We start from the raw sequence: 60,948 nt of genomic DNA, 5'->3' as shown, positions 1-60,948 counted from the left end.
GGGCCTGCCCACCCTCACATGGAAAAATATATTTTTTAAATATTTTCTCTCTTCTTGGGCTTCTCTTGCTTCTTTCTTTAGGAGTGTGTTGTCAGATGCCAGTCAGCTCTGGTAAAGGGGTCAGTGAGCTGGGACCAGGGGGTGATGAGATTTCTGCTGCAGAATCTGGGAGTGGAACCTGCTGGGGACAGTTATGAAGAGCAGGGTGTAGAGAACTGATCTAAAATACCTCTTAACCCAAGCATGGTTTGCCCTCAGTATCTGCACCACTATATTCCAGCGGAAGACATCTGCTGTCACTGAATAAAATCTCCCCTGGAAATATGTCCATGAGCAACAATATCTTTGCAGTCAGGGATTTGAGAAAATAAACAAACACCTGCCAGGAACAGAATTGAATCAAGCACTGATTTAAATATGACAAGAAGAAGAAGAAAAAAGGCATTTTATTGATGGACTAAAAGAAAAGATAAAACACAAACCCTTCTTGTGCTTCATCTGGGGGCAGAAGGGGATGAGGAAGGGGATAAGAGGTGGGGAAAGAGAAAAGACTGGCTCATACACTGAGCTCTGTTGTTGTACAGGCAACACCCTGTCAGCACTTTGCAAGAAGGAGCTCCATCTTTCTTTCTTACGTGGCCTGACAGCTTTTCACAAGAGATTTATATAGGGACAGATCGGAATATCTGTCATAGCAAACCACCGTGGTCAAGAGAAATGAGGCACTGTGAGCTGGGACCTCACACTTCCAAGGATCAGGAGATGCTGTCCAGGGCAGGGACAGCGGTGGGTGCTGCTCCACACCCCGGGGTGGAGGGTCCCTGGGCTACACCAGCACCAGGAATGTGCCCTGGGATTTATCTGGCTCTGTACAGGTATGTGGAGCTCCCAGGTCTGTGTCCCTGCAGGCTGGGGAGCCTCCCCTTGTGATCAAAGCACAGGACCTGTCACTGCCAGGGTTCAATTCATCTCTTTCTAAGGCAGACGTCTAAAACAAGTCAGATGAATTGTGCTGTGGAATTGGTTGTTTCTCTTCCCCAGCTCCAGTGGGAGTTTAGGCAGCTGGCTGGGCTGAGGAGAGCTTGAGCTGCTGGAAGCAAGAAGAAACTAATCACAGAACCACAGAATCACACAATGGCTTGGGTTGGAAGGGACCTTAAAGATCATCTCGTTCCAACCCTCCTACCGTGGGCAGGGACACTTTCCACTGGACCAGGTTGCTCAAATCCCATTCTGAGTGTGCAGGCAGTGTCTGCCCTCATCCCCATGAGCCCATTCCTGCCTCCATCCCCAGACAATCCCTCAGCCATGGCAGGTAGGGCAGGAGTGCCCCGGGAGCAGCAGGGCACACATCTCCTGGGAAGGAGGTGCTGGAGAGGTCTGCAAGGAGCAGGGATGCAGCCAAGTATGAAGAGTTTTAGACAGGCTCAGAGCAGCCAAACTTGGATTTGTTTTGCCAGAAGGTTAGAAAGGAAAAGCCAGGGAAGAGATCACAGTTTGCACTGGGCAGTGACTGTGCTTGGCTCGGCCCGAGGCACTCTGCAGTGACAAAGCCACGGGAGCGTTTCACAAGGACAAAGGTTACTGGCTGCAGAACAGCAGAGTATTAACATGGCACTGACAGCAACCCTGCCAGAGCACGGGCCCATGTAAATCCTTCCAAGGCCATTAGCACGGTGTGGCAGCCAGCCTCAGATGTGGGACACGGATTTGTAAACCCCGGGTGAGTGGTTGGCAGGTCACAAAGCTGCTGGTCCCGCTGGAGCACATCCACTGGAACTGGGAGAAAAAAAAAGAGGGAAGGAAAAGCAGATTGTAGTTCAGAGCCCTGCTCTGTCAGTGCAGCTCCTCCAGACCCCAGCTGCGGTGTAAATTGAGATTCCACATGGATGCTGCTGCCTGCTTTCACTGCTCATTGGGTGCAATTTACTTGTCTCATCCGATTTACGCCATGCACTCAGGTCTGGAGCATAAATATCCCAGCTCATATAACTATGAGAACATCTTCTGTCTCGCCTCTCTCACACTGGCTCAGATGCATCAGATTCAGAGGAAGTGATTTTAATTTCAGTGATCTTCGCTTTCTCACCCAAAGCCCCACTGATTTCTCTGCTGAGGTCTCCAAATCACACAAGTGGAGTTTTCCATTGGATTTCATATTATCTTCTGATCTGAAGGGTTTAAGTGTGAATTAAGTGATACCTTGGCTTTGAGCACAGCCTCCCTTCCTTAGGGGTGAGTTTCAGCCTAAATGAGCGGTGCATTGGGAATGCACTCCCCAAGCATGAATAAATGTTCTCAGGGAGATCTTTAACAACATACAATCTTCCAAGCAACAGGTTGCTTTACTAGGATTAACAACCTGGAGGAGAAGGATTAATATAATTGCTACTCCTAACCAGAGCTGTGGAAAATAAGCACAATGGAGTTAAATAAAACGTTTGAAAACTGTTAGGGATTTGGGGTGGGTTTTTTTTTTTTTGTTTTATTTTTAATCTCTTAAATGTATTTATTTTGTGAATCTCACAGGAAGTTCCCTGATGTCAAACAGGATGTGCAACCATTCATCTTTTCCTCCTTCCTTTTCAAAAAGGTTTTTAAGCTCAAATCAAACAGGATAATTTTAGGGAGCAACACCCCAACTGGCCTTCCTCCAGCTCTCTTTCATGTTTCATTTCATAGGAATAAAGGAAGTTAGATCAGATGAAAGGAAAAGTCCACCTAATCCAGAATTAGAAGTTCAATAGTGGCCAAAAATTGCCACTAGGAAAGGCTGTGCAAAGGGTGAGCACATGGCACTATTTCTGTCCCAGTCTTTCCCAGCCTCCAGTGCTCAGCAGCTCAGGGACTGCCAGAGTCAGAGGTGTTATCTTCCAGTTTAATGCCCTTGATGGATTTTTTTTTCTTCCATGAAGTATCTAACAGCTTCACAAAATGCATGGTTAAGCTGTAAAACTCTACTTTTTTTGTGAATGCCAGAAGTTTATATGGGTTCAAAAAGCAAAGTGTGAAACCACATTACATTTCTACCTTCTGGATGTGCTATCAAGCAAACACACCTTGACAGGGAAATCTCTCCCCAGGAGACATCGTGACTTTGATACGTTCTTCTTTTTTTATTTTTTTTTTCCTTCCCTCTTTAAAATCCATTTCTGGAATAAATGTGTTCCACAGCAAGTCTTGCAAGGAAAAGTGTTTTCCTGCAGTCAGCAGCCCTGCCTGCAGCACTCCTGCAGCCCATCTGTGAGGGGGCTCTACCTGATCAGATCAGATGCACTACAAGGTGTTTGTTCTGCTGCCCAGGAGTGGAGCATCAGGAGCCACTGGGCTGTGACCAGTTGAATAATTCTGAACAAATACACGGAAATAAACATCATCATCCTTATCGCATTAATCACAGTCTCGCAGGGAAACTTCACCTGGATTTTAGTGAATTCCGAGCCCATTTTCTTCATTATCTCTGATTCCCTGGTGATCCTGGGCAGCTGGAGCAGAATTCACCCTTGTGTAAGAGCCAGTGCAAAGTCAAAGCATCCCCTGAATGCCACTGGCATGAATCTGCAGCCTGTGCTCTTTGTATTCATCCTCTGCAAAGTGAGGTGGTGGTGAGGTCCTGTAGGATCTGAGCAGCCAGACACCTCCTAGGCCAACCAAAATCCCCAAATTCTTGTTTCTTGAGCCTTTTTCCACCCTACAGGTGTTTTTCTTCCCTGTCAGGCTGCCAAGATCCTGTGCATGCTCCATAGGAACTGAAGAATAACTCCTCCAGTTATGCAGGGAGGTTTTTAGCTCCCACCAAACCTTCCCACTCGGGGGAACTTATTTTAACTTTGCTTTTCCCAGTACAGAAACAGTCCTGGGAAGTCAGACTCATTGCCCTCAAAGAGAAGAGTGCCCACTTATGCAGGGAGCAACATGGGCTCTTTTCAAAGCCTTCCCAGTGCCAGGCTGAGTCTCTCTTTCCTTCCTCACTTTTGTGCTTGTTTTCCAGGAATCTGAGCTGCTTTTGAAGCTGAATCTGTTCCAAGTCTCTCCAGATCAGATCCCCATCTGCCTCCATGGCTGTTTGGAGCTGGCAGTGGGCACTGTCCCTCCAACCATGCTGCTGCCCTTCCCTTCCAGCCCCACCACATATTTCAGATATCTTCAGACCCCATAAACATCCCTTCTGCAGAAGGAGCTGGAACCATTTCAGCCTGGGCTGTGCTGAGAGGAGACAGAGATGCCCCCTCAGGCAGAGTGAAAAGGGCCCAATGAACGCTGTGATGACAGCACAGTAAAATTCCCTGGGCTCTAAATATTTTATCATCATAAAATAAACATAGATCTTCTCATCATGAAATATACATTAAAAAATGTTTAAACATGTTAATTATTAAACCAATATTGATTCATATTGGATGAAGCATTAACGGGTGGAGTTTGGAGGAGGAAAATTGGCAAATGTATTTAATGTCGAAAGAGCGCTTGCCACATATCAATATTCATCAGGTCTAACCACTAATAATCATAACAGTGACAGGCCAGATTTATGGCTCCTCTGCATGAAGGCAAGTCTGTGCAGAGGGACAAACTGAAATATTAAGATGGGAGGCACAAAAATTCTTTTTTTTTTTTTTTTACCTCAGCTCATCATTGTGATTTTATGGATAAACTGAGGATTTACGTAAAAGAGTCTGAGCAAACAGAGGGAAGACTCTTGTGAGTTTATTTGAGAGCAGGTTATCAGAAGGATTTAATCATCTTCTCTGATAAGGCCTGGGCTAAAGGCATCCTCCTGTGCAGGTGCCACCAGGGTGCACAAGGAGTTATTGGTTGCTCCTGTGCCCTCTCTCTGGACATTTATTCAAAGAATCTTAAATGGATTTTCTGAAAGTCAGAGAGTGGGAAATGCATCATGTGCCACCTTTAGCATTTGCAGGGTTGAAGGTGAAGCTTGAGTTGGGGAGTTTTATGGTTCAAGTCAGTTATTTTGATTTGGGGTTGTAAATATTCTACCCAGAGGAGAATGCCTTGCTCACTGTGTCTGCAGGAATTCTTTTGCAGATTGTTTTCCACTGGAAGCTCTAGCTTTGATAATACACTGAGATCACACACAGATGGAAAAGGAAGGGACTGGGAACTGAAATTCCATTAGTATGGGAGACCTGCCAAAGGTCCTTAATTTGGTTTAGTTTCAAATGTCCATCCTAACCACTCCAGGAGCAGGAATCCAGATGTGGATGCAGTCTGTCCAAGGACATTCTTGGCATTTTGTCTTGATCTGTTTTTCATTTCCTTCCCCACCTACAATTTTTTCCCCTGATTTATTTCAATGTGAACAGGTGCACCAAGACCTGTATCTTCAACACTATGTGACTCTGGGAATTTAACAGCATTTCTGCAATATGCTGGAACCTGAGAGAACTTCAGAATTGAAGGGCATTCATCATATTTAAAAACATTTTCTTGTGAAGAAAGTCCCTTTTCCTGGTCTTTAAACATTAAAAAAAAAAAAAAAAAAGCAAAGAAAAAAAAAAGCACACAATGAGGTTCAGTGACTGTGATCAAGGATTCCAGTTAAATTCATTCAGTCTACAATTCAAAAAATAAATTTGTTTTCTTAACAACCTCCTCTGCAAACGCAGTGTGGTACCAGAGAGTTAACAGGTGCTCTGTCTTGCATGCCAAATTAATTTAATACTTTTTATTTCTGTGTCTCTTTGCAGGACTGGTACAAATCACAAGAGCAAACACATAGAAACCTTCTCTCCTGAGGTGAGGGAGGGGTCATACAACTACTGATAGACAGAGTCATGCCAAGAAAAGCCAAATAAATTGCTTTTGCCCTTGCTGGAATTTGGTTTCAATGTCAGGGCTGGTACCTGAGTGAGCTGCTGGCATATCCTGCAGATACAAAGTGTGTAAGATGATGCACAGAAGACAAGGATGGGAGAAAAAGATCAGATGAACCATTCTGCCGACCAAAATCAGGCCTGGAAACAGGGGTCTTTAGGTCTGTCAGGTCCTCTCCTTTGCCCACCAGCCTTTCTTGCCTTCAGAATAGATCTGGAATTCTTTTTTCCTCACTCCTGAATACATGCCAGTACAATGGCAAATGTCAGCCTTTTTCTTTGGGACAAGGCATTTGAACACCAAAACCTTTAACATCTGGCAGCTGTAGTTTTCTGTTGAACAACAGCTTTGCTGTCACTGTTTATGTGCAGGAGAAATGCTTCTGAGCCTATGCATGGAAATCATACACTAAATTGTCCATTTAATTTCCACTTACTGGGAGACTCGGCATACATTAAAGAATATTTGACTATTAAAAGCATGTTTATGGACTCTAATATTGCTATCAGTGGTATGTGACTAATACAGAGTAAAGTGCATTTTGTCACAATGGCTTGATTTCGGAGTAATCTCTCACTGGCAAGTGTTAATCTGGGGGCTCTCTTCCTAATGCAGCTCCAAAAAATGTGTCCAGAGGGATTCCTGCTCTGGTTGTGTCTTGCACAACATCCTGGCACAACGTCCTTGCATGAAACTCATGCTGAGTGAAGTGAAAGCTGAATTAACCTTTAAAAGTTGCACTGTTGGCCAGATTGCCTAACAAAATCATGTTCTTTGAATGTACAAAGTAAGGAGAATTCCTTTATCCATCTACTCCACCACACATATCCATAAACTTTTGTACTGATCGACCACTTGTAATCAAATGTGATACAGAGATTAGCGGCCCCAAAAATATTAACTTCTCACAAGTTTCATGAAGAAGCTGATTCTGTTGGAGCTCCTAAGTAATTGCACACTCAGGGATTCAAACAGGATCCCTATGCATGGAAAGCAAGCTTCATTTCCATGGAGCACAGAATAGTTGGAATCTTGATGGGATGTTCTCCCACTGCAAAACAGCCATTTCTTAAAATTAAAATGTGCCACAGTAACAAACACTGATTTAAGTAACATTTCAATTGAAGGCAGACATTTAGCTTGTGATAATAGGATATTTGATTTCTTACATTCTTACAGAATTTTCTTCTCCTTAATGTATACAATAATTCTCATCCACAAAAAGCCCAAACACCAAAAAACAAACAAGTGTATGTGTTGTGGGAAGACTGAGGTTCATAAAACACCATTTTCTTCAGAATTTTCACATCAAAAGTCATGGAAAAATATCGGAGTTTTGGGAAAAAAAGTTCAAAACCTGGAATATGTACTGAAAGACAAATTCCAACTTTTAACCAGAGCATTAACAATTCCTCCAGAGCGAAAGGCCCAGCTAATCAGCAGTTGTATCCAGAGAAACCTCCTGTCAAAAAGCTCTCCTGTGCTCAACTCTACTGAGCAGAACAACAAGCAACTAAATCTCCATCAATTCCTGGCCCCCTGTACCCACAGGATGCTCTCCAAGGGCAGCAGTCAGGACTCCTGGCCCCCAGGCAGAAAGCTGAGCCACGTGCTGTGGCTCTCCCTGCCTTTGTGTTTGGTTGCCCATGCTCATGCCCCCCCCAGGCTCTGTGCCCTGGCTGCCAGCAGCAGCAATGTCCCTTTGGGTGATGTGACAAGACCTCTCCTGCTTTGCAGTGCTCCTCCTCCAACCCCTCCTGGCTGTCATTGCAGTTTCCTGAGCGTTTCCCCTCTCTCAGATCAGTGCTGTATCTCATCCAGGAAAACCAAACCCTCTGTCCCCATGACCTGCACATCAGCAGAGATGCTCTGCAGTCACAGGAATTGTTCAGAGAGGGAGTTCAGTGCTGGGGAAGTCCAAGCCAACCACTTTGGATTATTGTTTAGGGAATCTCATGAAACCAGATGATTTACAATGAATTAAGAGCTGGACTTGTTCATATTGGGATTTTCCAGAGGACTGGGATCCCTAGGACTCAGCTTCCAGTGGTTGTCTAGTTTGGTGGTGACAAATCCTCTTCTGTGGTCTCAAAGCACAGCACAGAAGTGGTACAGTGTGTGCCAGAGCCCGGGCAGCACTGAGTGTGCTTGTGCCTGATCCGGGCTGCAATCACTGCAAAAATGAGCCCTAAGGGGCACCGTTCACACGCCAGGCTCGCTCCTGAGCTGGGAAATAATGACTTGGGACTCACTTTGCAAATGCAGCTGCCTCCTGGGCCTAACAGCCACACATTGTGTGGGGTGCAATTAGGAGGTCATAGAAATGCTGTCACTGATGGCTTTCTGGCTGCCTCCGGAAAATGTTCTCAACACATGGCTAATAAGTAGGTTTCTTTGATACCACTTTGATAGCTAGGGACTGCAGGAGGAAAACAAGCAGAAGACCAAGCTTGATGCTATTATCCTTTTTAACTTTGCTTAGCAAATGATTCTGAAGTGCTCAACACAATCACTCCCCCTTTTAAGCATAGGTTTTTCCACTCCTCTTCCTTTACTAGGGTCTAATTTTAAGGGAGCACTTTGGGATTTTAATAACAGAATTATACACTTTGCCCACAGGTCTTTAATCTCTCGATGTTTATCCCATCAGCTGCGTCTCTGGCGAGCCTTTATCCTGGGATGTTTGTCTATTAAATTAACAGTATTTCAGAAGAAGATAAGCCATTTGCAAGCAGTAAATCACAAGGCAGCAGCATCCACTTAGTTCTCTGGCTGTTGCATCACTCAGTACATTATACACTGTTCTATATACTCAGTATATCACCGAGTTCTTCATCTTCCCTGCCACCCCCGCCCTCCGCCCCCACGCTGTCTGCAAAATGCACAAACCTCTCCGAGGCAGGCGAATCCAAAGAGAAGGAGACAGATGAGATCCGTGTGAGCAGCAAACTGGGAAGCTTTGGAGGGTTTGGATGGCGCTGCTGGCTTTTGGCTGGGTTGCCTGTGGAGGAGAGGGTAGAGCAGAGCCCTCCACATCTGAGCATCTCAGGGAGTGCCAAAAGCAGTGAGTAACCCTGCCCTGCAAAGAGCAGAGCCCCAGGGAGCACAGCAGGCAGGGGCTGCCCACCCACTGCTGCAGTGAAAGCACCCCAGGATGGAGGCAGCCCACGCTGAGCAGTGCATGGAGAAGTTCTGCAGGACCAGAAGGAGATGGATATGTCACACAGTGAAGGAGGAGAGGTAGCTGGAAGGTGGCCAAGAAAATGGAAGTCATAATTCTGTTTATGCACGAAGTAGAAATGAGAGTGTTTGTCCTGAATTGCTTTGTCTGTCTTAATTCTCGGCCTTAATTGAAAGGGTCCTTCCTCAAGAAAGTGACCTGCAGCGGATGTTAGGAGATACTTTCAGAGCTCGGTGCACTGTAACAGAATCATCAGCACTGAGAAATGTTCATTTTTGCTCCTTGGATTGTGCCCATCCAGCAAATGGAGCGGGTTCAGTTTCATTTAAACGCTGAGAAGTGCCAGGTCCCTGCAGAAAGCAGGCATGGTGCATCTGCAAGCAGATGGGAAACATCTCCATGTAAGCATTTATGAGATGCCTAACATAGTTTTTTTCTCTCACAAAAAGAAGCAAACAGATGAAAATCTAAATGTTAAGGGCAGTGCGAACCAATAATTCGGGGGAAAAACTCGGTACAAGTTGTACAAAGCAATCTGTTGCAACAACTTCTCTTTTATCTCCCCGTTGACTTCTTCCTTCCTACCCTTCTTGCTATCACCTTTTACAGTGTAACCATGCAGACATCCTATTTTTGATACCAAAACTCTCTTTGAACCAAATCAGATTAGAAACAGCAAATTCCAGCCATACTCCACAACATAACACCCAGGGAATTTTGTCTTCCTGCCCTCCTTGAATTAGCAAATTAAAAAAAAAAATCAAATTAAAAATTCCTGAGGATTTTTTTTCCACGTGCATGCTCTCTTTTCTGCATCTAGCTGCAACATCTTGGCTAGCCACTCTCTCAATTTGACAGATTTTAAATCCCAAAGGCTTCAGCAAAGACACTTGGTCCACCTTTCCCCTGGAGAGGGGAGGATATTTGGGTTCCTCTGGCTATCTGCACATTAAGGGAGGTGCCTGAGGTCATGGTAATCCCTTCCAGCTCTCTGCTAGCTGGGCTCTGACACCCTAAACACAGCGGATAACACAGACTGAGGTGCTGCCCTACCTGGAAAACAGGGCATGAGAAGTGCTAAGAGTAGAATCACAGAATTATTTAGGTTGGAAAAGACCTTTGAGATCATCGAATCTAATTAACAGACAGAGCAGACAGATCCTTTTTCCTGGCTGGGGAGGAAGTATGAAATGCAGAGTACATTTACATTTTTGATCCAATCTGGAGCAAAGCTGATACCTTTCAGCATTGCCCAGAGTTATTTTGGATGAGGGACCCACATTTTCAGATTCCTTCTCTGGGCTCTGGAGATTCAGCCTTGTTCTCCTCACCCCAGGTCTATTCCCCAACCACACACTTTCTAAATCAGCCTCTGTCACTTTGTTTGTTTATTTGTTTCCTTGTCTCTCTTCCTCTCCTGATTTTTGAAATTTGTCTTTGGATCAGGATCACATAAATCTTCCTTATGGAAATATTTGTGCACTTGGCACATTTCCAAGGAATGTTTAGACTTTAATAAAGCAATTTTTGTGGGTTTTTTTTTTCTATTTTTCTTTCCAGGGGGAGAAGTTTGTAATGATTTTTTTTTTTTTTTTTTTTTTACTGGCTTTCCTCCATGAATCTTGGCAGCTTAGGAGTCCCCTCCAGTAGGATGTAATTGGAAGTAGCTGCTCCCTCTGATAGCCTGGCTTTCAGAGAGTGGCCTCCAGTTCAGTAGCTGCAAATAACTGTGGGCAATTTTGCCTGTGCTTAATTGCAACAAGGTTGTTTCCTCCAATTTTAAAGTCTTTCATTTTCAGGCAAAACCAGAGCTGAATGCTCATGTGTCCTCCTCTAAAACCCCTTTATAATAAGTGTTAAGAAAATATTTTCTGCCACTGCTGACAATTTTTCCCTCAGAAGACTGGAGGAGTTCCAGCTGCTGCTGGAAACATCTGGGGATGTGGTCAGCAGAAGAAAGACTCTTGGTTTGGCTGATGGATAAAGCACTGCCTCTGCCCAGGAGTAAATGCAGAGCTCATTGCTTATTCCCTCTTTCTCTTGGTAAATTTAGAAATCTTTGGAGCTGGGTGAATTTTAGTTTTAGGAATAGTAATGTCACAAAGCAACACAACCAGTGTTTCGGGTCAATCCCACTTGTCTCAGCCCTGACAGTGCAGCACCCAAGGGTGTTCTCCAGTCTGGCCTTTAAACTCTCATGGTTCCACGACCTTCCTGGGCTGTTTTTTCCAGCACTTGACTCTCAGTAGTGGCAGAAGGGCAATCTAAATATCCTCTAGAACACAAGTTTATCTTTGAGCCGTCCCAAAATTAAACTGTCTCAAGTTCAGAAGAGCACAGAGGAACCTCAGATCCTCGATCTTCTGGCAGCACCAGCTGTCAGCCCACAGAAACCTTTGCAGGGATAGGAATAGCCTCGGTGCTATTCCGAAATTCTCAGAAAAAGCTTTTCCCAGGAAACAGAGCGAGTGCTTTTCCATGCTCCACCATCTGTGCCTGCTGGAGACCCACTTGGCCCCTGGCATCCCACGAGTCATCAACAGGAGACAAAACCACCAAGAAACCAGCAGAGATCACTTCAAAATGCAAACAAAGCAGAATAGTGAGACACTTCAGGCCAAGTTCCCAACTGCTGTAAATCAGTGAAACTCATGGATTTCAACCCAACTCTGCCAGTCTGCTCCAACTGAGGATTCAGTTCCTCATCATTAACTCCTCCAGCATTGCACAGCCAGCTTTTGGAGGCTTTGAATGACTTCCTGCTTGGAGTTTACAGCTGTTCCAGCAAGGCCTTTGGTTTATCCCTTTAATTTGTCATTAGCCTGTGCAAACAAAAGGAACAAAATAAAAAGAATAAAATGAAAAGGACTGGGAAAAAAGAAACCCAAACAGATGTACTCACTTTTCCTCCACTTCAGGAAGACTTTAGGTAAGAAGCATTGCTAAAGTGAGGATCTACTGGGACAGGTTTCCTGGTTAGGATAAAGATGTTGGTTGAGATTTAAGGCTGGAAGAATATTGGTTCAGATTAATGAAAAAAATAAAGTAAGACTCTAACTTCTACTCAGGAGTTTTCTTTTTCATTAAAATAACATTTCATTCTTCATTTCAATGTTTTCCAATCATTCTGAATCCTCCTGGAATCAGATGCAGTTTCTTGAAATACCAGCAACAAAGCTAATTCTAACAGCATTTCTGAAGGATATGGGAAGAAAAAAATTATGAACATTAGGAGGAAAACCTGTTCTGCTGATATTGTGCATTCATTTTGGCAAATTATTAGGGACTAGAAGTTCAAAAAAGCCTCGAATACCCCATAGGAGCAGCTGAGTTCCTCACACATCCAAAGCCTTTGTACCTGCATGATCCCAGCTTGCAAACTTCACACTGCAGTTGAGCCTGGACCACACTGTGCCCTTTTTGACCTTCAGACTATTTTCCACATTAGGGAGATGGAATAAGATTCAAAGAGATTGTCAGATGGTTGGAAGAATTTTAAAAAATACATGTGGAAGTTAAATAAACAGGGAAATAAGTGGTCCAAATGTTTTTTTTCAATTTTGCAAGCCCTGATGTGAACCACCACATTATTTTCCTTACCACATGAAATCTTTTCTTTTGTATAGCTGACTTGACCATGCCAAGGGTCACACAGCAGTTAAGAATTAAACCCCAAGACACTCAGATCAGGAAAAGAAAAAAAGAAATACATCCTAAAATGCTTTTTACTGATTTTGTTTCTGGTAATAGCACAGATACAATAAAAGGTTTTCACTGGGTGGAAGCCAACCAGGATCAATCTTCTGACCAGTAGCAGCAGCCTGAGAACTTTACCCCCCAAAGCTAATGAAAAGGCAGCTTCCCTGTGTTTTTGGAAAGAATACCTTGTGCTCTGCCACAGCCTCAGCTGGTGGCCTGTAAACCCTGCACAGGACTTGGTTCTGCCATTTCTGGTACTTATCCTGCTGTCTTCAATATAGAGCTTGTCAGAGCAATAAAATGCAGATATATTTTCTGTCCTGTGGAACAGCTTTATACACTTTTTTCCATAGGTAACCTTGGAATGTAGACTTTTGAGGAGCAGGCAGACGACTGTGTACATTTATATATCAGCCACATACCCCAGGTCTAGCACACATTGCTTTGTAAAGGTGTGTTTTCCCAAATAGAGCATCAGGGAATCTGTCCTGCCTGCTCCTAGCTGGATTTTCTGTGTCCTGATCACTCTGACTGAGGCCATGTGGAGACAGCAGCAGTTCTGGCTGTGCTGCACAGGGAGAGCAGCTGGACAGCAAAGGAAATAAAGTGGCTCCTCCTCAGGCTGCTGCTCAGGGCTTCCAGTTACAGAATGAGAGTGGAGACCTGGCAACTGCTCCCACAACGGGCAAGAAGAAACTTGATGAGAACAAAATCCCCCCAGGGCCAACATAAACTGTTCTGCTGGTCTGATGGAGGGGATGAGCCATGTTCCAGGTGTCCAAAGGGGGATTTGGACCACAAAACTACAGAACACTTGGTAACATCAAAATGAGATCTCTTTTACTCCAGACCTGCTGCTCACAGTGTCCATGAGTCACTTAAATACTCCAGGATGAAATCTCTATTTTACTTTCGATCTTTTAAAACTCAGTTTGACATTTTAACTCATGCCTAGGTTGTGTTGCCCGTGTGTAGGGTTGAACACTGTTCTTTTTATCTTTGAAACATGTACCCAAAGAAAACACTCAGTTATCTTTTAGTACCTGTTCCTGAATTGAAAAATTCCAGGCCACAAAGCAGCACCGCTCCTTAAGTCCCAGATGGTGTCTGCACTTATTGTGTGGGATTAACACAATGATAAAAGCATCTCCCACTTCTGGATTTGTGCAGTGATCCCACATCGATGATACAGCAGAGAGAGACAACTCGGTATCTGAGACAAGACCAAAACTCAAGATGTTCTTGTTGGAGGAACAGCCTAAATCTGAGCTGGATTTTCAGCATTGCATCCAGATCAGGGAAAAATTACCCTGGAAATTTCACTATGTCCAGACAAGCTTCCTTTATGGGTTTTCCCTATTTCTGACTGTCAAACACATTTAAAACATGACATCAGACTGTCTCATCTCATAATAGTCTGCTGCTTCTTTTTTTCAGCAGCAAAAGAATCAAACTAGTAAAGAATAAGCAAGAAACTCTAAAACAAAAACTACTACTAGAGTAATAATATTCTTGTTAATTATTGTAATATAACTCCATTTAAGAATCCTGCCATGACCTTGTTTTAGGCCATGCTCAAGGTGAGAAAGCAGGTGGCAAAATAATTTTCCATCTTAACAAATTTGCCCATTCCCTGTTTGCAGCACACATCAACCTGGCCCTTTGATCTGGTGCATGATACTCTGCTTCCCTGGAGAATTTGGGGCCAGATGCTTTAACACAAAGTACCTCCATTAAATCTCTATTGCCTTCCACAGGGTATCACAAATTTAAATTGGCTGAAGACTTTGCTCTTGAGAGCTGTTGGAGTGGACCAGGAGAAAATTGTACATTTTGTCAGGTTCTCCAGCAAAATGCAAAAACAGAAGTAGAAATGTTTTTTTTCCTCAGGAATGATGACAGCTCTTCAGGCAGCAGGAAAAAAAAAAACAAACTACTGAAGTGTTAAAGCCCACAAAAGTTCATACGCTCGGGAAGAGTAGGAGGAACCAATGGGTTAATTCTGATGCCCACTCTTGCCCAAAAGTTTGTTTTAATCTGAAAGTTGAGGAGCAAGGTGTTCTACCCCATGCTTGAGACTGCTGGAGTCATTCTCTGTGCAATATACCCATGAGCATCACTGACCTTCTCAGGAAATGAAGTCATGTGGAGACAGAGACTCCTTGGGAGCAAGGACAGAGTGATTTCCCCTCTCAAGGTGTGGGGGACACACTTCACCACATCCCCCAGCTCCAGAGCCACCAGGAGAGACACTCATGTCCACTTGTTGAGATCCTGGGGGCACAGGGTTCCTCAGACCATTGGAAGGTTTCTTTACCATGATCCCTCATCCTCTCCTCTCCAGCTGTGTTCTCTCTCTCCTGCTTTGCTCGTTGGTTCTTCAGACCCAAAGTCTCAGGCTGGGACTCATGAAGGTGCTTCTGACTGGCTCTACCTGTTCCTGTTCCAAGGGTTGTTCCCATCTGGAGCTCAGTTGTGTGAAGGGGGGGAGGATGTGCACTCCTGCAGAAAACAACTTGTTCATCCATGCAGCACATCCACCAAGGACCCAGCAGTGCTGCCTGGGTTTCTGTGGATATTTCCATGTCAGCATTCCTGGTTTTATCCAGGTAATTAGGTAGTTTATATCCATGGGTTTGTGCAGCTCTCTTAAATCTGCATCTCACAGATGCGTTTGTCTTGCTTGTGTGTTCATGGAGACACATCTTTTCTTACATTTGCATTAACACGTAGAAGCTTTGTTTTAAAAGCCATTCTGCTCAGGAGAACATCTGTGAGCCTTTCTGGCTGAACAAACAGCCAGCCCAGTGTTGATTTGGGCATATCTCCATCATTCCATGCAGCCTGGGTTGGATTGTTCTGATCCCCACACTGTCACTGCCTGCACTTTGCTGCACTGCCTGGGATGTGTGGGTTCCAGCCCATCTGCACGGATCACAGCTGTGCACTGAGTCATTTTCCAAGTGCAGACAGCACTGAAATGGCTCAGGGCCTGATCCTCAGTGCACCCCCACCAGCTCAAGCACAACTGTATGGGTGTCCTTGGAGTCAGCCAGCAGCTCAACCCTTTCTTTCCCTGCAGAGCTCCAGTTTGGCCCAGGTTTTCATCCACGGGGAAGCATCGAACTGTTTAGGTTGCAAAAGACCTTTCAGATCTTTGAGTCTAACCATCAACCCAGCTCTGCCAGGTCAGTGACTAAACCACAGAATCACAGGATCATTAATGCTGGAAAAGACCTCCAAGGTCCTCAAGTCCAATCTTCAATTGAATACTGCCATGCCCACTAAACCTGACCATGAAGTGCCACATCTACTCCTTTTCTGAACACTTCCAGGGATGGTGATTCCACCCCTTCCCTGGACAGCACCTTTCAATGCTTAACCACTCTTACAGTGAAGAAATGTTTGTCAATATTCAACCTGAACCCCTTGTAGTGTAACTTTATGCCACTTCCCTTGTACAACCACGAGTTGCTTGGAAGAACCATGTCCCCAGCACATCCACAGATCTTTTAAATCCCTCAGGGATGGTGACTCCACCGCTGGCCTGGGCAGCTGTGCCAGGGCTGGAAAAACATCTGCCCACAGTGGGGCTGGTGTGGTAGTGACAGGAGGGGATTGGGGTGTGCATACAGGCACTCAGGAATTCCTGTTCCCCTTCAACTGCCGGGCAGCGATATTGGGATGGGCAGCAGCTCCAGCAGCATTCCGGGCAGGTCCAGCACCGGGGTGCAGGCTTGGGCGCACAGAGCCATGGCATGTGCTCTCCTGGCCGCTCACCCCTGAGCGTGGGAATGCACTTCCCTCTAGTGGGGAAAAGCTCTGCGAGCCCGGGATGCTCCGGCAGCCGCGCAGCATCCCCGGGATGCTCCGGCAGCCCCACGACATCCCCGGGATGCTCCGGCAGCCCCACGACATCCCCGGGATGCTCCGGCAGCCTCACGGCATCCCCGGGATGCTCCGGCAGCCTCACGGCATCCCCGGGATGCTCCGGCAGCCACACAACATCCCCGTGCGCGGCGGGGCACAGGTGAGTCCGTCCCGGGGAGCGCACCTGAGCCCTGCCGTGCCCTGGCTCGGGGTCAGCGGGGGCTGTGCCTCTGCTCCCTGCAGCCTCCGCAGAGAAATCATCTCCTTCCCTCGAACCAGCCCGAGCAGAGAATCCCCGAAATGCTGTTTTGAAAGAGGATTCCGGGATATTTTTGATCTAGAAAGATCAAAACAAGCTTATTGAAAAGTTCCATTTCATAATGTCAAAAATGTTTCGTTTTGAGAATGTCAGAACACTGCAATCTAAATGTTTAATCAAGTGACATGTACGTCTAGAATATTGCTATTATTTTAATTCAATTTTCGTGTTTTTTTCCCCTAATATTTTCCTTAATGTGAAATTAAATCAAATAAGAGGGCAAAAATGTCAAATCAAAAGATTTTCTTTTGATTGCAAATTGTTTCAACACTGTAAGTGCCTCTAGGTTTGAAAATATTTTTAAACGCTTTTTAATCAAACTGTTTTTTGCAAAGAAAACTTTAAGGCACCATAGGCTTGACACAATTCTGCTGCTGTGTTCTTCTCAGCTGGTTCCACGGGTCGTGCCTTTTTATCTGCGTTGAATTAAAATCTTGTGTTTCCTGGCTCCCAAATTACTGAGCTTGATAGGCCATCATGTTTGGAAGATTTAATCAGGAGACGAAGAGTTCTCCTTCCCCCGGTTCCTCTGCTGCTTTCAGATAGAGGGAGGTGGGAGTAATGAATGCTGATTGAACCTCGGCTGGGAATGAGTCAAGGGAAGGGGAAAAAAAAAAAAAAAAAAAAAAAAGCAAGCCCCATCACTCTTGTGTGATTCAATTACCTCCGAGAACTTTTATTCTCGTGGGGATTTATTCATGTGATGGTGATGAATTCAATTCGTGAGGAAATGGAAGGGACAGGGATGGCACCCGCGTGGTGCTGCCGTGGCGTGGGGACACTGGGAGGGAGTGGGTGAAAATCCTTCTCCTTGAGGTGACCAGAGGGGCTCAGGAAAAGGGAAGGGAGCAAGGGCACTCAGAGAAGCTGGTCAGAAAGCAGTGACAAGCACACGGGTCTCAGGGATGCAGGAGACAGAAGGGAGCAGCCAGAGAAGCAGAGGGGAGGAGACGAGGCCAGGGATGTCAGTGCCATTTTCAGCGGCTCATTTTAATCTCCTGAATACAACGCCTGGTCAAAATAATGTCAGATTTGTGTCAAATTTTATTACAAATCAAAACTTAATCCTGGCCTGCAGAAGAAGAGATGAGCAGAGAGACAGGTTCTAATACCTTAATTTAAGAAACAAGACAGAGTTGTTTTCTTAAATCAGTTCTTTTAGGAATGCTGAGTGATGGGTGTGGGGGGCTCTTCCCCTGCTATTCATTCCAATTTAAACAGAGAAAGAACTGATTGGAAGAAAAATCTGGTTTCCCTCCCCCTTAAATCTCTTCTTTTCGCTAAATAAAATTTTATTGGACTTCTAAAGTGGTTTTATTTGTATTAATCTCTACTTCTTCATCATCATAAATTTAAACTGCCAACCCTCTTTAATTATAGGAAAAAATACTCCTCTTTTGCCTAATCAGTTGAAGAAGGGTTTCTCCTCACAGTCACTGTCCAAACATCATCACTGGGAAATACTCCATCCCTTGGAGTAGAGCAGGCAGAGCTGATTTCCTGAAATTGTAACAGTTGTTTTTGTTATATATCAAAATTCAAATGCAAAATTACCCCCAGATCAAAATTGTCAAAATATTATCAGGGAGCATCATGATGTTTGATTTTTATGAACATCTTCAACTCCAGCACTGTGGAGCCATTATAATGAAAAGCGAACATAGCACAAAGCATCAAATAATATTTGTTCATTGTTTCAACATAAGCCATGTGTTTAAAGAGTGTGACTTCAACAATATCATCAAAATGAACATTTCTACCACAGCCAAAGGAAAAAAAATCCCACTTTAACAAAATGAAAAGCAAAACTCCATGTTTGTATTTTCTTCTGCTGGAAATGGGATGGAAATTGAAGCATTACTCAGGCACGCTTTTGTTTTGAAATAATTATCTTTTTGTTTTAATGGAACAATGGGGGAATACAGGGTTTGTTCCAAACCTGTTCTCTTAAACCTCCAACAATCCTGCTGGAGGTTATGCACAGTGGATGGAGGTTTGGCTCTGGCTCTGCTGGAATGGAGCAGCCCTCTCCTGCCCCTATGCCTGTTCCAGCCACAGAGTTTGTTTACTGCTCTCTAGCTTGCTGAATTCAATCAAAGACTGACTCACAAAAATGCACAATAAAATACCTGTAGGTTCCTTCCCTGGAAAAGAATGTTGGCCCAGGGAAGAGGGACCAAGGTGATGAGGTGAGTAAACAGGGAGTGAACAGTGCGAGGACCAACGAGCCTGGTTCAATTTACACAGGAAAAATGGAACAGAACAAACCTGACCCTAAAACAACTCCTTTAAAAACGTGGTGTTTCGGTAGTGGAAAAGTAAAGCTTTCTGGATACAACCAAGAAAATGGTGTTGAGCTGAGGGAATACCATTTGGGGGAGCAGAGACTTTGTCCTCTCAGGGTGGCAAGAAAATGTTTCAGGTCACTGGTGGTGCATTGGAACAAGTCAGCTTTGCCAAGAACATCTACATTTTAAAGTTCAACACAATGCCAAATTGCATGACAATAGCAAGAGTTTGAAAATTCTCTGTGGAGCTAAGGCATTAAAAAGCCCAAAGAAAACCCCCCACAAATGTAAATAACACATCTGAAGTCGGATGGATGGGCTATTTTCACAAAAAACTTTGTTTCTATTCTTCAATCAACAAAAGTGTAGAAGGAGACAAAGAAAGAGAAGGAAGAAGAAGAGGAAGAAGAACAAGAAGTATGTACAGTATATACTATTTATAATATAATAATGTAATTCAAATTGGCAAGTTTTTCAAAAACTCAAACATAAATGTGACAGTGAAAACACTGAAAGAGCTGGTAGGACATGGTTAAATTCTACCAATTTTTCCATAGTGAGGTTTAGGAAACCCTCCAGGTGCCTCTGGGGCACCCACACTGTCGGGTTATATACTTCTTTAAAAAGCCAAGCAGCTAATAGTTGCTATAAAGTTATTTATTGCAGAAGCACATCAGTCTCAAAGACAAAAACAAAACAAAGCAATGGCATAAAAGCAAGTGACACAAAGCAATGGCTAAAGCAGTGGCAAAATGCAATGGCATAAAGCCATGGCACAGAGCCCCAGCTCTCCCCAATGCATGTTCTTTTATAGAAATTTCCAACAAGCTAAGACACAAACTCAGACCACTACTCCTTAACCTATTAGAATTCTGGTTTCTTAGCACACCAGGCTATGTATAAACTACACTCATAGCCTACCTTGTTCTAACTGAAAAATGTCAGCAATATTCTTAACTCTATAATGTCTGAAGCCAGGTTCTTGGAGCCTCCAAGGAAACACTAACATGTTTTTCAACCTTCACTAGAACATGTACTGCTTCTCAGGCATCTAAGACCTTTTACTTACTAAAAGCACTTAAAACTTATTCCATTTACTTACTTACTCCATCTACTCACTTACTCATTCCATCTAAAGGCTTTAATTCAATCCCTACATTCTCATCTCTCTCTGAAGGATTCTGAGAGACCCCTGGCTCACTGACTCCAACAGGTTCTGTTTCTAAAACAACACTAGCAAAAAAACTTCACTTCAGAGAAGGTTTCAACTTAAACCAAGATTCAGCAGAGCCTGGGTTTGTCCTGGATGAGAAATAAGGAGGCTCCATCTGAGTGAGGTCACCTGAAGCTTCAGGATTGTATCCCAGGGAGCTCAGGAGCATCGGGCTCAGCCCTGCACAGGCTGCTTGGGGGAAGAAGTGCTCAGTGGGGAAGCACATTTCTGTTCCAAGTGACCAGCTCAAGGCCAAAATCAAAGAGTTGTAACCAGCAGGTGGAAGCTGGATGAGGTGACAACAGAACCAGCATGAAAGGTAAGAAGAGAATCCAAATAGTGAAAGGGAAAGATAATTTTAAAAACCCCTCCTAAAATTTGAAAGCCAGATTGAAATTAGTGTGAAAGAAAGAAAAAAAAAAAGCAAACCACAGCCTGCCCTGGCTGGCCCATGGATGTTGTCAGTGCTGGGAGATTGATCCCTGCATCCCTGACTCTGAAAAGGAAAATCCTGCCCCTCACTAAAGTCCCACATGCCCAAATGAGAATTTGATGCCAGGAAAATCTTCACAAGATCTTTTTTTTTAATATTATTTCAAATGAAGAAAACATCTATAAAAGCAAAACTTGATTTTTTTACTGCTCTTACTATTATATTTTTTTGGTTAGGGTTGTTGTTCTCCTGAGGGTTTTTATTAGCATTGTCATTATGCACAAACAGAACTGCCAAGGGAGAGCGTGAGCAATTCTCTCAGAACTGCAGATGAAAGTAATGGGCTTCTTAAATTCTTTATTTACATTATTGAACACAGGCAGAACAGACAGTGCCAGGCAGACATGCTCCCATTTTAAAAGGACAGCCTGCCTATCCCTTCGATATTAACCAGAGGGCTCAGGTCACTCATGGCTGAGATGGCTGCTGGCACCTTCAGGGATGGAGAGCAGGTCATTCCCACCTGCATCCCAGGGCAGAAGCAGCTCTTCATCTCTTTTGCCTGGGCAGGCCTTGTCACTGAAATTTTTTGGGTCTCAATTTCAGTATCAGCAGCTTTCAGGACACAGAAAGTGGTTGTATATGACTCACTTCTTTTTTTCTCCAGTTTTCCACTTCTTCCTCCATCCTTTCCAAGCTTTTCATCGAGCCGAAATTTTAAATTCCAAAAGTGCTGTTGAATTTTTGATCTCAGAATGATTGTCAAAGAAATTGCTTTTTTATATCTCCTAAGACTCCAGCAGCCCCCACAAACACAGAAAAATTCATAAACTTGTCATCAGAACTTTTCTGAGTGTGAATTATCCTAATCTGGAATTATGGCATTTTAATTTCATTTTAAGTGGTTTCAGCTAGCTCTGTGAACTGTTTTGAATACCTGTGTAGTGCCTGAAACAGGAGATTTAAAAGCACTTCAGGAAAGTTAATGAATTGTACTTGCTGAGAACTGTGTCAGGAAGAACAATGTTTTAATTTATATTCTTCAGATAAGGAAACCAAGTCCTGGTTTGTTTAAAATTCTTCTTCAAGGCTATGCTTTGAACCTCTAGCAGAAGAAGGGATAGATTTTGATGTCCAAAAAGCAACCTATTCTAGTGGAAAGCATTCCTGCTCGTGGCAGGGGAGTTGGACTGGATGATTTTTAAGGTCTCATCCAACCAAACCTTCCATGAGTTCTGTGTCCTGCCCAAGGTCAACCTGTTCTTGCTAACCTTGAAGGAGAAGTGCTACTAGATGCAGCAGATATTTTCTGTTTTAACCTTGCCTGCACTTAAATTCTTCTGAATTATCCTCTAGCTTTTCCCTTGCCACAAGCTGCTCTTCTTGCTGGTGTTATCAGGGACACAACACTTGGAGTCATCATAAGAGAGAAAAAAACCCAAAAAAACAAACAAAAAAGAAAACAAACAAACAAAAAAAAATCAGAAGGCTGCTTGTTGCATATAGGTAAAACCTTACAGAATAAAGGCCTTGTAAAATCCTGGTTCAGGCCTATTACTTTGGCTAAGTACAGCTAAGGGCTAACAAGTGTCTGTGAGAACCAACCTGTCAGCCTGCTGATTCTGTGAGAAAGGAGTTTGTATCCCTGTAAATAATTCTGTACAAATTAAAGAAAAATGTCAACATTTTTAAAGAAAAAAAATTCTTTGGCAACGCACTGGTAGCTCCTAACCAACGAACAGAGCAGCACCAAGTTACTCAGCAGTTAGAATAAACACGATGCTATTGGGATGAAGGTGATGTGTGTGCAATGGAGACCTGGCTGCTCCCACAAGAAGAGAAGGAGGCTTTGCTCTGTCCCTGCTGCAGCAGCTGCTCCTCTGTGCTGTGCTCACAGCAAGTCCTGCCTTTTCAGGACGTGCCTCAGCGCCCTGCACGTTCACAGGCTGCCAGAAGAATTTGGGAAGAGCCCGGGAGTCCCCACCGAGCACGGCTCAGCCCCCTGCCAGCCTGCTGGTGGCACTGGGGACAGGGGACAGATGGCCCCTTCTGCCAGGGCGCTGTGCTCAGCTCGGCGCTGCCAGACGGAGCCCAGAGCTGGAAATACAATTACAGCACACACAGGGGGAATGGCTGCGTTCACTGCACGGGGCTGATTCATCCCAGGGCTTCCAGGCTGGCCTTGTGCCCACTGTAGATTAATAAATATCAATAGAAATGAATATTATACATTAATACACTCCTATAAATTAATACCTTAATATAGAAATATTATACAAATAAATTAAGTATATTATATTAAATTATATTAAATAACTATTAATATAAAATGTATTAAATTAAATAAATATTATATGTTAATATATAGGTATAAATCCATGTAATATACAATAATGTGGTATGTATAGACAATATATTATTATCTATAATATGTAATATATCGTGTATAATATGTAATATACAATATATAATATATCATGCATAATGTATACTATTATATATAAAATAAATTATAAATTATAATTTATTATTTATAATTTGTCATTGTAAGTTATATTGCATAATATGTATAATATATAATATATAATATATAATTAATATATAACATATAATATGTATTACATCATATATAAAATATAATATATAATATTTTATATTTTATATTTTACATAGTATATATTATATACTATATAGTATGTATTCTATATTCTATATTAATTATATATTATATACTTCATACTACATACTGTACACTATATATAACATATAATATCTATAAATATTTATATAAATATAGATATATAGGTATAGATATATAGGTATAAATATATTTTTAGAAATAGATATCTATAGATATTTATATAAATATAAATAAATATTATATGTTAATAAGTATTAATACGTATTTTAGATTCAGGATGTATTTGCTGAATTTAGGTAGTGACAAAATATTGCAAGCAGTCATATGACCTGACCTACCAATATGGTGAAAAAAAAACAATAAAAAACCCCAATAAATCATGTTTTCTCTGCTTGTGATTTATTCTAAGAGCCCCATTCAGCAGACATCAAGCAACTCATTTTATTTCACAGAAATGTACCTGTCTTCCCTACCATAGAAAAGTTCTTTCCTTCTGTGTTTATTTTCAGATGTTTCTAATAACACTTTTTGGTTGAAAAATAGCGAACTGTCAAAAATGAAAATATTTGCAGTAAAGAGACAGTTTTCATGACTTTTTTTACACGAAGCAAAAACATTATTCCTTTTGAGATTGCCAAAATTTCCATTTTCTCACTTTGAAACAAAACCTTTCAGATTTCCCCTTTAAAATTACTTGTCTGTTACAAACTGAAGTAGTTTTGTGGTTTTTTTAAAAATGCCCAAATCAAAGCATGATATTTCAAAATTATTTAAATTCTATTTTCCAGAGCTCAGTTTTCTGAACATTTTCACAATTCTGGCTTCTCATTCTGCCTGCGGATGAGACAAGAGAAGCTAAAAAAAAAAAGGTTTGCAAGACAAAGAAACATTTTCTCCCTATCCCACTGAAATACTCTACATTCTATAATACCAAGTCCTGATGAATCCTTCACACTCAGCACAGGAACAGCCTGTTTGGAAAATCAAATCCAATTTTTTGGGAGGTTGGGATGTGCAGAGAGCTGGGCTGCTGCTGCCACCCTCTCCCACGTGGGAACACTGAGGGAGAAGCTGTGGCTCTAATTGTGTCCTTTTGGTTAATTCTGTCCCATTAGGCTTAAAAAGCACAATCCCACCAAAACTTGGCTGCTCCCTTGGTGGAATAAGGATGCTGGAAATGAGAGGAGAGGAGAGGAGAGGAGAGGAGAGGAGAGGAGAGGAGAGGAGAGGAGAGGAGAGGAGAGGAGAGGAGAGGAGAGGAGAGGAGAGGAGAGGAGAGGAGAGGAGAGGAGAGGAGAGGAGAGGAGAGGAGAGGAGAGGAGAGGAGAGGAGAGGAGAGGAGAGGAGAGGAGAGGAGAGGAGAGGAGAGGAGAGGAGAGGAGAGGAGAGGAGAGGAGAGGAGAGGAGAGGAGAGGAGAGGAGAGGAGAGGAGAGGAGAGGAGAGGAGAGGAGAGGAGAGGAGAGGAGAGGAGAGGAGAGGAGAGGAGAGGAGAGGAGAGGAGAGGAGAGGAGAGGAGAGGAGAGGAGAGGAGATGATGCTCGGGTTACAGGTCTCTGTGAAAGAGGATGTCAAGGCTCTCCTGCTCACCAGGACCCAACCCTGGTAAAGTGTGGGGAGAGCCCTGTAATTCATCCTTTGTCATTTCCCTAAGCTGGATACAGGGCTGATCTCTGTGTGCTGCCTGCTCAAGCCTTCCAAACGAACCATTTATTCCCCCAGTTTAACAGAAAACAATTTTGGGAGCCTGCAGCCTGCTGAAATGTTCCGGACAGGGAATGTGTTAGTCACATCTAGGGCTTGGTTAATTTATAATTTGGGATCCTGGGAAGGATGGGCTTTGAGCAGAGCAGCTCCCTCCTAGGAGTGTCCTCAAGAGATGTTTTAAGTGCTTTCAACACCAATAGTCCATGTTCCCCTCTCACTTGTCTCAGCTACTCCATTGGCATCAAAGGAATTGCTCTTGGTTTACACCCAGAGAAGTAAAATCAGGCTCTTCCAACACCACATCCTGAGGAAAGCACTGCAAACCTCCCAAGGAAGATTCCCTCTGACCAGTGCTCCAGCTGGAACGAGCCTCCCCTCTCCTTGCTCCTGCTCAGCAAATCCAGGACAGGAAATGCCCAATATTTCCCCACCAGTACAAACAAGACCTCTCAATTCCCTCTCTAGCCATGACATTACAATTAAAAACATTGTGCAATTATCTCTACACAAACCTCTTCTGCTCCAGCAGCAGTGACTGCCCTTTCCATGCATGGCACAGGGCTGGGCAGGGATGAACACACACCTCCCTCTGAGTTCATGCCCGGGGCTCACACAGCAGAGCCAGGATTTGGACACAGCTCCTGTGACCCTGATCTAGCAAATCCTGCTGCCTTCACGTCTGCTGGGAAATGTCAGATGTTCTGCAGACCCTCCTTCCTCTTACAGCTTGCTCTACACCAAGGAAGAAAGCAAACCTTTCAAAAGAGTTCCAAAAGCCCTTTCCCTGCTCCCACCTCCAGCCTCACCAGAGAAAGAAGCACTGCCATGCAGGAGCCACAGCCTCACATTCTGAGATTGTTAATGAACACGTTTTCTGCAGATAATTATAGGGACTGGCATATCAAAAGCACTTAAAACATCTCATTCTTTTAATTCATTAATTATATTGCAATTACACAATTCTCAGGCACTTGCTGGCACTTTGGAAATCAGCCATTCTTAGGAGATAAAGCTGGGTTAGAAACTGCTGGGAGAGGAGAAATTTGGGGGAAGGGGTGATTGGAAGAGTCAGGGACTCTGGCAAGGTAAACGAGTGTGCACAACAGGTAGCTGGAAACCAGTCCAGCTAAAAGCCCAGCCCATGAGCTCCAGGGATGTCTGGTACCTTGCACCTACACACTCCTACGGCTGCCAGTATTGTTATTCCACACATGCTGCTGCAGAGATCTGCTTAGGATGGATTTATCTCCTGTCCTCACACAAAAGTCCCAGCTCTGCACACCTGAGGAGCCTTTTCTGATGCTATTCAATAACAGTATTGACTTGGCCTTGGAGGGGACTCAATGGACTGGATAGCCTGGCACTGAATGTGAGCCTTGAGGGTCACCATCCTGTGACTCCCTGGCTCCTCAGAGGTGGCCATGAGAAGTTCACCTCAGCTGCAGAGCAGCCTCACCACAGCTGCATTCCAAATTTTGCATGGATGTGCTTCACGGTGAAATCGCAGCTGGAAACTCAAGATGTGTCCCAGCTCTGGGTCAGGATAAAGGCTCGCTCCAAAGCCCATGATTTTCATTAATGCTCTGCAGCAGGTGCTTGGTGTGGCAGCCAGGAGAGCAGGGAGCACCAGGGAGCAGCCCTGCCTCCCTGCCCAGACACAGCCTGGCAGTCTGCAGGGCCACAACCCAGCAGTGACCTTGATTCCTCATCCCAGATGGAATTCAGGCCAAAACATCCCCCTTAACATGACAAGCCAGACCTACACACACCTTAAATGAGCAGAATTAGCAAGAGGGGCATTTGCATGCATGGCTTGTGCCCAGAGGGGTTTGGTGAGCCTTGGTAGTTCATATGGCAAAGGTAAAAAATGCCCTTTTTGCTGCAGGTGTTCCAGCAGGAAAGCCAGAGAGCTGGGAGGGGAATGCTCTGTATGGTGACAGTGCCTGGGCAGAGAAGGGGAATGCTGCAGGCACCAGAGTCACTGGTGGCCAATCCCTGAAAATCCTGGGAATTTGAATTCCCCATAATTCCCATTTGTTTCATGTGGTTTTCAGAGAAAGGGAAAAATACATGGTGGATTTGAGAGGCTATTTGGCAAGTGCTGATCATTTCTCTCTCTCTCTCTCTCACTCCTGCTCTCCTGGGATGTTTGGCCTCTGTCTGAATTGGCTAATTTTGTATTCACCAACCACTCTGTTGGCTGTAGGGAAAAGGAAAAAAAAAAAAAAAAAGGAGAAGATAAAAAAAAAATAGAAAAGAAAACCCTGATAGCAAAACCTGAATGCAGCAAGCAAAGAAAGGGGGAGAAAAAGCTCTGCTTCTGTATCATCTTCAAGACAAAAAAAACCCAACAAAACCAGGAGAGAAAAAAGGGATTTACCAGCAATGAGGACTTGGATCTGCTGGAATTCAAAACCAATATTTTTCCCCTGGACATCTCAATTTGACCATGCCTAAGTGAGACTTAGCAAGGTGCAGCTCTAGGTGTGATGTGTGCCACACATGTTTAGATATATTGACCTCTGCATTTGAAGCCAGAGATGAATAACCCTAAGGATAAAAATACATACGTGTCCATTCCTCAGGGTTTGTAGCATTAAGACTCCTGCTAATTGCTATTTTGGTCTCATTAGCGAAAGAAACATTCACTAAGCATATTCACACTGCAAATGGGATTCATAACAATTTGCTTGAGTCTGAAACCACTTGTACCTCCTCCTGGAGCAGAGCCAATGCCTATATTTAAACCCAGAGGCTGAGGGGAGCTGACACTGAGGCTGCTGTGTTTATTTATAGGCAGCTGTGTGTGCCTGGAGCCTCGGCACAGCCAGGGAGCTCACAGGGCTCGTGGGGGGCTCAGTGCCACCATCTCCTGTGGGTTTGGGATACCGGGGACACACCTGTGCCTGGCTCCACTGGAGGGGCAGTCTGGGTGTCTGTGAGGTGTGGGAGTCTATTCTGGATAGTGAGGGCGCTTAGGTGGCACATCCAGAGCCAAGCAGCTGCATTTTCTGCATGTGGTGACACAGGGATGTACAGGGATGCACAGGGATGTACAGGGAGGCACAGGGATTCACAGGGATGCACTCACAGAATCCCCTGGGATCTGCTTTGCTGGGGTGCACCCAGCCAGGCAGCTCGACAGGGGAGATGCCAACATGTACCCACTGCAGTGTCACACCTGCTCAGTGCAGTGCCACACCTGTCCAGAGCAGTGTCACACCCACCCAGAGCAGTGCCACACCTGTCCAGAGCAGTGTCACATCTGCCCAGGCACCGAGCAGGAGCAGTGACACATTCCTGTGCCAGGGGTGGGGAAAGCTGCCAGGGCAGAAGGAGGCAGCTCCAAAGTTCTGCATCCAGGTGTCAAAGCCCCCAAGAGCAGCAAAACACCTGCGAGGGCAAAATCCCTGCACTCACCCCTCACAGCCCACGTGCTGACTCCTGGCCAAACCACTTCTCCATGGAATACTCTGTTTTGCTGCTGTATTTCTTTCTTCCTCTTCTTTTCGCTATTTTTTTTTTATTTAATTTTCCTTTTTTTCCAAAGCCATGCCTGGGAGTCAGGAGGGGGAGCCTGCAGGACAGCAGGGCGGGCATGAAGCTAAAGCTCTGCAATTGCTTCCTCAGCCCCTGCACTGGAAACAGAAAGCTCTGAGGCTTCCCCACTGCTGCTGCACTCTGATCACTCTTACACAGGGATATTTTCCCTCCAGCCCTTCTGGGGGTGGGAGATCTCCAGTGGGGAACTCAGATGAAGGCATCACAAGGGGAAAGCTCCTGGAGGATGTGGCCAGGAGGAGAAGTGGCATCAATGTGATGAAGTCACCTGCAGCCACAGGTGACCTGGGGTGACTCCCCAGGGTTGTCACATCCCTCAGGCAGCACTGAGGGAATGAGGGAGGGCACAAACCCAGCTGGATTTCACCATATCAAACTGTTGGGCTCATTTCATACACTGCTTTTTCCTAAGCTAAGGGTGACACATAAAAACCGGCCACAGCAGGAGGGGCAGGGATTCCAAAATAATTGGGGTGTTGAAAACACAGCACTGCTTCAAGGGTCCCTCCTGTGGCCTGAGCTTGGGAGCTGCCATCTGAAGGACTTGGAAAGACAAGATGGGTTTTCAGCTAAAGAGGCTGGCCCTGTTCTTCAGAGTGTTTTGTTCACTTAATGTTTTTAATTATTTCTTTTCCTCAGGCAAGCAAAAAGCCTGAGGATCAACAAGTCTCTGTTCTCAGCAGTGCTCAGGCAAGCTCTGGGAGAGCTTCCATTTGTCTTTTTTTTTTTTTTTTTTTTTTTTTTTTTTTTTTGTTCCTGGAGCCTCTGAACAGATGTATCTCTATCAAATTTGGTTAGGTTTTCTGACAAAAAAAAAAAAAAAAAAAGCTTTTTTTGTTGTCTTCCCTGTGGAAAGTGCTGAGGATTATTTTTCAATGTTGTTGAAATATTTCAGAAGAAAAAGAGAAAAGGAGGTGGGGAGGAGAAAAGCACAGTATTTTCTCGACATATCAGTTAGTTAAAATCTAAACTGAAATCTGTCCTAAGCAGAGCCTGGAGACTACGAAATCTACAGCTATGTCTGCCTCAATCAACTCTGCCCTGTAGGCGGGATAGAACCAATTTTATAAAGAAAGAGGTAGATGCTCGAAGAACTGAAATTTTAAAGAGATCTCCATTAAAAATTCAAATTTGGATGAATAAATCCACTCACATAAAAGACATGAGGGTTTTGCCTCCTCTTTTTCTCTGGCTCTGCTGTTGCTGGAACAGATTTAATTCCAGCCCTCCTCAGCTGGGATGTGGGGGCTGCTCCCCAAGGAGCAGCATCTCTGCCAGCAGTGGAGTTAATTCAGCAGCAAGGAGGGGCTTTGTGAAAATCCTGGGTGGGCAATCCTGGGTGGGCTTCTGGGGCCTCAAGAGAGCCCTGGGCAGAGGGGACAGCTGGTGGCAGCTGGTGACAGGGAAGGGTCTCTGTGTTGGCATCATCTGTTGAGTGGGATAAAAATACTTCTGGATGCAAGGAGAGAGACCATAGAGGAAGGCTGAGCTTGAAGATTCATAACAATGCTTGGGATTTAGGAAGAGATGTCACAGCACCTCCCAGTTCCTCAAGGGTCTCCAGGGGAGCTGGAGAGAGACTTTGGACAAGGGATGGAGTGACAGGACACAGGGAATGGCATCACACTGACACACAGTAGGTTTAGTTTGGATTTTGGGCAGGAATTGTTCCCTGGCAGGGTGGGCAGGCCCTGGCACAGGGTGCCCAGAGCAGCTGTGGCTGCCCCTGGATCCCTGGCAGTGCCCAAGGCCAGGCTGGACATTGGGGCTTGGAGCAGCCTGGGACAGTGGGAGGGGTCCCTGCCATGGCAGGGGTGGGATGGGATGAGCTTTAAGATCCCTTCCAACAAAAAACAGTCTGTGATTCTACTCAGTTGTGAGGCATTTAGTGAGGCTTTATTCATGCAGGAATAAACTGGGAAATTATTATGGAAGGAATTCAGAATCAACCTGAACAATGCAACCCTTCTGCGTAATTTCTACCAAAAAGCCATTTGGATTCCAGGGTTTGGAGTAAGTCACCGGTGAGTAAGTCACACTTGTGTCAGAGTAGGCTCAGGCTGGAGCTCAGGGCAAGGTTCTTCCCCCAGAGGGTGCTGGGCACTGCCCAGGCTCCCCAGGGAATGGGCACGGCCCCGAGGCTGCCAGAGCTCCAGGAGCGTTTGGACAGCGCTGCCAGGGATGGACAGGCTGGGATTGTTGGGGGGGCTGGGCAGGGACAGGGGCTGCCCTGGGGGATCCTGTGGGTCCCCCCAGCTCAGGATATTCTGTGATTCTCTGATTCACTCTGTCCTGGACGTGCATTTAAGGCTCCCAAAGATCCTGGTGTCAAGGAGTGGGGACTGAGTTTCCCCATAAAGAACTATGAAAGGAGAAATAAAGCTTTCAACCACAGCCAGCCCTGGGGTGAGGAATAAATTCCAGTCCTACAGACACAGCCTGGCACAGGAATGATCATTATCATTGCAGATACACAGACATGTCATCCCTTTAAACCATTTCTTTTTTACATGCAACCAGCCTGTGGAAATCAACTGCACTCACTAAAGGAAGGCAACACTTCCAAAGGGGGTAATTCAACACTTCTGGAGTTATAATTGTTTCCAAATGCAACATCTTTTTCCTATAACACAAATAAACACTTGCTGGCAATGGTGCGCTTTGTTAATTACAATGATTCTTAAAATCTTCCCTAAATATGCATTATATTACAGCCACAATATTATAAATGAGCATCAAGTGACATTCATATCACCTATTAATAGCTGGAGGGTTTGGACAGGTGGGATTGTGGGATTTATGCAAATGAGGAATGTGTTCTATTATAATTTCAGTGGATCTTCTCTGTAAACTTCTGCTGTGCTGAATTAATGTCTACAGTGCATTTCCCTTTTTTTTATTTAAAAAATAAGAGGAAGCCACTTACATATATTAGTGGGGTAATGAATTATTATTCAAAATGTAGGTTTGTTGCACTAATTTGCATATAATGCTTAATTTTTACAGAATATTTCATTCTAATGCATGCAAAAATGATCAAAAAACTCTCCAAATATGCTAATGTAAATTCTATTGCAACTCCATTGCAACCTTTATTTCTAGGGCTTTATTATAAAACATTAAAAAAAGAGAAAGCTCAACATTAGAATAACCTTTTTAAAACATGGCAATTGTTCTGATTTAAGTGGTGGGTGAACCTCCCCACACATCTCCAATTATTGAAAAGCCTTGGACAAAAATACCTTTGCTTGTGTGGGATAAGAAATCCCTGTGAAATCGAGAAAAAGTCATCCAGGGTTGTAATTGGCCCTTTTATTTTCTTTTTTCCCCCGAATTTTTCAGTGGTTGGTGTGTTGAGAGCAGCTGAGGAACAGCTGAGCTGGGTTCTCCCTGAGGTGTGGGTGAGAGCTGGGAAAGCCCTGGATCCAGCTCACCTGAGGGCCACAAAACTCTGTGAGGATCAATCTTGGAGGAGGAATTTCACCATGTACCTTGAGACAGACAGTCAGGATTCACTAAAGATGCTGTTGTATGTTCTAACCCCACCATCAGAAAATCCCCACTGCTTCTCATCCCTGAATGTCTTCTGGCAAGACCTGATGTCTGCAAGGTCCTACATCAGCACCATGAAGGGAAAATGGGGTTAGATTAAATTAAACCAGAGCCCAGGACAAAGTGGTGGGACAGCCTTTACCTGCACTGCCGAGGTGAGCACCTGGCACAGGTGTCCTCTGGGCTCCCCAGGTCCCCTTGTCACTGTCAAACAGAAGAGCAGAGCTTAGGGTTACTACAGTCCATTCTTCCTGTTCATTCTTCTTAATCTGCTTTATAAATCCTTCTGTCAATTATAATGGCTGTAATTAAGTGCCCCATCCTGGATTTACACACTCACACCTGCACGTGTCCATCTGAGCAAAGCTGACATGACCCTGTCATTCCATCCCTAAATGTCCTCTCCATTTCCTTTTCCACAGAGTTCACTGACAGGCCTGTGCTTTGAGAGCTGTCCTCAGACATCTGCTGCTGCAAACCTTCCTTCCCTGACTATAATTAAAGACATTATTTTACAGCATTCACGTTTTTACAAGCTGGCATCATTTCTGTGCATAAAAGCTGGGCTACTTCCATCTCCCCCTTACTGAATTCTGCTTGTTTAAGTTCAGTGGTTCTTATTCTGGGAATAATACCAGCGGCTATTCTGCAGCCACAATTATTAAACCAGGGCCTATAAAAGCAGATGAGTTTTGGATTGCACCTATAAATGATGAAATGTGGGTTTCTAATGCTTTTCAGTGACTCCCAGCCCTGTGTTAGAGGAACTCCACAGCAAACAACCTGCACCCATGCCCTGGCTTGGTGGTGAAGGTCAGCAAAGCTTTTTTCTGGTCATGCTTGGAATGGGGAAATGGGAGACAACAGCCTCCACTTGAAAACATTCCTGCTTGCTGCAGGCATTAGAGGAGGCCTGGGGAACAATACACGGGAAATTAGACATGCTGAGGAGGTCTAGGCAGCCTCACGTTAGACTTGTAAACAAGTGTGTGGGAGAAGGAATACAGACTGCCACGCATGGCAATGTCTGAGAGCAGAGTGATCACAAATGTTAAACAAACAAGGAATTATAATGGCATTTGTTTGAGTTCACAGGATGGATTCTATTCATGTCGCAGATGCCATAAACTTATATCTTCATTTATTTGGAAAGGGTATATGCCTAAAGCATGCTAAGTATACCTGAGATTGACAGAAACACACAGGATAGATGTGAAAAGGGTTGTGGGGTTTCTAACTGACAAAAAGGGAGTGTTTTTGGTACCTAGTTGAGTGGAATAATTGCATGTAGATTTTTCTTTTCTGAAGCTGAATATGAAAAAGAAAAGATTCATGCTGAAAGACATTAAAAAAGTAAACAGAAAAAGAAAGAAAATAATAGAACTGGAAGTGAATGTATTTCCAACTTTCTTCCTAAGGGAGACTATCTCCTCCAGATGCCTGAGCCCAGATCTCTCAACTGGGCACTGTCAGAGCCCTCACCTTGGAGCTTCCCAGGGAAGAGAAACACCTGGAGAGAGGCAGTGCTTGCCTTGTGCAGGATCCTCCACTCTAGCATTGTTCCCTTCACCAATCACTGATGAATCAGGAGCTGCCAGTGCAGTTCTCCCCAGCTGGGACAGAGTGGGATGGGGGATTCCTGCCCCATCCTTGGCTTTGGGAGCACCAACATTCCCAAGCACCCAGAGCAGAGAATCCTGTCTGCTTTAACCTTGCTGGAAGCACTTGGAAGCTTCCTTGTTTTTTCTCCACACTGACAGCTCCTGGCCTGGTCTTCCAGCCCTGTTATTACATCCCTGAACTCTCAGTCCAGGGCTAAACTCCCGTGGAAACAGGGGGAGGACTGGGGGTGCCTTGCTGACGGGTGGGGGTGATGACTCCCAGCCTTGCCATGCCGGGAGCACCAGCGTTAAAGTGATTAATTTCTCTTCTCCATTACTCCAAATTAGCTAAACAAATCCCTCGCTATAGCTGTCATCCTGATGTTCAGCATGCAAATTGTTCCTAATGAGCGAGCTCCCAGCTGAGAGCAGGATCCTGCATCCATGGAGACCCTTCATCCATCAGACTGGGGGCACCTGATGGACAGAGGGACACGGGAGACACTGGGCAGGAGGCAAATCCCCCTGCCCTGCTCCAAAAACCTCCACCTGCAAAAGAAAGAAAATACCTCGTGGCCAAGGAGCTGTTGGGAGCTTTGTGGAGGGCAGGATTGGTTTTATGGAGGGTTGTTTTTTCCCAATGGGAATGACTTAGCTGGGCTTTGCTGGTGAACCCTCAGTTTCATTTGATTCCACCTCAATGAGTGCAAAATCCCAGCAACAAAATCCATCCAACCTTCTTCACAAAACTCAGTGAAAAGGGGTTTTCAGGCAATAATTGAATGTATTTCTGTTTTCCATAGAAAACAGCAATTTCTATATTAATTGTTACAATGTTCAAACCAAAAGCTTTTCAGCTCCAAAGTGAAAACATCTCAGTGTTCACTTTCTTTAATAAAAACAAAATATTATTACTTTCCACTAGAAAACAAAGAAGTAAACCCTTTGTCCCAACCAGATCCATTCCTCCACTGACACCTTGAAAAATCACTTCATCTGCAGATCACTGAGCGTCCTCCTGGCAGGATCACTGCAGCTTTCCTCTCTCCCTTGCTTTTTTCTTACAAAAAATAAACCCATTCATGTAAATCAGGATCAGCTCATGACAAGCTTCCTAACTGGACTAAGGGGTATGAAGCACAAGGCTTTCATCTGTATCTCTAATTAATGGTTAAAAAAATTAAATATCTTGTTGTTTCAGGTGCCTTAATAAAATTGCTTTTAGCGAACAGTCTATACTTTGTATTAAGCCCAATCTCCAAGCCTGCCCTCTCCAGTACAGCACTCAGATGCTGTGTTGACAACTGGGGCAGCCCAGATCGTCCTTCCTACCCAGCACATTTGTGATGCCGGTTGAAACTCCCGAAATGTCTCTTTGGAGTGGTAAAACACAGAGCGGAGCTTGTCTAGCCCTGGGGCACTGAAGCTGGGGTGTGGGCACAGCAATTGCTGATCCCTCAGTTGCCCAGGCAGCCTGGCCCGTGAGGAGAGGATGGAGAGCTGTCAGCACACAGCAGCCCTGGGGGAGCTGATGCTTCAGAGGAAATCTCTGGGGCTTTGTCCAGAGCTGCCCTGCACTGATTGATACCAGACCCTCTGTGGAGGGAGCAGAAAACACAGAAGAAAGTTTCCCTGTATCCTCAGAACAAGGTCCTTGGAAAACCAGAGCTTAGAGATAAGAAATGGATTGTGAAATGACGAATACAAAAGGAATTTAACTTCCCCCCCCTTGGAAGACCCTCTTATCTATCTTCAATATTAGTGGTTCATTCTCTTTTAGTATCCATAGGCCAGCTTTGAATGTAAAATCCCTCAGGGATTGGTTAAAAAGTAGAATTCCCTTGGTAATTGGTGCAAATTGTAAAACTCTCAAAAGATATAAACCCCCTGTAAAACAATAGCCGTGGGTATATGTAGATAGGATGCCTGAATAGAATAAACCATGGATTTGTGGCTTTCTGCATGTGCTGGTCTCTATACCCCGCTGGTCTGAGAGCTCACCACGAGCCAAAATTCTATCTGGGCAAGGCTGGGGAACGTGCTCAGTCACTGAGGGCTGCAGGAGCAGTCCCAGGGATCCCAAAGGGACCCCAAAAACCCCAACCAGTGACAACCCTCGGAGCTCTCTGCTCCTTCTGAATCTGTTTGAGCCCACACAGTGCCAGAGCCTTGTACAGAGCTCCCATTTCCCAGCGTTACCTGAGAGATTTTTTGTTGTTTTGAACTTGTCAATGGGGTTTTAAATGTAGGGAAGAATGGAAGGCAGTAAGCCTTGTTTTGGTCGAGTTACTTCAAACAGGCAGGTCCTGAGTTTTTCAAGCAATCCTTCTCAAATGCTTTCTAAAAAGGTTGGATATTAATTTCTCTCTCTCTTTTTATTAAGAGAGAAGTTATAACCAACATTATTTATTAACTGATGTATCTGTTCCCCTGTGATCACGTTGCCATGAGTGCTGGTGTCATATTTATTAATCAATCTCTCAGAAATGGTTATGTCAGCACAGACAATGCACCTTCCCCTGGATGAGACTCATCTCCTAAAGTTTTGAACTTCACTATTCAGAGTTTAGAAGGAGTAAACAACCTTCTGGAGCAAGTTTAGAATAACTCCATGGAAATATCTCACTGATGTTCTATGGATGTCAGTGGACACAAATGTAAATTTGATAGAAATTTCTGATGTAACTCCAGGTATTCTTTTGCACCAGCGTACCCAAACAGCCTTCCCTGAACAACAGTCCAGAAGACAATTTGTGTTTTATCAACTCTTTTCTCAAATAAGAAATTTCCATTACAAAAGCATTGTGGTAAAACCTTGGGGGATATATGTGTATATTGCCCACACATATGTGCATACATGAGTGCAGAAGTGTCTCTTCTGAGCACCTGGAGGCCTTTCAACAAAATAGCAAGAACAGCCAAATCTGGACAAAACAAGAGAATCCATTGGGAACAGCCTGAGATCTGTTCCTGAGCCAGGATCAGCCACAGCAGCTCAGGGAGGAATCCAAAGAGAAATTCGTGTCTTTGTGAAACTGTGATTAAATATTCAGCATGTCCAATGGGAAACCCAAAACAAAGCAGCAAAATTTCATTTCTTTTCTGATTCTGTTCAAACACAGGAATCTTTGGTGGCAAGGTAGCATTCTTTGTGAAATGTTTGGAAATGGAATATGTTCTTCTGACATGAGATGCAGGAAGGAGGAGGATTATGCCCACTAGAAAATAATGGCTTCACATTTGATAGCACAGCAGCATCCTGAGGATCCCAGAAATGCTGAAGGGGACGCTTACATTCCACCCATCACAGCTGAGAAGACACATTTCCCATGGGGAGGGCTGTGTTTATCCAGGAAATGTGAGCCTGGGAGACAGCAGATGGCAGTTGTGGGGCTCCAGTGCCAAGGTGGCACAGCCAGTGCCACAGCCTGTGCCAGCTGGTGGCCAGGCATCAGAGGCAGATGTAGCCAATTAGCAGAGATCCCCAGTCCTCAGCCACTGGCTGGGGCTGCCATGTGTGAGATCAGGGCATGACAACCAGCAGGGCTTGGCCAAAGTCCTTCACGGGCCACTGGCACCACTCTGACACAGGGAGTCACAAGCTGCTGGAAGAGGCCAGTGCAGCTGGACCAGAACTGCTTTTCACTCCAAACAGGCAGTTTTAATTCATGTCTTTTCATCTAAACGTGTCATTTAACAAAAGGGTTTCGTGCAAGGTGAAATTTCTGGTCACAAGCAGATTCTGATTGCCAGAAATTATTAAGGTAGACAGGTGGGAGATGCCATTTCAAATTCATGATCAAACCTGGACTTCTCTTTAGGGGTTCATCCCAGTGGTCTCAACAGCCTAACAGAGGCTATTTCTATAGATTTCCTATAGATTTTTATAGACTTTTCACCAGAAAGAAATTGTTTTACAGTGGCAACACAACGTAAATGTTTACAGCTTTTGAGGGCGTACCCCAATATTAGCACTGCAGCTCCTTTGGACACTTCAGACCTCTTTCTTTGGCGACAACACACAACAGAAGTTTTCAAAATTAGCTTTCCTGAAAGTCCTCTCTGCTGGCAATAGCCTTTGGAAAGCCATGGACATGAACTTGCCACCTCAGCAGCCACGATGTCACAGCACCTCTGACATTTGGGCAGATAAAGACCAGGTGACACCAATTACTGGGCTGCCAGTAAAAAGAAAGATAAGTTTGCCCCACAGTGTGGTCTGGAGAATTGTGGTGGTGAATGGTGAGCTCCTGGGGGAAAGGGAAGCCCTTTCCATCTCTGTGCATCACAGAACGGAGCCTGCAGCTGCCACAGAAAGACAGCAGTCAGACAAGGAGCTCAGCACAGAGCTGATCAGCTGAACTGGTGGATAAAAGCACCTGGACACCCTGCAGGAGTGGAGGATTGGCCATGACTCCCTCCCTGTCACCTCCTGGAGCAGCAGCCACAGGGTGACTGTGGAATGGGGCACTTGCCATAGTTGTCACTGCCCTGAGCTCAGAAGGACAAAGCTGAAGGATTGCTCCCATGAGAAAATGCACATCCACACCATTTCCAAGCACATTCCAATCTAAAGAGAAACCAGAGCCCCAAAGAGGTTTGTGACGGCAAATAATTGTGGGAAAATTTCTGGCGGTGACCACAGGAATTTCCCAAAATTTAGTGGCAATTAAAGCGTTAATGGAGTCCAAGAAAGGTGTGAGAAAGCCAGAGCACCTGGTCTGAGAGGTGCTGAGGAGCAGCCAGCACTAATTAGGGTGAGAAGTGAGGTGAGAGCAGGACTGGGTGCCTGCATGGGCTCTGCTTTGTCCAGGGTGTTTATCAGACTGGATCAGGAGTATCCTAAGAGGGCAATTACCCAGAGAAAGAGAGGATTTCTAACACTGCCCATCAATGAGCTAAGAGATCCTCGGGAAGGATTAGCAAAAATGAGGGATTATCCATGAAAGCAACTGGGCTTGTTGAAAGTCTGTGTTTTCAGGGTGTAAAGCAGCTCTCTCATTCATTTAGGAGGAAAGCTCTTCCCTCTTTAGGGTGTATTGCCCATGAATTGGGGAGGTTTTGTTCTGTCAGCACTCAGACACCACCTGGCACAATGGGCTTTCTGCTGTGTTCGAGAGGGGGTAGAGTAATTCAAATTTATTTCCCATTATAACCTGTTTTAGAAGTTCTTTTAAACAGAAAAATCAATTAAATTCAATGTAACTGAAAGAGATCTACATCTGACCTCTCTCTCCTGCCATGTAGAACTGGCTAATCCATTGGAGTCAAAGGGAATAACCTTGTGAAGTAAAAAGGCTCCGAATATGACCTGACATGAGTGTGCTGGGGGTTGGGATTGTTCTGGAATGGCATCAGTGTTCTGAAGAAAACAGTGCCAATTAAGTGCTCTGATTCCGTTTACATGCCCATGGTGTTACCTTTGACCTCTGCTTTCAACAGTACCCTTGAAATGACTGTTTTCCCTTGTGGGAGACAATTTCCAAACATATTTATTTAGATATGATGAACTTGAATATCACGAGGAGGTGGAGCTGTTTCACACTGTAGTAAAAGCTTTCCAGCCATCAGGTTTAATTTTTTCTCCCCATGTCCCTTCCTCGCAGTCACAGCAAATGCAATTCCTTGTATGACCATTGCAATGGAATTTTAAGTCACAAGCCATTTGATGTGATAACAGTGTGACTTCACTGAAAAATAGGAGAGAGGAGAATTCCCCAGCAACTTGTCTGAGCTCAGGCCAGAGCACTCAGCCATCAGTGACACAATATTCCAGCTGAACTAAATAATTTCAGCAGGAATTACTGCATCCAGCTTTGAGATCAGCACAGGAAAGACATGGAGCAAATCCAGAGGAGGCACCAAGATGATCAGAGGGATGGAGCAGCTCTGCTGTGAGGAAAAGTTGGGAAAACTGGGATTGTTCAGGCTCTGAGGTGACCTAATTGTGGCCTTCCAGTAACTGAGGGATGTTTTCCAGTAAAGAACGATGGAGAGAGACTCTTTACAAGGGCCTGGAGTGACAGGACAAGAGGGAATGGCTGCAGAGAGACAAAGAGCACTTTAGATTGGATATCAGGATGAAATTCTCCCCTGTGAGAGAGGTGAGCCCTGGCACAGGGTGCCCAGAGCAGCTGTGGCTGCCCCTGGATCCCTGGCAGTGCCCAAGGCCAGGTTGGACATTAGGGCTTGAAGCAGCCTGGGACAGTGGGAGGGGTCCCTGCCATGGCAGGGGTGGGATGGGATAAACTTTAAGGTCCCTTCCAACCCAACCCCTTCTACGATTCAATGAATGGAGCCAGTTTGATACCTACGGAGTTTTTAATCATGTTGCTTTTGGATGGAAAATGTTCCACTGGGGATACAAAACCCAGCTTTAGGGCAGACTTGGAGACAACCAGGCTGCTGCAGAAGGAGCTACACAAATACTTTATATTGTTTACATAGCAAATATATTTATATTTTCTACCCTTTCTCTGTGTGCTTACAGGGGCCCCCTGCTTCTCTAAAGGAGGGAAAATTGCAAATACATGGAAATCAAGGAAGTAGAGTGTGAAAGGGAGTTTGAGAAGCAGTACAGGACGACAAGGAAAACCAAAGACTGTGAATTCACTCCCAGCTGATGCTGAAGTGTTTTCACCTCCAACCCATTTCTGTGCCCAGGACTCACTGGGTGGTGGGAGCTGACATGGGTGAATTGGCACAAATAATTGGGGAAGGGAAACTGGGAAGGCATCACATCACAGCCACATCTTTACTCTGATGGGAAAAGCTTATGAGCTCGTTGGGAAGAGTGTGGGGAAAAGAAGACATCCCAGGTGACATGCAAAGCTGCGAGTCTCCCTCTCACCATCCCCATTCCAGGCCCCTCAGCAGAGTCATTACCTCCAATTTCGATTCCTGCATGTCAGCAGAAAGGCTGCAATGGCTCTGTGGGCAGAGGCAGGGCAGGCCAGGAGGGCAGTGGGACCTGTCAGGGTGTCACTTCACCTCTGGCACACTCTGTGAGAGCCTGACAGCACTCTGCCATTACCATTGCAGGCCCAATTATCCCTGCATTCCAGGGACATGCCCCAGCCAGCTTCCCCCTTTCCTCACCCACTTGCCCTTCTGAGAGGGATCATTAAAATGATTTTGTGCACACACACACACACACACATACACTGATGCCATGATAATTTTTTGCCTTTTCTTTTATATATCTCTTATGTATTCTCAGCCCCTTAACATACATACTTATAATTTCTTAAGTCTAATAGCTTAAAACAGTCCTGGTATTAGGTTAGGCCAGAAAACCAAACATCCCAAAAAAGTCTCACAAGCCAAAAAGCCTTACATTATCTTGAAAAACCAAAGTCCCCTCTAAAACACATCCTATAAACTAAGATGAAACCCATCTAAGAAAAAATACTTTGAGATGGAGAAATATCATACTATTCATTCAAGTCTCTCATTGGGGTATCTTTGTTAAATATGCTAATTTGCAAGGTCTATAAAATTGTATACACAATCCACCGTGTGTGTGTATTTCAGCATATTCCACCTTGGTGAAGTGTTACACCATAAAGATCCTTATTAAATACCCAGATAAAGAACCCTTTATCCCTTAATCATGCCTGGCTCTTAATTTTAAGACCAAGGAAAAGGCATCGGCACACACACACACACACACACACACACACACACACACACACACACACACACACGTGCAGCTGCTCTGCTCAGTGCATTAAGCCAGTCCCAGCTGTGGCTTCCTCAAGCCTGTCACCACAGGCAGCACTGGAACGGAGCAGGGGAACATGGACGTTTTTCCTGTTTTAGAAAACATGAGATGTTAAAGGCTTGTGTTTCCCCCTGGGTTTAATTACACTGAATGCATTTAAACTCCTCTAATAAGTAGTAAATCTCTGAAAATCTGCAGAACAGAAGAGGGCTTATCACCTTCACACAAGGTAGGGGGAATGCAGCTCTTCATCCCAGAGGGATTTCTCCAGCATTTGCAGAGGAGGTTTCTACCAACCACTGTATCTTGGTGCTCCTGTCTCCTCCATTCTAGGATTTTGGAAGGGGTTTGAAATTCCCTGTCACTCACTGTGCACTCCTTTGCCTCTTTGGCTCCACGCATCTGTGGGTGAGACAGTGTGCTCCCAGTCCTGAGGAATTCAGGCAGCCACAGTCCTTTCCTTTGGGCAGCAGTGTCTGGGGTCTGCCAGCAGCCACACCCTACACCTGCCTGGCAGCTGGAGGAATGAGCTGTGCTCCCATGCCAGGGCTGCTTTCCCACCTCCAGCCTGTGTCCATTGTGTCCGAGAACACGAGCTGTTGTGGCCCTGCTGGGAGATGAGATTGTTATTCAGAGCAAACCTTTTCTTTCCTGTTTGTAAACTCCGTGGCCTCTGAGAATATTAACCATGCTATCCACTCTTTTCCATCCTGCTCCTTCTCACCTTTCCCACCATACCCTCTTTCTCTCTGGTTTTCCCCTCTTTCATTTTTTTTCTGCTTGCCACTTTTGTAGAACAACTTAAATGTCATCTTTCTGCAATTACCCACAGAAGAGAGAACTGAAAAGGAACATTCCCACAGGGGTCCCTGTCTTAAATGAGGCTTTTGTTGTTATAAATTGTTACTCAAAGCAGTACAAGCCTTTGGAATCACTCACATGATCCTGGTAAATGGGGCTTTGAATTCAGAGAGCTTCTTTGGAGTCTGCCAGCTTTTCTGGAGGTAGAAAATCTGAAAGCATAATTCCCAACAGCAGCAGACCCCTTTCACTTAATGCTGTCTGTCACCTCTCCAGGCACAGGTGACTTTGAGGTGTGCCCACCACACCCTCCCTGACCCTGCACACCCTCCCTGACCCTGCACACCCTCCCTGGCCCTGCACACCCTCTGGTCAGTGATGCTTTCCTTGTCTCCTCCTCAAGTGACCCGATTAGGGAGAAAACATAGCAGTGAGGCTTGGGAATTGTCCTGCCTGCCTTTGAGTCCCAGCCATCCTGCTTTATGATAGATGTTCTCCATCCCAAACCAAGCAGAATTGCCTAGGGGGTTAAAGCAAAGGACTTGGCTTGAGGAAGGTCTGGGTGCCCCTTTGCAGCTCGGCTGATGTTTTAAATCTGCACCACCACTCCCCATGTCTCAGTTTGCCCCTCAGAAGTGCAAGGCAGTGGGCAGATTTCCCAATGGAAGGGGGTAAATATCAGGAGCATTCACATGAAATTATTTAAATCCTCCTCAGGAGGGCTGGGAGAAGCCTAAGTGTTGGCTAAACTCCCTAGTGAGCTTCTGCCCTTGCTTGAGGGTGAGCTGCAACCCAGGGAGAGAAAGTGTCATGGGAGGGCTGAGTTTTACAGTTGAATGGCTGGAAAAAACACTTTATTACTTTATTTTTTCTCCCTTCTTGCCAGATTTAGGGGTGGGAAGATAAACGCTGAGCTTTGACAGGGTTATGGAGAGAAATCTCAGCAGCTGCACAAAGCTGAGCTGTCTCACTCCTGCGTGAGCCCTCCCAGTCACTGCTCTGGAACTCTGGATGCTCAGTGCACAAAGCCAAGACCCACAGACCATGTAAACCCACAGCAGGGACCCCAGAGTCCCTTGGGAATGGGGGTGGCATTCTCTGCCTGCTGCTAGGTCATATATTCTGTTCCTGCTCCCAAGGAAGGAACAGATGGGCATGGGTGCAAAGCTCTGATAGAGCCAGAGCCTCAAGGCCAAGTGGAGCTGCCAACCTGAATTAAACTGTATAATGAGGGTGTCAGTCACTCCTGCACAGCTCAGGGAGGTGAGAAGGCAGCGAGGCAGCCTGGCTCTGCCGTGCCACATGTACAGGCACACACCCATTTCTCCTTCCTCTCTTTGTGCCTCTTCCCCCTCCAGAAAGGAAGACACAAAACCTACTGCATCTTCCCAAACAGATCACAAAATCAGTGTCCTTTGAAAAGGGGCTAAAAAAAGATATTAAACTTTAAATACCATTTCTTTCCATGCTGCTAAGCAGCTTATTTATCACAGCATGAGCCTACCTTAAGAGCTGTGACGACAGAAAGCTCTGCTGGTAATTACTGCAGGGAGCCAGCAGGCATGAATGAGTCACCACAACCCGGTGTGCAGGAGACAAGGTAAGGGGACACAGACACACAGGAAACAAGGGTCAGCCAAGTGGTGTGCCTTGAAACCCTCTTGGGAAGAGATGCTGGGACATCTTATTTGTCCCTTGCCAGGAGCCAGGCTGATGGAGCTGGAGCTCTCTCAAAGATGCATCCTCAGGTGTATGTCAGCTCTTTGGGAATGTGGCCCTGACTTGCCAGGGGAAAACGGAGCCTCCTTGGCAGAATGGTCCTCAGCTGCCTTGGTCTGTGCTTCCATCCAAGCAGTGACCTTCAGGAGTGGTGCTGAGCACAGCCAGCCTTGGTTTGCTGCTGGCTGCCCTTCCCTGCCACAGACACGCTGCCTTCGTCCCCAGGTCTGAGCTCCCAGTCCTGGGCCTGGGGGGATGGAGCCCCTGCAGTGGAATGAGGGACATCCGAGTGAGTCTGAGGTGACACAACGGCTCTGCTGGGACCTAGAAATCATCACAGCTCCTGCCCAGGCCTTGGAATGTGTCCCTTCCTCCTGTGCAGGGCTGGAGCTGACAGCAGGGCCAGCTGTGGTTGCCCTGGGAAGAAGGGAGATCTCCTCCCCTGGTATCCTGGGAGATGGCAGTGCCATCCTTCCACCACCATCCCCCTTGGGAATTGATTGCAGATGTCACCCCCTTTTCTTCTCTAATTGGATGCTGTTCCCAAAGCAACTTCACAGGTGTTTTCAGGAGGATTTCACTGTTGCAAAAAAACCCAAAAAACAACAACAACAAAAAAACCACCCCAAAGCAAAACAACAGCACAATTAAAACATTAACAGAGCTTGGTGATGGATGCTGCACAAACAGGCACAATGCTGAAATTTCCTGGGCCAAAGTGCTGATATAAATAGCCAAGGTGTTGCAGAGGGAAGAGTCACACCATGAATGAGTTGCCCACATTCACCTCCTACTTCAGTGGCTGAGTTGGGAGCAGGTCACGGATTTCCTGTATCCTGTCCATCAGGTTTCCTGGATCCAGGCCCAACCTGCTCCACGAGATGGTGATTAAATGGGACACAGGCCTTGAGCAGTGTCTGATTTAGCTTCACACCTGATGGGCTTAGTCACAGCACAAACTCATCTCCATAAGAACAGTGCCTGTTACCTGTGCTCTGACACATCCAATGTGGTCTTAAAATATCCCTGGGATTCTGACTGAGCTCCTCTGGGATTTCTCCAGATCTCTCTCTCCTGTCAAGTGCACCTAAATGATTGTGTTCTCTGATGGCTGAAAACTCTGTGGTCTGTCATCCCTCCTTGCCAGAGAGCTCTGGGCTCCTGCTGTCCCCACCAGTCCAGATCCATGTCATCCCTTCCTGCAAGCCTTGGCACCATCTCTCTGCTGTGGCTACTCCCAGGAGCAGGTCTGGAGGCTGTAAAGACACTCAGGCAGCCCTTGGCAGCCAGTCCAGCAGGAGCAGATGGAAGTGTAAAGTGCCGGAGAAAAGCTACAAATGGCCCAACAGGAGCAACCTGACACTTCTGGGCTTGCACATCATGAGCTCTTTCAAGCTGCGAGGCAGCACTGGTTCCTGAAAGGGGCTATTTTAGGGAACATCTCGTGGTGTTTGGCCCTCTCCATGCACCAGCCTTCCCCTGTCTGTGGAGATCTCAGTTGACACAGCAGTGGCTTCATCACTGCTCATGTCCCTCCCTCCCTGAGCAGATAAGACCGAGCATCCCACAGAGCCTCTGCTGAGCAGCAGGGAGAGCCTGGGCACCACCTGTGTGCATCCCCTCCCAGGAACCACCCAAAGAGATTCTGTAGAGCACAAAAAGGTCTGAGGTTCCTGCCTGTCCTTTTGCAGAGCCGTGACCTTCAGGAGGTTCAGAGAGGAGCAGAGCCATGTGGCTGCTCAGCTGGATTTGTTAATGGCCATCCTGCTTCCAGCAGAGAGGCCTGAGGGGAAGATGGCTTTGGCTCCAGAAGGACAATGGCTCTTTCCAGGGATGGTTATCAAGTTGGTGGCTCTGTGCCATGACTTCGACCTGAGGTCCTGGCTGGAAACTTCCAGCAGCCCCAGCAGGCAGAACCTGGGTCTGGCAGCACCAGTAATGAGGTCCAGCTGGTTCCTTGGCCAGCAGCTAGGACAGAAACATTGCCAAGGGATGGTCAGGGCTGGATGAGAGAGCAGGACAGGAGGTGGAGAGGCACAAGCACAGCACTCACCACCCTCACACTGCCTGTCCCTGCAGTGAAATGTTCCTGTGCCATGGGCATGCAAGAATCTGCACCCAGCAGGCCTGGAGGGTGAACACAATTCCCCCTCAGCCTTTAGAGCTGGAGATTTGGAGATTTGGAGATGATCTCTGTGATCACAGTTTAGTTCTTTCCCAGCTCAGCCTCTACAGAAGCCACCAGGTCCCAGCCACGAGGGCCACCCCTCTAATTTCTCCTGCATTTCAGATCTTGTCAGAGCATCTCACATTGCCCAACCTCCCTTCCCCACTCCCGTCTGGGATGGGGCAGAGTGGGAGAGCAAGAGACTGCTCTGTGCATCACAGATCCTCTTGCTGAGCAGCACAGGGAGGTGGCAGGGACAGCTGTGGGGCAGAGGAACATCCACCTCCATTTCAGAGGGAAAAGACTCCTGCAGATGTGCACGGGCAGGAGGGAACGGGGATGGTCCCCTGGTGTCCCCGGGACCCTGCAGGGAGCTGATGCTGCATTTTTCCCTGGCGGCCACCGGAGGGCAGCCCGAGGGAGGGAGCCGACCCCCAACTTCCCCAAAAAACGGGGATGGAGGGATCAGGGGAAGCAGCAGGAGCGGTGCTGGGGGTCTGCAGCACAGCAGAGGGGAGCGGGCAGCAGGGAAGCTGCTTTAGCTGCTGGAGATGCGCAGGCTGAAATAGTTTAGTGCTCTGTAAGGGAAAGGAATTTTATGTCTGTGCCATGAGGAAAGCAATTAGAGACATAATTTAATCAGTGTTTTAGTGGGACCATTAAGAGACCTGGATGTGACATCGATAAGGAGGCACCAGAGCTGCTCAGCGCTGGTGGCCAAAGGGATAAACCCAGAGCCCAGGGCTGGCTGTAGCCCCCAGCCAGGGCAGGGTCAAAGCTGTGACAGGGCAAATTGGAGTTCTCGACATTCCCCTCTTCTGAAATTCGGAGTGTGCTGTGGCAGGAATGGAGAGGAATCCATGAGAGCCATGGATTTTGAGCGAGGCATCACACAGCCCCAAGTCCCCCACTTGCAATGCAGTTTCCTGTGATGTTTCATTGCAGCAAAGGCTTCTGGTGAAATGAATTTCCCCTGCTTTGTTTCTTTCTGCCATTTCCCTCGTTCCTCTCCAAAATCCCAGTGGCATAGGTGCTAGCTTTTCATCCCCCATGCATCAAAATCTGCATTTCAGAGGTGGGTGACAGATCATGTGCAAAGGGAAGGAAGGAAGGAAGGAAGGAAGGAAGGAAGGAAGGAAGGAAGGAAGGAAGGAAGGAAGGAAGGAAGGAAGGAAGGAAGGAAGGAAGGAAGGAAGGAAGGAAGGAAGGAAGGAAGGAAGGAAGGAAGGAAGGAAGGAAGGAAGGAAGGAAGGAAGGAAGGAAGGAAGGAAGGAAGGAAGGAAGGAAGGAAGGAAGGAAGGAAGGAAGGAAGGAAGGAAGGAAGGAAGGAAGGAAGGAAGGAAGGAAGGAAGGAAGGTTGGTTTTAATTTGGAAATTCTTTTCCCTTGGATGGACAAAGTCCCAGATTAGCTGTTGGAAGGTGAATTCACTTTAATAGAAAAATATAAGGGTGCCTAGGGAAAGAAGTCTAAAATGAAGATAAATGCTGAGGTCACAGCCACCAGGAAATGTGAGCAAAGACCTGGATTTAGTTCTGTCACAGATACTTCTGACATGGCCAGGGGTGTGTTGTCATCACTAAAATGTTGCCATGTCTGAAATGGGCCTCATCTCACTTCTTTCAGGAGCCTGTAGAAAATGAATACTTAGCAAGCCATGATGTGCTCACATGCCACAACAATATGAACTACGTAAATACCAAAAATAGATCCATTCCTGTCAGCAGATATCCAGACATTCCAAAATCAGTCTCATCAGCTCCATTTCCAAAGATAGATGGATCCAGACTAACCTCATTTCTCTGAGGAAATTATTATTTTTTTTTTTTAAGAAAGGAAGGCACACTAATGTATTTAACCAATCTTGATTTCAGCAGAATATTCCGACAGAGCCATATGAGTTTCATTAGTTTTGCTGAAAATTAACGTAAGGCTTGTAAACTATTCACTGCTGGGGGTTAAAGGAGAGATAATAACGGATAAAATGGAGAGAGAGTTGTTTTCTTGTGGAGTTAATAAAGATTTCTTCATGAATGACCTTGGGTTGCAATTTTTCAGCGATGATCAAGCATTTGTGTGCTGGGAGATGAGATTTCACAGACAGGCACTGCAGAGAGGAAGATTTGGGTGATCTCAAGGGCTGCAGCGAGGGGCTGGAGTGTGATGCTGTAATTCCCAGAGTTACACATGTTGGGCCTGGGAACACATCCTCTGCAAATGTCACGAGAGGGGAAGCACCGGGGTGTACGAGCTGATCAAAGCAGGACTGTGAATCACCAAGGAGTTGTGTCCATGGAAATGTCAAGCCATATCCCAGGATGTAGCAGGCAGAGAATTCCCCCAAGAGATGCTAATGCCATTATGCAAAGGCCCAATGTCCTTTTATCAGGGATGCAGCGTGACAGCTTTGGTCACCCGAGGTCAGACAAGATAAATGCAAGGTGGGTGGGGGCAAGGCAGCTAAAGAGCCACTAAACAGTGAACAAAAAAAAAGAACAGTTCCAGCATGAACCCAGTGGGCAGGTACAGTCCTGGAAAATCAGCATACCAGGAAAGGGCCTGGTGATCAGACTGTTCAAAGCAGCAAAAAATCTTGAGCCTCCCTCAGCAGCTTCTGGCTGATAGAGGGTACAGCTAAGGCTGAGCAAAGGTGTCTTTTCCAGTCTGTCCTCTAAGAAAATCGAGATCACTCCATCAGCTCCACGATTCTCTGTTCTCCCTGCTGAGGGAAAAGGGAAGCAGAGCTGCTGCCTGCTCCAGTGCCAGCCCTCTGCAGCCCAAGGAACTGAAGCTACTCTTTATTTTTCAACAAGTTGTTCTAGACTGGTTTTCTTTGTCATCTGTGTCCCCAGATAAACAGCCTTTCTATAAATCCTTCCATAAATGTGCATTCTGCATTGCATCAAAGTCTCCTTTGGTATAATGCCTAAGAGACACTTTCACATGAGAAAAATATGGGCTGTTCTCTTGCCATTCCGTGCTGCGTGGATAGTCTGCTCAATCTCACTAATACCCAATGAGTAAAGGATGATTTTGACAAGTCCTGACTAGTCTGCGATACATAGAAAAGTAATAAAACATATTTCAAAAGGAGATCAGTGATATTTTCAGATCACAGTAAATCTCAGCATAAACCATGTGCAATACCAAGCACCTCTCTCCTCTGTGCCATCCAAACCCTGCATCCCCTCCCCAGCACCCCCCAGACACCCCAGGGATGTGCTGGGGGCAGGCTCCCTCTGCCCAGTGCTTTGCAAGGAACAGCCCCAAGGGCTATGGAGTTGCAGAGGGTGTCTTGGATAGACAAGACATCAGCAAAGGAGCCCTTTAACAGCCAGAGGAGGAGCTCACAGCCTTGGCTGCCTCTTGGAGGAAGGTCCATAACAAGAGTCCCAAGCCAAAGGCAGCCACTGGAATTAGGATGGAGTATTTTTCTGATTTTGGAAGAAGATGGCTCAGGCAGAGGGTGAGCTCTTGTCTGAGCTCCTTGGACTCTGGTGTGATCCCAGCAGAGATTTCCTCACTTCCCAGGTGGAAGCAGAACAGTTTCAGGGACAGAACAGGTGCAGGTGGTTTTTCCACTGCTGACTCAGCATCCCCAGCCCTGCCAAGCACTCAGGATTTCAAGCCAGTTCCATCCAAAGGCAATTGGAGAAATCGTTTGACAAGCTCCATCCTGGCATGCTGGCAGATACCCAACACTGACTTTGTTACTCACAGATTATGTTTACTGTGAAATGATTTAGGGATTGAGGGATTATCCAACATGGGCCCACAGCCCAACACCTCCAGAAGTACCAAATACCTAATGATTCCTGACAGCTGGAATCAATCTCCAGGAGCTGAGATTCTTTCTAATTTTTTTTTTCCCCTGGGATAAAACAAAACTGTTCTGCTCAAACACTGCTGTCTACAAATCATTAATAAAGGCAATTGGCTGATTTACCCCTGGCATTACAGAGGTCAGAACAATAAAACATGGCTTTATTTTGCAGCTAACACACATTCTCTGCTATCCTTTATCCAGGCTGTCAGGAGCCAGTGCATGAGCAGAAGAGAGGTGGGGAACTGCAAGGAGCTATGTGGGGAGCACCAGGAATTATTGGTGTCAGGGGAATACTGTAGGAGAAATGAAGTGGTGCATTTCTAACAGCTTGGAGAGTTGTTTTTTGGTTTTTTTTCCTATGGCTGTTTTTGTGTGAAACAATTATGACCAAAAGTACAGAACAGGGCTCTGGGTGGTGTAGGAGAAGACCAGAGTGTTATTCCTATTGGGGAGCAGGTTTTTGGTTTGCTTTTTGAAGCTGGGTCTGTCAATGGATATTTCCTCATGGAAACCCCCTGTCCTGTTAAGGGGATCTGGTATAAAGTGTCTTTAGTCTGCAGGAGTGCAGTAATTGGAGAATTTCTTAGTGGAAAACATTCAGCAGCAATATTTGTAGTGCTACCAGGCCTTTGGGTTCTGACCTGCTGCTCATTTCTGGTTAAATGGGAGCACTCTGCTCCTCCCAAATATCCCATTAGGAGATAATTTCTTCCAAGGTTGTGAAAATATGGAAACAGAGCAATGAGCAGATGCCCATACCAAAGGCCAAACTTCCCTCCACTCAGAAAGCAGAATGATTTAATTTTTTTAATTTTATTTGTGCATCTGGTCCAATTTATTTTTGGGCTTGGAAAAATCTGACCTTAAATAGATGTACTTGAGCCACAAGGTACCAGGGACAGGCCCTGAAAGCTAACTAAGGTCCAGATCCTCCAAACTGCTCTGCAAGCAAGAGCAGACAACCCCAAGAAGTCTCTGTTGGGATTGTCCGTGGTCAGTGCTGAATGTTGAGCTGTTTCCTCATTGTAAAAAAAAAATCCTAGTTAATAAATTATTTTATTAGTGATGCTAATTATACTTTATAAAACCCCCAAACTAAATATTGTGGGGTTTCTCTACCAAAAAACTTTCCCCCCTAAAGCAAAAACTACTCAAAAACTAACCACACACACACATATGAAAAAAAAAAGGTGTTGTTAAAACCTCCAACTTCCAAGCATCCTTCTGATCAAAGCCCTTGCTAAATGCTAGACAGCAGGTCACAGCCATTTTCTTAAATTCTGGGGGCATCAAATTTTCCTGTCCATCCCTCAGCCTTTCAGGCTGCTTCCCTTAATGATGATATTGATTTTGCTTTTAATTTCATCTATCCCAGTGATGAACTCCCACTGCTCCCCACAGGAGATTATTCTATACTCTGGCAGACCCCACTGACAGGAATCTTTTCCTCACATCCCACTTCAGTTTTCTTTTTTGTTTTGTTTAAACGTTTTATGCTTTGATTGGATGAAGTCCTTAAAGCCAGGAGTTCGGGGTTAGAAAGGGAAGCAGGGAAGGGGAGAGGAGGGCAGGACACAGAAATTGCCACCCTGCTAAAGAAAAGTTTCCTCCTGAGACCTGACTTTATGTTACAGCCACAGGTTTTATAGGAAATATATTTGCTCAGAATGCATTGTAAAGAAACGAAAGGAAATGAATCATTATTTAGAGGAACCTGAGGCAAATGGGAGATGTGCAAAATGTTTTCTGTATTGTTAAAAAACCCAAAACTCTCAGTAAGACACAAGCTTTGGGTGAAATTTATGCATGTATTTTGTAAATAATTTTAAAATAGTGTGGAATTGGCTTTATATGGATGGTTTTGCTATTGCACCCTCCCATCTTCCTGACCTGTAAATGCCAGACACAGTCAGAGGAGAAGACCACCAAGGTCACTATTCTGTCTCTAGAAGCTATTAATAAAAATGCCAGGGAAGCACACGTGAATTATTGCTGTTCTTCCCAGATCACCCTAAGCAGTTCTTCTTTCTCCTTTCATGCATGAATTTTCCAGATTGGGAGTCCGTGGACTCCTCTCTTCTCCCTCTGACCAGGCTGGGTAAGGACCAGTGGCAGAGACTGAAAATCAGGAGATGAACAGAAATCTACATTATCCATTTTATTGCCAATGTTGTGTCCAGAGGGACATAATCTGAGCTGGTTTGTGATCCTGGACATCTACGGACTTCCAAAAGAAACCAGATGTCAAGATCTCCGTGCAGGAATCCACTGAACTCCACGAGCTACTGAAAAAAATCCGTGTAGAAAAGTGCTTGGGAGAAGCCAGCAGCACACAGGGCACGGAAGGAGCAGGAGAGGAAAAGCCAGATGAAGCTGGGCAGGAGAAAAGACACAAAAAGCCTTGAAGCTGAACTTGAAATCCTCCCAGGCCAAAGAAGGCATTAGGATGATTGCAGCCTGCTTTGCTGCAAAACACGAACGGCAGGAGCTCACCCGGTGATTCTCGCAGCAGAACTCGTGATTTTAATTCCAAAGTACAGCCTTTGGTAAAGTTAGTGAGCTCTACAAAAAGAGGCTGACTCACTGTACCTCTTAGGAACCTGCTCTGATGACTAATTGCTCTTATTGTTCAAAACGAGCCTCTAATTTGTGGCATTAACACTGACAGCCTCAAATTCCAGCCACTTCAGCTTGGTCTTTTATCTGCTGGAAGGAACTAGGGAAAAGAAAGGGAGGAAAAGAGATGCTAAGTCTTTGACTAAAATGTTTTTCATGTAAACTACAGACTGAGGGGAAAAAAGAATCCACAAGCCTGGGAGGAAAATGCAAATTTAAGACAGGCGACCAGAGCAGGAATGTTGTAGGGGAATCACTGAAAGGGGGGCGGGGGGAGAAATTCAGATTAGAACCATTTCGATTTCATGAACTTTTTGATGTCAAAACTTTCGAAGGCAAAGCCAATCCTTACCAGGGAACAGGAAAGAGGTGGAAGGAGCAGAGCAGGGATGAAGATGCTGAGAAAAGGGAAGGATACTGAGATGTAGGGAAAGTCTGGGCAGGAATTTGGGGGTCTGAGAGAGCATCATGTACGGGTTTAGGGTTAGAGTTGGGTTTAGGGTTGGGGTTGGGTTTAGGGTTGGGTTAGGGTTAGGGTTAATCTAGGGTTTGTAAACCCAAGGGGAGATGGCCCAGGCAGAAGGACTCTAGTATAAAACTGGATGGATTAAGAGCTTTGGGATGAAGAGGTAAGTCAAACGTGGTAATTAATCAAAATATATGGGCTGGGGAGTGAGTTGCAGGCATGGGCAAGGAGCCAGAAAAGAACAAGTTACATCATGTGGCATCTTCTCTCTGGAATTTTATGCTTGTAGGTAACAGACCTAAATCTTGACAGCTTAACTTGAAAGCAGCAAATTTCAGTGCTTTTTGCAATACTGTAACAGAGAAATTTGAGTCAGACAAATGAAGCTTTTACAAAAATTAGCAAATAATTCTAAATTTAAAAAATAAAACTTAACCAAGACACTGCAAAGAAAGATTTTCTCTCCTTCTAAGTAGTTTATTACTCAGCTGCATAAAAATACTTCTACTGTTGAAAGACAAATTGCTCACATATTCTGATTTTTGTGTGATGAATTCTGAAGTCACAAAGAAGCTGTTAACAGCAGGAATTGTAACCAGTGTTTTGTGAGTTGAATTCACACAATTCAGCAGGCTTGATTCCCTTCAGAAGCATTTCTGTAGCCAGCTATGACCGTGTTCCTTCTAAAAACCCTTTAAGAGGCCCCAGCCTATAATTTTTGTGTCCTGTGGCATCAACAGCCAGCAAGATCCAGACTCCTCTGGTGGAAGTTGAAGTTCACACCCTGGGTCGCTGGAAGGTAATTTCCTTTAGCTTTGCAATAAACTCTCTGCCTTGACCTAAGGCCCCCAACATTACAAGTGGTTAACAGCATCCATAAAAATAAAATGTTGGTGCAAAATATCTGAATTTGAGTAGATTTGCTAGAATTTTATTAATTTATAGAAGTTGAAGGTTATGCCATATGTCACTAGAAAGTAATTTTCTCTGAATGTGCAATAAGGGCTTAGATTTGATTTATGACCTAAATATTGCAAGATATTAATACATCTCCATGCCAGATGGTAATGTACACGTGAGGAAATGTACCTTTTCTGTCCCAAAAATTGCAGATTTTTTTCTTTCATTTACTAGGATAAATTCCATCAATGGCATTCATTAATTTTTGAACACGGGGTATTTACATGGAATGTCCCCATCTCTCAGAGCTGTGTTATTCCTCGAGGAAATACATTCCAAATGTTCCCAAAAACTGCTTCAGACACTCTGCATGGGGCACCCACGTGGATATCCACTGGGGTTGGCCAGACCTGATGATCTTCTAGGAACAAACGATGCTTTGGACCCTTGGGATCCAATTTAGATGCTGCTGGGGATTGCAGCTGCAACCAAATAAAGGGGACTGATGTATTCAGGATCCAGTTAGACACCAGCAAACACATCAAGCACGTTACAGGTTGCAACTGCACAGCAAAATTCAGGAGAAGGCTCTGCAAGTATTTTAAATTTTACTGCTGTGTTTTTGTGGTGTTTGAAGGTATCCCAACCCTTGTTTTCTAGGGACAGGAGAGAGTTCATGATTTCCTGCTGTTTGCTCATGACTGCATTAAGTCCAGTGATTTCCTGGAGAGTTGTTAATATCTTATTTATACACTGGGTAAACAATGTGTAATTTTTCTTCCTCCAGAATTTCTCACATTCCTCGGTTATCAGTTCATTAAATCCATCTCTATGCCAGTTCCTTTCAGAACTACAAGTACTGACTAAATAATAAGGGTTTGTTTCAAATAAGAATTTCCATGCCTTGGGAAACTCCAGCCTTTCCAGAAGTAATTTTAAGTCAGATGTTACTCTGGCAGTCACCCGACCCGAGGGAGGAGCACAGTGTGTGATGGGAATTGAAGTCCAGGGCAGACCAGGGATGCAAAGATTGATGAACTACCATTCCCAGATCCTAACACAAAATCCATTGTAATGGATTGTGTCCATAAAGAAAATGGCAATTTTGATTTCACAGGTGGCAGCTTTCATTTTAAATTCACCTTTTGGCATTGCCTCACCCTGACTGTGACTTCTGAGCTGAATGGACAATGTGGGACAGGGCAATTCTCACTGGACATTGTTAAAATACAGATTACTGCATGTTTTGCTTCATGGTTTAGTTGTGCCCTGGACTGGAAAGGCTTTGGCAGCAGAGGAGCTACAGGGTGGTTTCTGGGAGAAGCTGCCAAAAGCTTGAGCCATGTCCAGTGGAGCCAATGCCAGTGGTTCCAGTATGGAGCCACTGCTGGCCAGGGCTGAGCACATCAGGGCCAGTGGCAGCACCTCTGGGATAAAAGGTATAAAAAGGGGGAAAAGTTGCTCCAGGGTAGCAATTGCTAAAGAGAAGGGTGAGAACATGTGAGAGCAACTCTGCAGATCCCAAGTTCACAGAGGACTGTCCTGTGAGAGGGATCCCACTCTGCAGCAGGACAGAGTGAGGAGCCCTGAGGAGAAAGGAACAACAGAGACAGTGAGGGATGAACTGACAGATTCCCCATTCCTGTCCCCCCTGCACCACAGACAGGAAGAAGGAAAGAAAATCTGGGTGAAGTTAAGAAAGAAGGGAGAAGTGGGGAGATGTTTAATATTTAGTTTTTATTTCTCATTATCCTACTCTGATTTGACTGGTAATAAATTAAACTAATTTCCCTGAGTCAGGTCTGGTTTCCCTGTGACAGTAATTGTTGAGTGATCACTCCCCATCCCTTGTCCAAGCCACAAGCCTTTCTTTATAGCCACAAGCCTCTCCTAATATTTTCTCTCCCTGTCCAGCTGAGGAGGGGAGTGATGCAGCAGCTTTGGTTGGTGCCCTGCATCCAGCCAAGACCCACCCTAGCAAGGAGCCACACTCACATTCCCTTGGCAGCCTGTCCAGCTGCTTTCAGTAATTCTGATGTTTGCCTGCTGTGTGTCCATTGCAGTTTCCCCCTGTATCCTCTCAGGGAGCCCCTCAAGGTCTCCAGGCTCTGGGAGCTCAGGAAATGTTGTACATGGATTAAGTTTACAGCAAGAGCCTGGACCAGAGGCCTTCAGTGATGCCATGTGATTTCCTGCAGGGAAGCCAATGGAATTGGGATCAGTGGGGGTCCCCCAAATGACAGAGCAGGTGAGTTATTATTTCCCCTCCCCTTCACTGCCAGCCCAGACCTGTTATTTCAGGGCAGTGCAGCAGGGAGGAAGCAGAGCCTGGCCCCCCAGCTTGGCTCCATCTCGGATGCAAGACACCAGGTGGCTGGAGTGACAGAGCTGTCACACTGCAATGTTTGCTGTCTTGAATGAGAAATGGCACTCTGAGAAAGCCTCTGCCTTGCAAAGGTCCAACTCAGAGCACACAGAGGTCTGGGGAGGAGGGGTGTTTAGTTTAGCAGCCAAATTCCCTCCTAGTGTGGTCCTGGTGTGGATAGAGGACACAGCAGCAGCCAGGGCTGGCAACCACAGGACAAGGTGATGCAGTCACTGCAGAGCAGCAGCAGCAGTGAGTGACTGATGGCTGGTTTGTTCTGGGCAGAATGAACTCAGCCCTGGATATTGTTTCCTCCCTGCCTCAGCCTAGAGAGCACTGCTCTTCTGGTGAGGCTCCTTCCAGTCATACAACAAAGCAAAAATGCTCTCATTTTTAGGGACGTGGGATGAAGTGCTCTCGAATCCAAGGGTAAAATCTTACTATTTATACTCTCTTGCCCCTGGCACATCCTCTGCTATCCATTTCTTGAGTTTTCCTCTTGGGAAGCAGGCTCAAATAATTCCTGTAGTCCTTCTTACAGCCATAAACTGTATTTCTGCAAAAATGCACACAAATAGAAATCATAGGAATTATAAAATCATTTAGGTTAGAAAAGATCTTCAAGATCATCAAGTCCAAGAGCAAGTGATGACAAAAAGTGACAAGCTTCGACTGGGCTATAATTATGCTGGGTATTGCACACAGAGAATGAAATTCAAACATTGTGTCAAAGTGCTTCCCATCCAGGTTTAAAGCCAGAAATGTGTAAGAAAGACAAGAATGTAGGGAAATAATAAAATTGTTTGTGTCAGAAATGTGATTGCCATGAGTTTTCCAGACATCACAATGGTGAGTTTGACTTAGGAAGCATTTTGAAGGAGTAGGATGAGATAGGCTTGTAGGTGTTACAGAGAGCACGAGGAGCAGAATGGGATAAACACAACAAAAACTTGTTTGAGGATGGAAGAAGTGGGCGAGGGAAGACTGGCACCAGGGGCCAAGTGAAGGTGAGAACCAACCTTTCCAGGCTGTGTGGCAGATGAGGGCGAGGGTGGGTGAGGATGGACTGTGAAAACAAGTATGTGCAGCATATGTTGGAAGAGACAGAGAGAGGGTGCAGGGATGACACACTGACAGCACTGGGCTGGGAAAGGGATCCCTGCATCCTGGAAAGTGTGTGAGTGCAGCCAGGCTGCATTTATTCACACCACAGGGAAGCACTGTCCCTGCACTGGTTATGAGATACAAAATGAGAGGCTGGACAGAAATTTTGGCTGCAAGGCAGGAGCAGAGAGGTCACATCAGGAATGTTATGATGGAAAAGGTTTCTTGAGGCACAGCCTGGGTGTGAGGCTTTGGGCTGTCACCTGGGCTGATGCCCAAGGTTATGGGGCCAGTGTGTGTAGCCACTGCAGGACAGCAGTGTGGTAAGAACTAAAATCTTCACCCCAGCCTTTCTGATCCTGAAGAGATGCTTAGGCAGCCCCAAGGAGATGCCAGATACGGAGAATAGAATAGAAATGGAGACACTATTGTCATCCTGCAGAAACAATGTAGGTGGTGTTTATCCAGTGTAGGAATGGCAGCCTGATGCCTTCCTAGAGATTGTATGACACTGATTTGTCTTTGGATAATTGTTCATCTCGTGAGTGCTAAGTTACTGGCTGGCGAACACCCAGGATTTCTCAGACTCCCTTTGGCATCCCCCATCCAAGCTGTGATCATTTTCATATTTCACACGTCTGGGCTTTCTCTCAGGAACGTGGCACGTGCAGGGATTCCTCTGAGAGTGGTGGGTGCATCCAACACAGGGAAGCCACAAGAGTTCTGCTCAGAGATGCAATTCTGCCCTGGCTCCCTGGGAGCCAGCCTGGCCCTGGCTGTGGGGCTGGGTTTCGCTCTGCAGGTGCTGAGGAGGAGATGCTGTCACTGCACTGCTCAATGTACTGTGATTTTATTTCTCTGCTTTACGTTGTTCAGTATTTGCTTATAATAGAAATGGATTTTTGTTATTTCCACATTATTTCCAGACCTTTCCACACTGTGGAGTAGAACATGTCTGCCAACACTGGAGCAAGGCATCCTGTTTGATTTCCCCATTTTGCCCTAGGTATGAACCCTGTGACAAAACCTTTCCCAAGCAACCACCCCTTGCCTTCATTTTTATGTAGTGAGGCCCACACAGCCTGAATTCTCAACACTTGCATCTCTGAGGGTATCCCAGTCAGATCCTTCCCATGTTTCTTAAAAACACCAACAGTGCAGGTGGCAGCCAGAGTTTGTACCTCCCAGCCCACCTTCAGAGCCTCTGTCAAACAACAGTGAGCAGGAACTTAGAAGCAGCTTCTCTTGACAATGAAAGTCAAATTTTGCTTTGAAAACACCCTGTGCTTGGAGGAAAAGCTGCAACAAAAACCCCTGTGCCCATAATGTCCCTCCTTTGCATCTGCTTTGCCTCGGTGTCACCTGCTCTCCTGGGGAGCCTCTCCATCACGCTGCTGCAGCCCCTGGCTTTGTGACACTGACAGCTTCTTCTTCTTCTTCTTCCTCTTCGAGGGGCCAGGCCTCTCACAGATCAGTGTCTTTTGATCTTGCTCCTCTCAGCATTGTCAAAACAGCCTTGTCAAAACAACCCTGTCACTGGCATTGGGAGTGAGGAGTCCTTCACAGCAATAGAGCTCTTCTCTTCTGGAGAGCTTACCTCTTATCCAGGCCATTCTTTTATATCTCCTGTCTTCCTTTTCCTCTGTTTTTGCCAGAGAGATGAATGGTGACTTTACAGGGTGACTTTCCACAGGTGCACTGAGAGCCCTCAGGTATTAATGAGTCATAGCACAAATATTTCCTTATTTTCCCTAAATTTTATCCCTGCAGTGCCTAACCACCTGGTGAGACCAAGGCATGACAGCGAGGTGTGAGACTAAAGGCAGAGGGAGACTATGAAGTTTTTGTTAAAAGTCAAGAAGGTTGTCTGTGAAACTAGAATGCCAGATTTTTATTGGTCCTGGACCTAGAAATATTAAAAGAAGTTAACTAAAATATCCTATTTTGATGCAGCCAAAGTAATCAGGATGAGCTGAGGGTATAAAGCTTCTTAAGCAGGGGACATGCAGAGAAAAGGTAGAAGGAGAGAGATGAGTAAAGAACTTTTAAGCTCAGTGGTCAGGCTTTGGAAGGAAAGATTTTTGGATTTAACCTCTTATCTGCAGTTTTCCTCTTCCTCTGAGACTCAAGAGAGATAGGAGAACTAATTTCTTCTCTGTTTCCATTATAAGGAGAACATTTTTCCAATGTAACCCCTGGAAAAGGTATCATCAATCACTGCTCTTTTAATCTGGGAGTTGTGGCTTCCAAGAGTTTGATGAATAGGTCCAGAAGTTACTGTAGTTTGTGACCTTCCTTTCTGGACAGATGGAAGGAGAAATTCTGAATTTCTTATTCTTTATACCTCTTTAACTTTGATTAGGAGTCACAATGTAGAAAAGATGTGGAAGTACAACTTGGCTGGTTATTATCATGGAGGAGGAGGGTGTTTGGATGAAAACTGTAACATTTGCCACCAAAATATTAAAAAAAAAAAACTCCATGGGAGGATAAATTTGGGTTTATGTGTGTACTATCTGTCCTACAAAAAGAAATTTGTGGCTTGGGAGTATTTGGTAGAAAAGTTTTAAAGCAATGATTTGAATCACTATATATGGAATTTTATACAGAATTCAGGTTGCCATCTGCAATAATTAATATACGTTATTATAATAATGATTATCATGATAACTATAATAAAATGATATTATTTTAATATGATAATATATTTTATTAACTGATACTAAAAACCAGCGAGTGAGGTAGGGAGACTCCTTGGCTGCACAATTCCTGGAGAGCAAACCCAATGAGGAGCTTTAGCACATCAGAACCAACTGGAGCTGGAATGTCTGCATGTGGCAGTCAGGGCTTTGGTCTGGGTGACAAGGTGGTGATGGGACAAAGGTTGGATCCTGGAGGTCTTTTCCAAACCAAATAATTCTGTGACTCTTTCTGTAGCACTGTGGAGCTGCTCCTTCTGCTGTGCCAGCACCTGAGACACAGAAGGGACAACCAGGAGCACCAGCTTGGCTGCTGCTGTTTTAACATCAATGGGTTTGAGAGCTACAGCTGAGCAGCTGCTTGATTTTATGGATAATAGGAGGAATTAGGAAGGGTAAAAATTTCCAGCATCCCAGGCTTCAGACTTGGTGTGTTTGATGGCAGAAGATTCCTCTGCCCTGCCATGGCTGTGGAGTGTGAGTGGGATCCTTCTGTAATTCTTCAGGCTGGAATCAATCATCCCAGCTAAATCTTTGATCAGAACAGCTCCTGTCCCGCTTGGCTGGAGGTATAAAATCACCAGCCCTCCTGCTCCAAGAGCAGCAGGCATCCATAAATCAGCCTGGCAGACCATAAATTCATTTACCCAACAGAGACACGGTCA

General features: G+C 45.2%; 1 long non-coding RNA gene across 1 annotated transcript; it reads right to left on the bottom strand.

The window, feature by feature from the left end:
* Positions 1–428: 428 nt before the first annotated feature.
* Positions 429–9,037, bottom strand: LOC148221440 (uncharacterized). The gene is made up of 2 exons (XR_015808053.1): positions 8,725–9,037; positions 429–1,779 (listed from the first exon to the last, which is right to left on the bottom strand). It is a non-coding gene; the product is annotated as an uncharacterized LOC148221440 (long non-coding RNA).
* Positions 9,038–60,948: the final 51,911 nt, after the last annotated feature.

This window comes from Sturnus vulgaris, chromosome 22 (assembly GCF_052056855.1).
Source record: "Sturnus vulgaris isolate bStuVul1 chromosome 22, bStuVul1.hap1, whole genome shotgun sequence".
In the NCBI taxonomy this organism is placed as follows: domain Eukaryota; kingdom Metazoa; phylum Chordata; class Aves; order Passeriformes; family Sturnidae; genus Sturnus; species Sturnus vulgaris.
The sequence above is the reverse complement of the archived record's forward strand: the minus strand, read 5'-3'. Positions and strand labels throughout refer to the sequence as shown.